The sequence below is a fragment of the Bombina bombina genome, chromosome 3, assembly GCF_027579735.1.
Source record: "Bombina bombina isolate aBomBom1 chromosome 3, aBomBom1.pri, whole genome shotgun sequence".
NCBI lineage: Eukaryota > Metazoa > Chordata > Amphibia > Anura > Bombinatoridae > Bombina > Bombina bombina.
Window position 1 is genome coordinate 820,942,019 of NC_069501.1, and position 72,089 is coordinate 821,014,107.

The window sequence follows — 72,089 nt, forward strand, 5'->3', positions numbered from 1 at the left end:
AGGTTAAAGTGCAGTATGGGGGTCTAGGAGAGTACAGGGCGTTTGATCTCCTCAGAAGGAGAGGTTATCAATAAACATCTTAGAACTTCATGCTATCTTCAGGGCTCTTCAAAGTTGGCCACCTCTGAGAAAAGAGATTTATCAGACTTTGTCACAGCAGTGGCATACATCAATCACCAAGGGGGAACTAGCAGTTCTCTAGTAATGAAATAAATCTCTCAAAATTTGTCTTGGGCAGAGAAAAATAGTTACACAAAATCTGTCGTATGTAGGAGTGAAAAATTGAAAAGCAGATTATCTTAGATGTCAATCTCTTCATCCTGGAGAATAGTCTCTGCATCCAGTAGTGTTCATTCAAATAGTCTATCACAAGATCCCTCCTATCATCAAGATCTCAAGTCTCTCAAGTTGAAGGCTTGGAGGTTGAACACCTGATTCTGCAACAGAGAGGTTTTTCTGATAAGGTGATAAAAATCTTTATCCAAGCCAGACCTGTTAAAAGAATAAATGATCTCAAGATTTTGAAGACTTTTCTAGAGTGGTGTGAGAATTCAATTGGCATTCTTTCAGAATTCCTAAGATTCTTCAATTTTTACAATAGGGTTTGAATAAATGTTTATCTGCCAGTTCTCTAGAAGGTCAGATTTAAGCTTTGTCTGTGTTGTATCACAAAATGTTTTGTCCGGGCTTCAGCTAGAATTCAACCTGTGCTCAAGCCTATTTCCCCTAAAGGGAATTTGGTTCTTAGAAGTTAACAAGTTCCACCTTTTGAACTTATGCATTCTTTGGACAATATCTTTCATGTTTTATTTGTATTAACAATTTCATCTAGAAGAATGGTATCTAAAGTTGGATCAAACTGTTGGGGACTTTGGCGGCGTAAGGGATAGGCCTCAACCCCCCCCCCGGTAATTAGTGCATAATATTACATCCACTTCTATTAATCTAGAATGGAGAAGCTATATTTTGCTGTTAATGGGACAGCAATTTTGTAAGAGAATTGACTGAATGCTTTTGCAGCAGCCTGCAACACCTTCAGTGCCTAGCGCAGTTCTGCACAGTGAAATGCTACAGAATGATGTGAGATTTACTACATCCCAAGGATTGAATCTTTACATATTGCCCAGCTGTGAAGGGCAATGAGGAGCTAATGCAAAATCTCCCCGCTACTGACCTCTCTACCATGGCCTCAGAGAAGCATGACCCGGAGCTGTCTGAATATGCTGGGACAGTTTGCAGCTCCTCAAATATCCACCGGCAGCTCCCAGTTGTGCGTGTCTCATGGAGCTCCTCGCTGGATGGGCAATTGTGGAGCACTGGACTGGGATTGATCCTGTTGACTGCCCGGGGGGATGCGGCTGGCCTCCCCGGGTGGGAGATGGGGACTCCCCGCATGAGTTTTATTAAAGATGTTCACGGCCCAGCTTGGGAGAAGGGCCGCCAGCTCACCAGCAGGATCTGCTGTGTGGAGAGCTCTCCTTGTTTCTTTCTCCTTGTTGTTGTCCTGCTATAGTAGAATTTAACATGTTTATTTTATTATTCTGCAATGTATTTCTTTGTCTTTGAGGCAAGCAGAAAGTTTGTAAGTACTATATATGCAGCCTATAATAATTTTGAAATGTTTTCCTGTCCCTCTGTAGTTCAGATGTTTGACACTGCTGATGCCTTCATAGAGACATAGCTATTTCTTATTTTACCTGCTTTAGCAGGTCTATAGACCTTACCCATGGGATGGTTGCTTCCAGAGAGAAAAATTGTACAGTATTCTTTCTGAGAGTTTGGTGTGTCTGGTTGTACCAATGTAATCTTTTAAGCTTGTTCTATATTTGGGTGTAAAGTTTTAGAGGTCCAAAAGTGGCCTATATAACTTAAATACTATCCCTCTTATTATGCTGTCAAAATATGTCCTGAAGTCTAAGAGTGGCTTCAATTAGTGTGAGGGATACTTCTTCCATAGTTATAATATTAACTAGTGTATAGCTTTAGAGGCCCAAAAGTGGCCTGTATAATTTAAATATCATCCCTCTTAATACAGTGACATAGTGTGTCCTGAAGTCCAAAAATGGCTTTAATTAGTGCGTTGGATTTCTCTTCCATAATTTTTATCTTATTATCTATAGTCCTATAGCTTTTATAACTGCTACAAATATTAAGTGAAGGTGCAGGTCCAAAAGTGGCTTGCGTCGCCTAAAAACCCTCAGTTTAGAAAGCTATACATTTTTAGGGTCCATAAGTGGCCTCGGATGTTAATGAGGGTGAAAAAGAGGGGTGTCCATAGGTTTTCTCTTTACATATTTGACAAGTGGGTTATTCTGTACTGTGACTAGTTAATGTGTTTGTAAAAACCTAATGTTGTTCGTGTACGTTGATGTAGTCATATATCTGTACATGCAATATAAACTTCTTGACCTGTAGGCTCGGTATGCTATATGAGCAAACGTACGCCTAGATTACGAGTTGTTCGTTAGGGTAAAAAAGCAGTGTTAAGAAGTCCTAATGCTGCTTTTTTACTACCGCTGCTATTACGAGTCTTGAAGGTTTAGGGTCACCGCACACTTCTTTGACCTTACCGGAAACCGACTTACGTAAACTTCGTAAAGTCTTTTTTCTATGGGACTTCCATAGCGCTGATATTATGAGTCTGTCCTGGAAGGCCAAAAAGTGAGCGGTACACCCTACCCTGTCAAGAGTCCTAACGCATTTAAAAGAAAGTAGTTAAGAGTTTTATGGTACAACTCCGTAGCATAAAACTCATAACTAAAGTGCTAAAAAGTACACTAACACCCATAAACTACCTATTAACCCCTAAACCGAGGCCCTCCCGAATCACAAACACTATAATAAAAAGTGTAACCCCTAATCTGCCGCTCCGGACACCTCCACCACCTACATTATATGTATTAACCTCTAATCTGCTGCCCCCAACATCGCCGACACCTACATACTATTTATTAGCTCCTAATCTGCCACCCCCAATGTCGCCACAACCTACCTAAATTACAGAAAATAATAAACAAATTACAGATATTTAAACTAATTACACCTAATCTAATAGCCCTATTAAAATAAAAAAGCCCCCCCAAAATTAAAAAAAAAACCCTAGCCTAAACTAAACTACCAATAGCCCTTAAAAGGGCCTTTTGCGGGGCATTGCCCCAAAGTAATCAGCTCTTTTACCTGTAAAAAAAAATACAAACAACCTCCCCAACAGTAAAACCCACCACCCACACAACCAACCCCCCAAATAAAATAATATCTAAAAAAACTTAAGCTCCCCATTGCCCTGAAAAGGGCATCTGGATGGACAGTGCCCTTAAAAGGGCAGTTAGCTCTATTGCAGGCCCAAAGTCCCTAACCTAAAAATAAAACCCACCCAATACACCCTTAAAAAACCTAACACTAACCCCTTGAAGATCGACTTACCAGGAGAAGTCTTCATCCAAGCCGGGGCCGAAGTCCTCAACGAAGACGGGAGAAGTCTTCATCCAAGCCGGGCGAAGTGGTCCTCCAGACGGGCAGAAGTCTTCATCCAGACAGCATCTTCTATCTTCATCCATCCTACGCGGAGCGGGTCTATTTGACACTACTATATTATTACTTTTTGGAAATGGACTATTTGCAGTTTTTCATTATCTTTGCAAAGATTTTTTCTTAAAGTAACAGTGCTGTTATTGCCTAGTCATTGCGGCCACATAAAAAGTTTTTTGGGACTAGGTATAAATTTCCATGCTGATGCATAGTGTGTTTAAGTATGTATGTTGAATGAATGCAATGTGTGAGTACTTGATACTTTGTATATATATATATATATATATATATATATATATATATATGTGTATATTTGTTCAGCTTTACCAATATTTGCTTGATTTGTTTCGGTTCTGGGATTGGAACTGTGTAACAATAAATATGTGCTTTATATAAATATAAAGAGTGCTGTATTCCCTGTCTTTTTAAAGACCTAATATTAGATTTAGCCTTTGTTTCTTTTCTTATAGTGTTGTATAAATTTCACTTTTATTCTCCTTAATTGGCTATACATAAAACTGACATAATAGAGAAGTGAGAGGGATGAAGTGCTCTTGACAATTTGGGGGAATGGTGCCTCCTCCTAGTGGCAGGGAAGTGAATCCCAGGCGTAATGAATCGTGGACTCTTACCACCATGAAGGAAAGGAATTTATCAAGAAACATAAATTTTGTTTTTGCAGCTATTTTTTGCAGCAGACCAGCAGCAATAAAGTAAAAAATATAGCAGCTGATGGTAAGGAGAAAACCAATGTTTTTGTATGCATTAACATTTTTGGAAATCTTTAATTAAAAATAAACAAAACATAGGAAAGGATTAATTGCACAATTATCATTAATTAAGGACTCCAAAAAAGGAACATTCTGGTTATCGTTGTTTGTTTCTGATCATGTTTCATAGTTTAAAGTGTGAAGTAATGTTTTTTACAGTAAAAAGCAAAATATATGCATGCCTGAGATATTGAGATATTACATTTGAGATTACACTACAGATTACTATGAGGAGGTAAAAATCACCCCTACATACCAGAACTTGAATCTCTCCCACTCTCCTAGTATCCCTCAGTCATACCTATGGCCAAGTACAGGAGGAAAAATTAGAAAAGTAGGAAAGGGGTAATAAAGTGCAAAACAAGTCCCACAGCCAACTTATAGAATAATAAGGGTGGGTATTGTGGACAAAATGAAAGAAATTCATTTAACAGATAAGCATATATATTTTTTTTCTTTCATAAGATGGTGAGAGCCCATGAAACATCACATGTGGGATCTTATACCTAAGCAGTGATGTCCACAAGAGCACCGTGAAATATGGGGGAACGATGTCAATAAGTTAAGTATGTCACTGATCAGGCATGGCAGTCCTCAGTACTTCCCTGCCAAATGTCTTTGGTAAAGAATGTCTTTGGTCAAGTGGCCATTAAAATAATTTAGTATTTTTTTTAGCTGGCTCATAAACAACCTTCTACCTTAATAGTGCCTGATTCTGTCACTGAGCTAGTGACAAACAAAATGGTAGAAACCAGGTTTACCCTTTATTCTGTTTTCAAATTTAAAACTATGTTTATCCTTCCTGCTACAATATTAGAAATATGGGAAACAATCTCAAATTTGCGTGGAGCAATTTCTACTCTTGCTTAGATGCTTACCATTCCCTTAAAATAAAGTACCTCTTTTAAAAATCCTATGGATAAAAAGCTTAATGGCTTTCATAGGCAATCTACTCAGCTGGCAGACTTTATGGGGCTGATTTGAATGTACCTGTTTCCACGCGAGCCTTCAGGCTCGCCGGAAACAGGAGTTAAGAAGCAGCGTTCTTAAGACTGCTGCTCCTTAACTCTTACGCCTCCTCTGAGGTAACCGACATCAATCCGCCCGATCATATACGATCGGGTTGATTGACACTCCCTGTTAGCGAATCTGCAGGGGGCAACATTGCACAAGCAGTTCACCAGAACTGCTTGTGCAATGTTAAATGCCGACAGCGTATGCATCTGCTACATCCGACAAATGATAAATCAGCCCCCATGTATGATTTGACTGTCAGTGTAGTTTGCGTGGCTGCAGCTACCTCAGTCTCGTGTGGCAAACTTTCAGAGCTTGTTGATGGAGAAGCTTCCCAGGAGGAGATGCAGAATATCATTAGAATAATAACAGTTTTTTTTTAGATGCAGTGATGGAGATGGTTAACATTAAAATGAAGAATGCTGCAATTGCATTTTTAGCAAGATGAGCCTTATGGTTTAAATCTTATTCTGCAGTCATCATATCCAAATCTTAAGCCTTCAGGATGGATTTGTTCCTTTGGACAGTACAAGCATCAGAAAACTGCTTCTTCCTGTACCTAATTATCGGTTCTCCCAAACCCATTTCAGAGCCCAACTAAACTTGACAAAGCAAACCAAGAAGAATTCTCCCTCCTCCAAATCCACTTTAAGGTGCAGCCCCCATTTCAGACACATTTCTGCTGGGGGCAGATTGTATATGTTTCACAAGGCTTTTGAAAAGGTATAGTTCAGACCCTTGTATATTGGAAATAATTTCTCAGAGCTATCGGATACATTTTCATACCTATCCTCAGTAAGTATGAATCCTCCTATCTGGAGTTCCTCAAGATCTTTCAAAGGCCAAAGGCCTTTCTGGTTTGCATTGTGGATTGGCAAAAATGGGAGTGATTTCTTCAGTTTCTGAGTCAGAACAGAACCAAGGGCTCTATTCCAATCTCTACAAAGTTCCAAAGAATGAGGGCACATTTTGGCCTATCCTGTGTCTCAAGAGTATGAACACATTTCTGAATGTTCCAACTTTCAAAATGGAGACAATTTGCACTATCCTTCCATTAGTTCCGGAGGGTCAATTTATGTCTACCTTTGACTTAAAAGATGCTTATTTGCATGTTCCCATTTACAGGGTCCATGTAAAATTCCTGAGATTTGCCTTTCTAAACAGGCATGATCAGTTTGGTCTGCCACAACCTCCAGGGTATTTACCAAAATTTACCAAATACATTCTTACCTTGTCTTCACCCAGCCGGGCCAAACTCTTCATCCGATCCGGGCGATGTCTTCAATCAAGCGGCAGAGAAGAAGTCTTCCAATCAGCCAATCGGATTGAACTTGAATCTACCTTAATTCCGATTGGCTGATAGTATCCTATCAGCCAATCGGAATTTGACGGACGCCATCTTGGATGATGTCATTTAAAGGAACCTCATTCGTCGGGAAGTCGTCGTGCTGGATGGATGTTCCACGTTGGAGGAGCGAAGAAAGAAGATTGAAGATGCCGCTTGATTGAAGACATAGCCTGGATGGAAGACTTCTGCTCTGACGCTTGATTGAAGACATCACCCGGATGGAAGACTTCTTCTTTGCCGCTTGATTGAAGACATCGCCCGGATGGAAGACTTCTTCTCTGCCGCTTGATTGAAGACATCGCCCAGATCGGATGAAGAGTTTGGCCCGGCTGGGTGAAGAGAAGGTAGGGAGATCTTCAGGTAGTGTTAGGTTTTTTTAAGGGGGGTTTGGGTGGGTTTAGAATAGGGGTATGTGGGTGGTGGCTTGTAATGTTGGTGGGTGGTATTGTGTTTTTTTTTTTACAGGCAAAAGAGCTGATTTCTTTGGGGCATGTCCCGCAAAAAGCCCATTTTAGGGCTGGTAAGGTAATAGAGCTGTTAACTTTTTTAAATTTAGAATAGGGTAGTGAATTTTTTTTATTTTGGGGGCTTTATTATTTTATTAGGGGGCTTAGAATAGGTGTAATTAGCTTAAAAATCTTGTAATCTTTTTTTATTTTTTGTAATTTAGTGTTTGTTTTTTTTGTAATTTACTTTAGTTTATTTAATTGTATTTTAGTTTAGATATTTGTAGTTTATTTAATTTATTGATAGTGTAGGTGTATTTGTAACTTAGGTTAGGATTTATTTTACAGGTAAATTGGTAATTATTTTAACTAGGTAGCTATTAAATAGTTATTAACTATTTAATAGCTATTGTACCTAGTTAAAATAAATACCAAGTTACCTGTAAAATAAATATAAACCCTAAAATAGCTACAATGTAATTATTAATTACATTGTAGCTATCTTAGGGTTTATTTTATAGGTAAGTATTTAGATTTAAATAGGAATATTTTAATTAATAATATTAATATTAATTAGATTTATTTTAATAAGAATTTAGTTAGGGAAGTTAGAGTTAGATAGGGTTATTATACTTAATATATATATATAATATAATAACGATTGTAACTATATTAACCCTAATATAATTAGGGTTAATATAGTTAATATATATAATATAATAACTATATTAACTATATTAACCCTAATATAATTAGGGTTAATACATTTATTATAGGTGGCGGCAGTGTAGGGGGATTAGATTAGGCGTTAATCTATTTAATATAGGTGGCGGCGGTGTAGGGGGATTAGATTAGGGGTTAATACATTTATTATAGGTGGCGGCGGGGTAGGGGAATTAGATTAGGGGTTAATACATTTATTATAGGTGGCGGCGGAGTACGGGGATTTGGATTAGATGCAAAAGAGCTGATTTCTTTGTGACAATGCCCCGCAAAAAGCCCTTTTAAGGGCTGGTAAAAGAGCTGATTTCTTTGGGGAAATGCCCCGCAAAAAGCCCTTTTAAGGGCTGACAATAGAGCTGTTACTTTAGGGCAATGTCACGCAAAAGGCCCTTTTAAGGGCTGGTAATAGAGGGATTAGATTAGGGGTTAATGTATTTAATATAGCTGGCGGCTGTATAGGGGGATTAGATTAGGGGTTAATTCATTTAATATAGCTGGCGGCGGTGTAGGGGGATTAAATTAGGTGTTAATAATTTGAATATAGCTGGCAGCGAGGTAGGGGGATTAGATTAGGGGTTAATAATTTTAATGTAGCTGGCGGCGGGGTAGGAGCTCACATTAGGGGGTATGTAATGTAGCTGGCGACGGTGTAGGGGGATCACATTAGGGGGTTATACTTTTAATGTAGGTGGCGGCGGGGTCCGGGAGCGGCGGTTTAGGGGTTAAATACTTTATTAAGGATTGCGGCGGGGGATCGCGGTTGACAGGTAGATAGACATTGCGCATGCGTTAGGTGTTAGGTTTTATTTAGCAGATTGCGGTTGACAGGTAGATAGACATTGCGCATGCGTTAGGCAGGTAGGTTTTATTTGGCAGGTAGTTTAGGGAGTTACGGGGCTCCAATAGACAGCGTAAGGCTTACTACGGCTGCATTTTGTGGCGAGGTGAAAATGGAGTAAGATTTCTCCATTTTCGCCACGTAAGTCCTTACGCTGTATATTGGATACCAAACTGCGCGGGTTTGGTATACCTGTCTATGGCCCAAAAAAACTACGGGCGAAGGCAGAAATATACGAGCGTAACTTCTAGGTTACACCGTATATAGGATAACAAACCCGCGCAAATTTTGGCGTCGCCGGCTTCTGCGGGCGACGCTGTATATCGGATCGAGGCCAATGTGTTTTACTAAATGTAAAATGGTTTCTGTCTAGTAACAGTTTAAATAATAAATATGTTAAATAAGTTTCAGAGTAGTTGCTGTAGACATCTTACAATTGCTACTCTCGCCACTAAAAGGGTGGTGAGACAGGTATGTGTGAAAATGTGCACCTAAGATGGTGGATATTGTTTACTACATTAGAAATTCCCAGTGATGTTTCCCCATTAAAATTAAGGTTGGAACTCATATGGAACCCCTAAATATTCTTTATGAATGCATTCAAATTTTTTTAAAAAGAAGAAAAATAATAAACCTTAAGGAGTTGGGGGATTGTTGAGTAAATTGTAAACGTGTATTGAGTGTGTTATATGTAAAATACTGTTAATAAATAAATTATGTATTTAAAGCAAGTTTTATTATTTAAATAAAGATGTTTTTAACTTTTGGAAGAACTTTTTAACTTTTTAGAAAGAAGATTTTGTGTATGGGACATTAATATCTCATTGAAAATAGCAGCTATGGCCTATTCATTTTACAATAGTGCATTTTTTAAACTTTGCACTTACTTTGATACATTTCTATTGCAAAATCACATTTATTATAGCGCAATTGTAATATAAATATATCAAAGTAAGTTTACACATTACTGAACAAGTTTACTTCTAATGGTTCAGCCGCACTGTACAAACGTGTTAGTAATATAGAAAACATTTTGTACAGTGTGGTCGCAATATTAGAAATGAACACATACAGTACAGTGGGAACTTATAGAGGCTATAAAAATGTAATATTTAAAAAAAGGAAATTCCTAAAAACATGTTAAACATAGAGCAAAGTTTAAAAATGTCTAATTGTAAAACAAAAAAAGCCTTTAATACTAATTTTAGTGCATCATGTTCCTGTGCTGAAACCAAATGATTAAATTACAAAAAAATCTAGAAACACTGATAACATTGTGTTAATTAATGGGCTATTAGTGTTACATACTAGAGATGTGCATTTGTTTTGTTACTAATGCAAGTTTGTAACAAAAAAACGATATTTGTTTCATTTTATTGAAATAAATATCCGAATTCATTTTTTTTCTTTAAATTACCTTTAAAATGAAGGTAAACTTTGGTGAATGAAAGCCCGTTTTTTTAAAAAATACTATTAAAAACAGGGGCACTTTCATTCATCAAAGTTTACAAAGCAGCCATTTTGATTAAAAACTTACCTTTCTTTCTTTTCACAGCCAGAGCAGCTTCCCCTCCTGGAAATCCTCTCTTCATACGTCAGCAATGCTTCCTCCAATCACAGAAAAAAATGAAATAGAAGAAGGCGCTCCAATGGTGCAGAATGGTGCACCATTGGAGCACCTTCTTCTCTTTAATTTTTTTCTCAGATTTTCCATCCATTCTTAAGAAGAGCTGACCCTGGTGATCATCTATCATCTACGACAGTCTGTGGAGAGCGCCTTTGTTTTTTGTTACTATCTTTCTGATGGTTACATTTTGGTTCCTCCAATCATGGCTTTCCCCCCAGGGTAGTCATTGCCTGAGGCCATGCTGTGATTGGAGGAAGCCGGATTAGTCATTGCTGACGTGTGAAGAGAGGATTTTCAGGAGGGGGAAGCTGCTCTGGCTGTGAAAAGAAAAAAAGGTAAGTTTTTAATCAAAATGGCTGCTTTGTAAACTTTGATGAATGAAAGTGCCTCTGTTTTTAATAGTATTTTTAAAAAACAGGCTTTCATTCATCAAAGTCTACCTTCACTTTAAGGGGTTAAACTTAACTTTAGCGCATTGGAGAGCATTTTGACTTGCTCCTCTTCTTCACACTAATAGGAGGCTAAAAGTAGCGAGTAGTAGGGCCTATGCTAAAGGAGAAGGGCTTCTGTTCAGGCCCTGGGAGCAGCCGCGCAAAGCCTCCTTTTAGCACGACTGGGCTCTGTGAATAATAGGAGCAGGTTAGCGTTGCTCTCACATGCGCTAAAGGTAAGTATAAGCTGCAGGTGAACTTTTTCACCTGTAGCTTAGGAAATTTACATTTGTTTAATGCAAACTAATGTAAATGTTCTACAAATATTCAGCATTTGTTTCTTTTAAAACAAAATGAATACCAAATAGTGCAGCCAAGGAATATTCAGGGAATCAAATTTCCCCAAATATTAATTACGAAAAATTTGGACGAACCACATTTTTCTGGGCTGCACAAGTCTGTTACCTACTGCATGCAAAAGATTTATAGAAAAGCACAATGTGTATTTGTGTATATAGTTTAATGCATTTTTTTTCCATCTAGATGAAACTTGAATGTTCATAAAACTACTAACAGTTTTATTGAATTTTAAACAAAGAGAGTTTCCTTTTCAGGTTATTCCCTGTGAAGATCAGAAAAAAAGACGTTTCCTTTCAGTAGCAATTATTTTAATGGCCTAATTTTCTTCTTTAAAATGTGTCAAATATTTCTTAGCAGTACCATATATTCATTTTAAAGTTCAAATTCCTTGCGCTCTGTGAAAAAAAAGTTTTGTCTAATCATGTGTACTGCGTGACTTTTAACCTGTGATCTTTGTTCCTGCAACTTGTACCCTCTCCTGCAAAACAAAAACATTTTACTCGCACTCCAGTGTGTAGTTTGTCCAATGATGTAGAACTGCACTAGAAGTTTTTACAAGATCTTTATTTCTCTATACCTATGAAGTTGTCTATATGAGTTTTGAGTCTTTCATTCTATCTCTGCCTGCCATTCTGTTTGTCTATTTATCTATGGTTTATCTATGAGCTTGTATCATGTTATTGTGGAGTCTAGAAGGAAAGACAAAGGAAACTCAAAGCCAACATAAAAGAACATTACGTTTTAGGTTGCGAGTGGAGTGTTGTCGTCAGTCAAGGAGAGTAAACGTGATTGCGAGATCGTGATGGGTTTTATGCTCAAATACATATTACAAAAGGCGCATTGTACAAATGATCACAAATTAATTTATGTAAACTCACAGTAATTTCTATGGGCGGTGTTAAGTGGCTATGTCCGCTCATATTACAAGTTGAAAGTAAATGTGATTACTCAAGTGCTCAAACCTGAAAGTTTGAGTAATGAATTTAGCCGGAGGAAACAGTTGCACTAAACTAATCTACTAACCCCTAAACTGCCACACCCTACATCATAAACTACCCCTCTACACACATCGTAAAGTATCCCTCTACACTATTAACCCCTCAACCCCTAAACTGCCATGTCCCCACATCGCAAAGCATCCCTCTACATTATTAACACCTAAACTGCAACAACCCGCATGGCAAAATACCCACTAGCATCTAAACCCCCTAACCAGCTAACACCCCCTAAGTTACCTAAAAAAGTGACCTGAAAAAAAAAAAACCTACCATTACAGAAACAAGACAACAACTTACAAAAAAATAAAAAAAAACAGTTATGCCTATTCTAAACCTATTCTAAACACGCCCCAAAATAAAAAATCTATACTAACACTAAACTAAACTATAGCAGTAGTTTTTCTAACGCATTACCTTAAAGTGATTTAGTTCTTTTTGTCGAAAATAAATACTACTCCATTCTACAAGTAAGTACAAGTAAAAAAAGGCTATCTAAAAAAACACTCTTAAAAATTGCCTTAAAGGGCATTTGGTTTGGTATTGCCCTTAGAAGAGCATTTAGCTCTTCTACTGCCCAAAAATGTGGCGGCAGCGATCCATCTTCATCCCGGCAGGGGTTGTCCATCTTCATCCCAGCAGCAGTTTTCTATATTAATCCATCTTTTTTTCTGATCTTCCAATCCTGAGGTCCTCTTTATGCCTTCACTCACCACGAACTGAAATTTGAATGCAAGGTACCCCCTTTATATAGAAGTACCCTTGCATTCCTATTGGATGATTTTCATTTTCAACATTTTCAAATTCAAATAAACCAATAGAATAAAAGCTTTTTCTATTGGCTGATAGAATAAAACAAACAAATTACCAAAAATAGGAAAAACAGTTGTGCCAATTCTAAAACTAAAGCTCCACTTAAAAAAACACCCCCAAAATAAAATATCTGTACTAACACTAAACTAAACTATATCAGTAGCCTTTTAGAAGGGCTTTTTCTAGCACATTACCTTAAAGTGATTTAGCTCTTTTTCTCAAAAATAAATACTACTCCATTCTACAAGTAAGTACAAGTAAAAAAAGGCTATCTGAAAAAAAACTAAACTAATTTCCTTAAAGGGCAATTCTAAAACTAAAGCCCCGCTTAACCCCCCGCCCAAAAAAAAAACTATACTAACTATAGCAAATGCTTTTTCTAGGGCATTGCTCTAAAGCAGGGGTCAGCAACCTTGGCTCTCCTGATGTTTTGGAACTACATTTACCATAATTTGATTTAGCTCTTTTTCTCAAAAATAAATACTACCCCATTCTAAAAGTAATCCCCCACACCCCCAAAAAAGGCTATCTAATAAAATGTTATAGAGATGAAAATCAGCCAATACTATTGCAAGGGTATCCTTATATAAAGGGGATACCTCACATTCAAAATTCAATGTGTGGTGGGTGACCATATGAAGAGGATGTTGGGGGACAGAAGATCAGAAGAAAAGAAAATGGATAAAAATAGAAGAATGCCGGCAGAATGACGATGAACCACCGCCGCCGGGATGAAGATGGACCATTGCTGCCACATGGGAGCCTGATTCAACTGTGATGAGTACAATCTTTGGGACTTAGTGATACGATTTGTTTGGGTGTTTTTTTTTCTTTTTTTTTTTTTTTTTTAGAATGGGGGGGATTTTTTGGGGCAGCAAAAGAGCAAAAATTACCTTCTAAAGGCAATGCCCAACCAGATGCTCTTTTCAGGGCAATTTTTAGAGTAGTTTTTTTTTTTTTTAAATAGCCCTTTTGGGGCTTAAGTTTTAGAATAGACATTTTTTTTTTTTTTTTTTTGGTAATTTGTTAGTTTTTTTCTGTAAAGGTAGGTTTTTTATTTTCTGTAATGGTAGGTTTTTGTGTTTTTCATGTAATGTTAGGTTATGTTTTTTCAGGTAAGATTAGTTTTTTTTGGGTAACTTAGGAGGTTTTAGGTTAGGGGGGTTAGCTGGTTTGGTTCTTTAGATGTTAGTTGGTACTTTGTGATGGGAGTTGTGGTGGTTTAGGGGTTAATAGTGTAGTGGGAATTTTTCAATGTGGGGGTGTGGCGGTTTATGGGTTAATGGTGTAGTGGGTACTTTGCGATGTGGGGATATAGCAGTTTAGGGATTAACAGTGTAGCGGGTGCTTTGCAATATGGTGGTGTGGTGGTTTAGGGGTTAATAGTGTAGTGGGTACTTTGTGGCGGGTTATATGGGGTGGTTTTGACGGTTATTAGAGTAGGGGGCTTATGGTGATTAGGGTTAGTGCCCGAGTATGGGTGTTTTTCCCCCCACTTTTCTTGCTCCATTGAAGTCTATGGGGGAGTACGTTAATGGGGCTGTGATATTCTAACTTTAGCTCTTTGAGCACTTTACTTTTAACTTGTAATAAGCGTGTTACCTGGCGTGCGCAAAGAGCCAAAGTCGAGCGGAATTAGCATGCTAACGAATTGGTAATCACCGTTCCACTAGTAATCCAGCCCCAAATAATTATCAGATAGATTACGAGTTTTGAGCTCTATAGGGATTTTAACGACCGCCACAAAAGTGGCGTTATTTCACCTCCCTATAGGAGGGTCATGTAAAAGAGCTAAATGCCTTTTTAAGGGCAATGCCCATACAAATGCCCTTTTCAGGGCAATGGGGAGCTTAGTTTTTTTAGATAGTTATTTTATTTGGGGAGGGTTGGTTGTGGGGTTGGTGGGTTTTACTGTTGGGGGGGTGTTTGTATTTTTTTTACAGGTAAAAGTGCTGATATCTTTGGGGCAATGCCCCACAAAAGGCCCTTTTAAGGGCCATTGGTAATTTATTGTAGGCTAGGGTTTTTTTTATTTGGGGGGGGGGGGGCTTTTTTCTTTTGATAGGGCTATTAGATTAGGTGTAATTCTTTTTAATTTTGATCATTTGTTTATTATTTTTCGTAATTTAGTGGGTTTTTTTTGTAATTTAGTTATTTTATTTTATTTTGTAATACAATACTTTTTGTAATTTTTAGAGTAGTTATGATTTTTTAATGTGTAGTTTAGTTTAATTTAATTGGTAGTTAGTTTAATTAATTATTAATTTTAACTAATTATCTTAGCTTAATTGTTAGTTGAAAATTAATGTATTTAATTTGACAGGTAAGTTTTAGTTTAATTTAATTTAGGGAAATTGTAATTTTAATGTAAAGTTAGGGGGGCGTTAGGTTTAGGGGTTAATAGTTTATTTTAGTATATTTCGTTGTGGGGGCTTTCGGTTTAGGGGTTAATAGTTTATTTAAGTATATTTCATTGTGGGGGCTTGCGGTTTAAGGGTTAATAGGTTTATTATAGTGGTGATGTGGGAGGATGGCAGATTAGGGGTTAATTATATTTAAATAGTGTTTGCGATGCGGGAGGGTGGCAATTTAGGGGTTAATAGATTTATTATAGTGGGGACGATGTCGGGGAGCGGCGGAATAGGGGTTAATACATTTTAATAGTGGCAGCGATGTCCATAGTGGCAGATTAGGGGTTAATAAATGTATTATAGTGTTTGCGATGCGGGAGGGCCTCGGTTTAAGGGTTAATAGGTAGTTTATGCGTGTAAGTGTACTTTTTAACACTTTAGTTATGGGTTTTATGGTACAGCTTTGTAATGTAAAACTCATAACTACTGACTTTAGATGGCGGTACGGATCTTGTGGTTATAGGGTGTACCGCTCACTTTTTGGCCTCCCAGGCAAACTCGTAATACTGGCGCTATGGGAGTCCCATTGAAAAAGGACTTTTTTTAAAATGTGCGGTACTGACGTTGCGTGACAGGCTAAAAGGTGTGCGGTACACCTATACTGACAAGACTTGTAATAGCAGCGTTAGGGAAAATGAAGCGTTATGGGCCATAACGCTGATTTTTCAGTCACAACGCAAAACTCGTAATCTAGCTGTATGATTTGAATTACAAAAATGTGAAATGGTTTATATGACAATGTTATCTGCCTGGCTATTAATCTAATCTTTTTTATATATATCATCCCCTATTTTTATTGTACACAACACAGACAAACCTAATTATTTGCAAAGTCAGATATACTCTCATGATCTCCTTCTGGACAGAGCTGACATCAGAGAAAATCATGCTTCAAAATAATCTCCTGCAATAAAAGCACAAAGATACAATATTAATAGTGCTCAAAGCCTGATTGCATACAACAGGAAAATGTTGGCACATTTCTGAACTAAGTCAAGAAACAATTACTGCAACACAGATTAAACCAGATTATGTCACTATGTTAATGTGTTTGCACTAAATCTATTTTCTCTTATTATCAGCATTTGTAGAGCAAGGATTTGAAATGTAATAGCAGTCTATCAGTATACCATGTTAATCCAATCCAAACTGATACAAACTGTTACAGTAATTCATCTGAACACAAGGCTATCCTTATTGTCACACAATGTTACATTATAGTAACAAAGGTGACATATAAAGGTGACAACAGCTAACAAACCTTAGACAAGAATTCACTATTTCTTAAAGGGACAGTAAACATGTTGAGATTTAATATAAAATGCTCAATTATGTGTACTAAAACAATTTTGCAAACTATATTTTATTTATTAAAAATATAATTTATTAAATATCCCCCCCCCCTCTAAACCACCTAATCTTATCTCTCAATTCACAAAGGCCTCCTTATCTCCCTCTATATTTACACACAAAGAGCACTGAATTTTTGTCAGAACAAGGAACTGGGAAAACATTAAAGGGATAATTTGTAGGCAAGTAGCTAATATGAGATAAAGGGACAGTCTACACCTTAGTTATATTAAAGTCTTACCTTAAACTGCAAATAATCTCCTGCACCCCTTTCTATATCATGCAATAGGAACAGTAAAACAGTTATTTTGAAATGAATATTGTTTCTGGCCAGTTTGAAATGGCTGCCAAGCTCCACCCACTGACATCACGATCTGGGCTGCATATTGTTTCCAATCACAAAAGGCTCACTAGTTGGATTCAACAGACTGTCAATTCTATTCAGCAGAGTGCTTAGATGCAGCCCAGATTGTGATGTCATTGGTGAGTGGAGCTTGGCAGCCATTTCAAACTGGCCAGAAACAATATTCATTTTAAAATAACTTTTTTTTTACCATTCCTGCTGCTTGATATAGAAAAGGTGCAGGAGACTATTTGCATCTTAATTTAAGGTAAGACTTTATAATGACTAGATTGTCCCTTTAATTGTATTCTAAGCACTGGTTTTTTTTCTCTGCAGTTGCCTCTTATTTATATAGCTTTTCTGTAGAGAATATTGCAGTAATCATATTTTATTTATAGGTGGTGGTTTCAACAAGCAAACACTGCTATTTCACATGTCAAAATAAAGATTTAAATGAATAAAGGGGAACAAATAAAAGAGAATGCAAACTTGAATTTGTAGGTGTAATTTGTTGTTTAATATAATTTAAATAGTTTAAGAAACATGCCTTAAAGGGACATTAAATCCAAAAAAATGCTTCATGGTTTAGAAATAACATGCAATTTTGAACAACTTTCCAATTTACTTTTATTATCTAATTTGCTTCATTCTCTTGATATTCTTTGCTGAAAAGCACATCTAGCTGCTGATTGGTCACTGCACATAGATGCCTTGTGTGATTGGCTCACCAATGTGCATTTCTATTTATTCAACAAAGGATATCTAAAGAATGAAGCAAATTAGACAATAGATGTAAATTTGAATGTTGTTTAAAATTGTATTCTCTATCTGAATCATGAAATATTTTTTTTTGGGTTTAATGTCAATTTAATAAATTAAGATTAGACAAAGCAGGGACAAAATTTTTCTACAAATTAGTTACATTTCAGAATACATAAGACTTTGCTTTGTGTTAATTTAACATTAGAACTTCTCTGTTAAACCTGCCTTGTGCATTTTCTCATACCTCATATTTTCATCTTCTGGTATATTTTACCAACAAGCAATAGTCTTTGTTCAGTAACAGTGTGTTCTTCTTTGTTTTGTTAGCCACTTTAGAGATGAGCATTCAGAGGGGCCTAGTTATCAAGCCGTCAACCTCAAATACGCTGGAATTCCGCAGCGTATTTGTGGCGAGGCTGATTCGCCTTAGTTATCAATGGCTAAAGACCGGCAAAAGTAGAATTTTGTGACGTAAACTTCGATCTGCCGGACTCAGTCCGACACAGATCGATTCTTACATCACTCCAGATGTTCGGCACACAAGTACGGCACAATCTGACTACTTTTGCTAGTTATCAAAAAACTAGCAGGTACGCTCTGCACTTTTCCGGCCCAGCGTACCTGGTTTTCAATCCGCCACCCTGGAGGCGGCGGATCCCATAGGAATCAATGGGAGTCTGACCATAGCGAAAGTACAAGTTCGCTGCTGCCAGACATCCCATTGATTCCTATGGGAGCTGTCTACACCTAACACCCTAACATGTACCCCGAGTCTAAACACCACTTATCTGCCCCCCCCTACACCGCCGCAACTAAATAAAGTTATTACCCCCTAAACCGCCGCTCCCGGAGCCCACCGCAAGCTACTCTATACATATTAACCCCTAAACCGCCGCTCCGGGAGCCCACCGCAACTATAATATATGTATTAACCCCTAAACCGCCGCTCCCGGAGCCCACCGCAACTATAATATATGTATTAACCCCTAAACCGCCGCTCCCGGACCCTGCCACAACCTATATTAAATTTATTAACCCCTAATCTGCCCCCCTACACCGTCACCACCTATAATACATTTATTAACCCCTATCCTGCCCCCCACTACACCGCCACCACTGTAATAAATTTATTAACCCCTAAACCTAAGTCTAACACTAACCCTAACACCCCCCTAACTTAAATATTAATTAAATAAATCTAAATAATATTTCTATTATGAACTAAATTAATCCTATTTAAAACTAAATACCTTTAAAATAAACCCTAATATAGCTACAATATAACTAATAATTATATTGTAGCTATCTTAGGATTTATTTTTATTTTACAGGTAACTTTCAATTTATTTTAACTAGGTACAATAGCTATTAAATAGTTATTAACTATTTAATAGCTTACCTAGCTAAAATAAAGAGAAATTAACCTGTAAAATAAAAACTAACCTAAGTTACAATTACACCTAACACTACACTATACTTTAATAAATTATTCCTATTTAAAACTAAATACTTAGCTGTAAAATAAACCCTAAGATAGCTACAATGTAATTAATAATTACATTGTAGCTATTTTAGGAATTATATTTATTTTACAGGTAACTTTGTATTTATTTTAGCTAGTTAGAATAGTTATTAAATAGTTATTAACTATTTAATAACAACCTAGCTAAAAGAAATACAAAATTACCTGTAAAATAAATCCTAACCTAAGTTACAATTAAACCTAACACTACACTATCATTAAATAAATTAAATAAATGAACTACAAATAACTACAATTAAATACAATTACATAAACTAACTAAAGTACAAGTTACAAAAAATAAAAAAATAGGTTACAAACATTTAAAAAATATTACAACAATTTTAAGCTACTTACACCTAATCTAAGCCCCCTAATAAAATAACAAACCCCCCCAAAATAAAAAAAATGCCCTACCCAATTCTAAATTAAAAAAGTTCAAAGCTCTTTTACCTTACCAGGCCTTAAAAGGGCCATTTGTGGGGCATGCCCCAAAGAATTCAGCTCTTTTGCCTGTAAAAGAAAAATACAACCCCCCCAACATTAAAACCCACCACCCACATACCCCTAATCTAACCCAAACCTCCCTTAAAATAACCTAACACTAATCCCCTGAAGATCATCCTACCTTGAGTTGTCTTCACTCAGCTGAGCAGCGATGGAACCGAAGAGGAGACCCGGAGCGGCAGAAGTTATCCTCCAAGCGGCGCTGAAGAAATCTTCCATCCGGGCGATGTCATCTTCCAAGAGGCGCTGAAGAAGTCTTCTATCCGGGCGATGTCATCTTCCAAGCGGGGTCTTCAATGTTCATCCCGCCGACGCGGAACATCCTTCTATACCGACGGACTACCGACGAATGAAGGCTCCTTTAAGGGACGTCATCCAAGATGGCGTCCCTTCAATTCCGATTGGCTGATAGGATTCTATCAGCCAATCGGAATTAAGGTAGGAAAATTCTGATTGGCTGATTGAAATCAGCCAATCAGATTGAGCTCGCATTCTATTGGCTGATCGGAACAGCCAATAGAATGCAAGCTCAATCTGATTGGCTGATTGGATCAGCCAATCGGATTGAACTTGAATCTGATTGGCTGATTCAATCAGCCAATCAGATTTTTCCTACCTTAATTCCGATTGGCTGATAGAATCCTATCAGCCAATCGGAATTGAAGGGACGCCATCTTGGATGACGTCCCTTAAAGGAGCCTTCATTCGTCGGTAGTCCGTCGGTAAAGAAGGATGTTCCGCGTCGGTGGGATGAACATTGAAGACCCCGCTTGGAAGATGACATCGCCCGGATAGAAGACTTCTTCAGCGCCTCTTGGAAGATGACATCGCCCGGATGGAAGACTTCTTCAGCGCCTCTTGGAAGATGACATCGCCCGGATGGAAGACTTCTTCAGCGCCGCTTGGAGGATCACTTCATCGGATGGAAGATTTCTTCAGCGCCGCTTGGAGGATAACTTCTGCCGCTCCGGGTCTCCTCTTCGGTTCCATCGCTGCTCGGCTGAGTGAAGCCAACTCAAGGTAGGATGATCTTCAGGGGATTAGTGTTAGGTTATTTTAAGGGGGTTTGGGTTAGATTAGGGGTATGTGGGTGGTGGGTTTTAATGTTGGGAGGGGATGTATTTTTCTTTTACAGGCAAAAGAGCTGAATTCTTTGGGGCATGCCCCACAAATGGCCCTTTTAAGGGCTGGTAAGGTAAAAGAGCTTTGAACTTTTTAAATTTAGAATAGGGTAGGGCATTTTTTTATTTTGGGGGGGGGTTGTTATTTTATTAGGGGGCTTAGATTAGGTGTAAGTAGCTTAAAATTGTTGTAATATTTTTAAAATGTTTGTAACTTATTTTTTTATTTTTTGTAACTTAGCTTTTTTATTTTTTGTACTTTAGTTAGTTTATGTAATTGTATTTAATTGTAGTTATTTGTAGGTAATTTATTTAATTAATTTAATGATAGTGTAGTGTTAGGTGTAATAGTAACTTAGGTTAGTTTTTATTTTACAGGTTAATTTCTCTTTATTTTAGCTAGGTAAGCTATTAAATAGTTAATAACTATTTAATAGCTATTGTACCTAGTTAAAATAAATTGAAAGTTGCCTGTAAAATAAATATAAATCCTAAGATAGCTACAATATAATTATTATTTATATTGTAGCTATATTAGGGTTTATTTTAAAGGTAAGTATTTAGTTTTAAATAGGATTAATTTAGTTCATAATAGAAATATTATTTAGATTTATTTAATTAATATTTAAGTTAGGGGGGTGTTAGGGTTAGTGTTAGACTTAGGTTTAGGGGTTAATAATTTTATTACAGTGGCGGCGGTGTAGTGGGGGGCAGGATAGGGGTTAATAAATTTATTATAGGTGGCGACGGTGTAGGGGGGCAAGATAGGGGTTAATAAATTTAATATAGGTTGCGGCGGGGTCAGAGAGCGGCGGTTTAGGGGTTAAACTATTTATTTCGTTGTGGCGAGGTGCGGGATCAGCAGGATAGGGGTTAATAACTTTATTATAGAGGGGCGACGGTATGGGGGGGCAGGATAGGGGTTACTAGGTGTAATGTAGGTGGCGGTGGGCTCCGGGAGCGGCGGTTTAGGGGTTAATACATTTATAAGAGTTGCGGCAGGGTCTAGGAGCGGCGGTTTAGGGGTTAATACATTTATAAGAGTTGCGGCAGGGTCTAGGAGCGGCGGTTTAGGGGTTAGTAACTTTATTTAGTTGCGGGGGGCTCCGGGGGCGCTGGTATAGGGGGTAGAACAGTGTAGTTAGTGTTGGTGCTTAGTGACAGGCTAGCAAGAAAGCTGTGAAAAAGCCGAAGAGCAGCGAGATCGGATGAGTGATAACTCTCAAAGCCGCTGCTCATCGCCCCATACTTGGTGCGCGGATTTTTGACAGCTTTTTTGATAACTTAGGCGAATTTTTGCAGGTCCGCGGCGGCGATGTGAGGCGAGCTTAGGCGGGCGTATTGGGCCGGCGAAGGCAGGAAAAGTAGACATGTTGATAACTAGGCCCCAGAGCCTTCATAGGGATAGACTGCAGAAGTAGACATACGCTTGTGTCGTTCTGAACTTTTCATAGCCAGATTGATTCTAGTGAAAGATACCCACACTAACATCTGTGCAAATCCAAATCTTAGTGTGGGGATCTTTCATTAGAATCAATCCAGCTACAAAAACAACTGAACAGCACGAGCGGCCGACCACTTCCACATTCAGATCCTCATGAAGGATCCTAATGCTCAATCCTACTGCTCAATGTGGGACAGTGTGACTAGCTATGTGACAGCAGTATGTCAATACTGCAATGAGAAGGTTCAGAAGTTTATAATAAAGCCAAGTAAGTTATTAGGATTTAAATGTGTAATTATACTCTTAAAGGGATACACAACCTTCCAGTGTCTATTCCCTTGTGCAAGGAACGAAAATAATTGAAAGGTGTGAACTTCCAGATCTAGAGGATTATTCTACTATAATTCTTGATAATGACCAACAAACAAATTCATTTTGTCCTCCAATGAAAGAAAATTGGTTTCTGTTTTTGAGTCCTTCATAAACAAAACAGTATTTTATGGTTTTAATTATAATATTATTTGTCCACAACAGCGGTATGTTAATGCATCAAATAACACTTTTCAAAGGTCTTTTCTAATTCAACAGATCTGACTTATTGTAATGCTTGTGGGATATTCCTTTATCAGACCAAACTTGGCCAGTAGTCTTCTTATCCCGGCATCAAGTGGAATGATAGGAAATATCCCAGAACAGAGAGAGTTTATGAAATGAGGTAAGCAGTACTCACGGTAGGCAGGGTAGTCCTTCATGGCAAAAAGATAAAGGCAGAGAATGGTCAATACAGGCAGAGTCTGGCAACAGGAAGGCAATCCAGCAGTATAGCAGTCAGTGGCGTCACTAGGGTTGGTGTCACCCGGTGCGGTAAGTCATGGTGTCACCCCCCCCAGAAAGCAGAGACACACAAAAACACAGGCAAACACACAAACAAACACTCAGACACACTTAAAAACATACTCAGATGCACACACAAACACTCGGAAACACACTCAGACACACACACAAAAACACACACACAAAAACACTGAGACACACAAAAACTCAGACACACACATACAAAATATGTAAACTGCACTGCATTAATTATGAAGCTCATGCCTAGAGCTGCTCCCTGGCTCAGCAGTACATCAAATGAAAGATAAACAGAGCACTCTAAAATAAATCACTGAAGAAAAGGTTTAGGCGCGCAAACTATGAAAATTCTGCTCTCTGACTCTGTTCCAAGTCTGTCAGTGCACAGCCGTGGCCGCATGTCACTGAGCAGTGAGCACAGATAGGCAGGCAGGTTTAGGCTAGCAGTGCAACTTTGCAAGCCCCACGGCACACCCACAACATTCATAGTGAAATTGGGCAGGGGAGGAGCAAAGTACAAACAAGCAAAAGCAGCCGGGAAAACTATTTGTTGAAATTGCAGCACTGGCTCAAGGGGCAAAAAAATTGGGTGTCTACAACTTCCCCAGTCCCACTAATGTTCACAAATGCCAGCCTCTAATAAAATAATCTATGCATCTCAACATTGTATTTCTTTGAATTTCAATAAAATGTAAAAAAAAAAAAAAAAAAAAAAAAATTTTTTTTTTTTTTTTTTTGGTGTCACCCCCTGGAGGGTGTCACCCAGGTGCGGCCCGCCCCCCCCCGCCCCCCCCCTAGTGACGCCACTGATAGCAGTTCAGGGTAAACCAATAGAATGACCAGGAACATGCAAGAGTCAGCAACAAAGGAAATCCAGCAGTATAACAGTTTAGGGGTAAACCAATAGAATGGTCAGACAGGCAGAGTTTAGCAACATTATAGCAATCCAGTACTTTAGGGGTTAAGCAAGCAGAGTAGTCAGACAGGCAGAGTTCAGCAACATTATAGCAATCATGTACTTTAGGGGTTAAGCAAGCAGAGTGGTCAGACAGGCAGAGTTAAGCAATGTTATAGCAATCCAGTACTTTAGGGGTTAAGCAAGCAGAGTAGTCAGACGGGCAGAGTTCAGCAACGTTATAGTAATCCAGTACTTTAGGGGTTAAGTAAGCAGAGTGGTCAGACAGGCAGAGTCCAGCAACATTATAGCAATCTAGTACTTTAGGGGTTAAGCAAGCAGAGTGGTCAGACAGGCAGAGTTAAGCAATGTTATAGCAATCCAGTACTTTAGGGGTTAAGCAAGCAGAGTAGTCAGACAGGCAGAGTTCAATAACGTTATAACAGTCTTGCAATATAAGGAATACAGCACCCAGGAGCACACACAGTAACAACTATAATTGGGCAGTGAATGTAGGTTGTGAAAGTACTTACATAGGCACCAATTTGCAACAAGGAACTCAAGGGACCCGATTTCAGAGGAGGAGAGACATGAGCCGATGACGTCATTGCCGCATGCTCACAAGAGCTGCCGCATCCCTGGCAACAGCCAGAGTAGCAATCGCCGCGTCCCTGGCAACAGCCAAGGCAGCGCAAGGAAGCAGCGTGACACTTATATGATAGAAAAAAAAATATTTTTACAGGTTTAAGTTGCTATTTATTTACTAAAAACTGCATTGAAAAACATTACACATTCAGTTTCAATAACAAATCAATTAGCCTTCTTACTATAATTTTGAATTGATTATCTATATTCTATCTGGGAAAACCTCTTTGAAACACATGTGAAAATCTGTTTCATATATGTGTTTAACTACGTTTTCCATTTATAATGGTTACATAGTAATACAAGCAGCTCTACTAACTCAAACAGTTCCTAGTGGATGCTTCTTGTGCAAACTGATGGACTTAAATGGACAGTCTAGTCAAAATTAAACTTTCATGATAGGGCATGCAATTTTAATCAACTCCCCAATTGACTTTTATCATTAAATTTGCTTTTTTTCCTTGGTGGTATTTTTGAAAAGCTAAACCTAATTTCTAAACCACTGAAAACCGCCTCTTAGCTCAGAGTATTTTATAAGTTTTTCACAGTTAGACAGTACTAGTTCATGTGTGTCATATAGGTAAACATCGTGCTCACTCCCGTGGAGTTATTTAGGAGTCTGCACTGACTGGCTAAATTGCATGTCTGTCAAAAGCACTGAGATAAGGGGCAGTCTGCAGAGGCTTAGATACAAGGTTATCACAGAGGTAAAACATATATTAATATAACTGTGCTGGTTATGCAAAATGAGGAATGGGTAATAAAGGGATTATCTATCTTTTTAAACAATAAAAATTCTGGTGTAGACTGTCCCTTTATATGTGTGCTATAGGTAAAATAAAATGTGGTATGTGATATACTTTAAAATGACTGGTAGAATGTTAAGATAGTTTATATGATATTACATATATTTATGTCTAAATAGATATACCTTGAAATTGTAATGTCTCCTTATCTTGATATAAAAGAAATGTTAACACACAACTCAATAGACTTTCATCATAATGATTGTGTAAGTTTAGCAAATGCATTAAGGTTTGTAGTCTGTGTAAAAGGGAGTGAGGTAGTAAAACAAATGCATATTCAAGAATGTAAACATTTTATGGTAATCGACTGAAAGGCAGCTTGTGACTCCTCATTTGAAAGAGGAACCTCTTCTCCTTCACTTGTCACATGGTAATGTTTATTTTGGAGTGGTATGGTTCCTTTAAATCCCAAAATACAATAAAAGTAAATCCCCTGCTAACTAAATGGGCAAGAGACTTCCTAAGTGGGTAATCCATCTTTCATGTTAGAGGTATTATGTTTGTTTTGTATGCAGTCTTTATGGGGTAGGAGCCACTGTCCCCTGTATAGTGCCATAAGTACTTTGAAGAGGTTATTGCCAGTTTTATGGAAATCACTATTAATGACAGGTGTATGAGACCCCTCACTAGAAAGGGTGAATTTTCCCCTTTCAAATGAGAGGTCACTTGTCTATCTAACGGGGGGGGGGGGTATAGGCTTTGTGTAACCCCCCTCCCCCAGGGAAAACAGAACTCTATATGTTGTTTCAGATTCTTGACATTTAACAGATCATCTGCATCTTACATGAACTAATTTTAAATGGCAGATTCCTCTCTTTCAAACATGGTGTAGGGTTGAGAGGTGGGTTTTCACACCACCAGATACAACTTCAATAACAGGGAAGGCTCTACTTATGTGGAGATCTCCTTTTTTTCTCCCTTTTTCTGTGACATCTTCACAGATTTATGTGGTGATGTCACAGGGACATCCCACTGCAGCTGGTGATGATGGAGAAGGAACATGCATCCTCCTTTTCAGCTGCAGTGTGAAGAGTCCCTAGGAACCACATTGGAAGGGTGGCCCCCTAGAAAGCCACTGCACTCTGAACCTAGCGTATGATGACCACAGGTCATCCTCTACATTGGGGGGGTTAAGGAAACTTACAGACATGGAATTTCAGTGTCTATGTGTGCAAAGCATATATCATATTGCTTATGAGAGTTTTAAAATTTATGAAATGTATTATCATCTACCAAACTTCAAATCTGTAAATTCCATACGAATAATGTTCTATTATTTTCTTGCACAAAAGAGTTATGGAAATCCTATGGTGGGAAAATAATATAACTGAAAATGTTGTTCATGAAATGCAGCAGGCATTGACAACTACAATAAGACTGCATGTCCTTCCCTAGGACCCCTTTATGTAACAACAACAATATTGAAACGTTTTATTCAAAAGGTGATTGTGGCAACCCAGTGTTAAGTTTGTAACATCCACAAAGCAAACACATGAACCAATATATTTAATGCCATTTGTGTTTCTGAGGAAGAACATAAATGCTGACTACATTTAAGTTAATAAAAAAATTCTCAGTGAGACTAAATAAAATGTTCCTCACACTACTTGGTTAGTCCAGGTTTCATTAGGTTTACAGCAGTTCAGTATAAGCTCTGGGAAATGATTATTTTAAACAACATTCCAATTTACTTATATTATCTAATTTGCTTAATTCTTCAGATATCCTTTGTTGAAGAAATAGCAATGCACATGCGTGAGCCAATCACATGAGGCATCTATGTGCAGTCACCAAGCAGCTGCTACTGAGCCTATTTAGATATGCTTTTCAACAAAGGGCATCAAGAAGATGAAGCAAATTAGATATAGAAGTAAATTGGAAAGTTGTTCAAAATTGCATGCTCTTTCTAAACCATGAACGAAATAATTAACTAATCCAATGTGGTTCCTGTGGACTCTTCACACTGCAGCTGAAAAAAGAGGATGCATGATCCTTCCCCATTAACAGCTGCAGTAGGATGTCCCTGTGACATCACCACATAATAAAAGAATCATGAAAGGATTAATTTCAAATTCATTTCCCTTGAATTATCTTTGATGAGGCGCATTAGTATAACATTGCATATAGGTGTTGTGAACCAAAAGTTCTATAGAAGAAGTTCTTTAGACGTTAAACTTTTATTTATTTCAGAATCCAAGTAGTTAAGATTTATAATATTATTTGTTTAATCGTTCGTGAAAGGCAAATTAGCTCCATATGCATATTTCACATTAATTATGCTTAAATCAAGCATATAAATATGTTTAAACATTCAATTTACATTTCCTATGTTTTGTATATTAAAATAAAAAACAAAAATGCTTAGGTTAAGTTAATTGAATCTCTCTCAATATCTTGCTGTCAGTCGGGGACTTTTGACTGGCTGTCCAACACTGAAAGAAAGAAAAAGGAAAAAGAAATACATATATATAATATATAGCTGAGATTATTTTGAATTGTAAAATTGAATTATTTAGAGAAAAAATATTTATATAAAATAAAAAACTGTCAAATTTAAAATCACTTCAAGATTCTTTTTACTGTCAACATGCTAAATATGTCTTATAGTGCTTAACTAAAAAGTGGAATTGCTTCAAAATGTAATATTTGCAGTAAGTAGAGGTGTAAGATGAAGTTCCAAATTGTAAAATCAGCTGACAAATAAAAAGTAATACAATTGCATGATAAACCCAGGGGCATTTTTTGTTAGACATTTGACTTTTTTTCCCATTCACTAGTGAAATATTCAAGTTACATTAGAGGAATGGCAGAAATGGCATACATAAGGGGTGAGTACTGTGTAGTTTAACCCCTTAATGACCAGACCATTTTTAAATTTTCTTACCCTTAATGACAAAGGCTATTTTTACAATTCTGCTGTGTTTGTGTTTAGCTGTAATTTTCCTCTTACACATTTACTGTACCCACACATATTATATACCGTTTTTCTCGCCATTAAATGGACTTTCTAAAGATACCATTATTTTCATCATTATAAAAAAATATAAAATATGAGGAAAAAATTGAAAAAAACACACTTTTTCTAACTTTGACCCCCAAAATGTGTTACACATCTACAATCACCAAAAACCACCCATGCTAAATAGTTTCTAAATTTTATCCTGAGTTTAGAAATACCCAATGTTTACATGTTCTTTACTTTTTTTGCAAGTTATAGGGCCATAAATAAAAGTAGCACTTTGCTATTTCCAAACCCCTTTTTTTCAAAATTAGAGCTAGTTACATTGGAACCCTGATATCTGTCAGGAAAACCTGAATATCCCTTGACATGTATATATTTTTTTTTAGAAGACAACCCAAAGTATTGATCTAGGTCCATTTTGGTATATTTCATGCCACCATTTCACCGCCAAATGTCATCAAATAAAAAAAAAAGTTCACTTTTTCACAAATTTTGTCACAAACTTTAGGTTTCCCACTGAAATTATTTACAAACAGCTTCTGCAATTAAGGCACAAATGGTTGTAAATGCTTCTTTGGGATCCCCTTTGTTCAGAAATAGCAGACTTATATGGCTTTGGGGTTGCTTTTTGGTAATTAGAAGGCCGCTAAATGCTGCTGCGCACCACACGTAAATTATGCCCAGCAGTGAAGGGGTTAATTAGGTAGGTTGTAGGGAGCTTGCATGGTTAATTTTAGCTTTAGGGTAGTGTAGTAGACAACCCCAAGTATTGATGTAGGCCCATTTTGATATATTTTATGCCACTATTTCACCGCCAAATGCGAGCAAACAATTAAAAAAAAATTAATTTTTAACAATTTTAGGTTTCTCACTGAAAGTATTTACAAACAGCTTGTGCTATTATGGCACAAATTGTTGTAAAAGCTTCTTTGGGATCCCCTTTGTTCAGAAATAGCAGACTTATGTGGCTTTGGCATTGCTTTTTGGTAATTAGAAGGCCGCTAAATGCTGCTGCGCACCACACGTAAATTATGCCCAGCAGTGAAGGGGTTAATTAGGTAGGTTGTAGGGAGCTTGCAGGGTTAATTTTAGCTTTAGGGTAGAGATCAGCCTCCCACCTGACACATCCCACCCCCTGATCCCTCCCAAACAGCTCTCTTCCCTCCCCCATCCCACAAGTGTCCCCGCCATCTTAAGTACTGGCAGAAAGTCTGCCAGTACTAAATAAAAGGAGTTTTTCTTTTTTTTAATAAAAAAAAAAAAAATGTTTTAGCTGTGATGGACCCCTGCCTTAGCCCCAACCTCCATGATACCCCCCCAGCTCTCTAACCCTCTCCCCTACCTAATTGCCGCCATCTTGGGTACTGGCAGCTGTCTGCCAGTACCCAATTTGCCCCAAAAACAAAAGTATTTTTTTCTCTTTTTGCCATTATTAATGTTTTCTGTAGTGTAGCAGCCCCCCACAATACCCCAACCCCCTCCCCTTCCCAGATCCTTATATATTTATTTTTTTTAAATCTTTTTCCCCCCTCTTCCCTCCTCATTGGTGTCAGTGGCCAGCTAATCACGTGCACTTTCAACAAAGGATACCAAGAAAATGAAGCAAGTTAGAAAATAGAAGTAAATTGGAAAGTTTTTTTAAAATTGTATGCTCTATCTGAATCATGAAATATTTTTGGGGGGTTTCATGTCCCTTTAAGTGCAAATCCCCTTTTCACTCCTAGTTTTTTATTAAAATACACTTTTAATATGGATCCCAATCTCAGAGAAATCGGATGGTGAGTCACTTAACTCATATATATGAATTATCATTTGGCAGCATTTATTATGTCATTTGTATGTGCTTTTTCTTTCACCATTTGTATAATAATATTATAATACTAGTGTTAAAGCCCATGTACACGGGCCAAAATGTGTAAGGAAAGAAATATACAGATGCATTGTGCACTTTTGCACTTTTATCTAATTTTCTTTTGCACTTCTATCTCCTTTCCTTTTGCACTTTTATCTCTTTCTTACATTTTGCACTTTTATCTCTTTTATCTCCATTTCTTTTTACAATTTATCTCCTTTTCTTTTGCACTTTATCTTCATCTTTCCTTTTGCACTTTTATCTATTTCTTACCTTTTGCACTTTTATCTCCTTCTTTCCTTTTGCACTTTTATCTCTTGCTTACCTTGTGCACTTTTATCTCTTCTATCTCCAGTTCTTTTTACAATTTATCTCCTTTTCTTTTGTACTTTATCGTCATCTTTCCTTTTGCACTTTTTTTTTTTTTTTTTAATATTTTTATTGAAATTCACAGGTATACAAAAATCACATTCAAATTACAATGTTACATGTCATAAATGATCAGTTGTCGTACATCAAGATATCAGATAAAAAAGATAAATTTTCCGTAAGTACCTAGTGAATCCATTTATACATTTCTTTAAAACTTAACTTTTTAGAAAACGTGACATCCTAGGCTAAACATTTGTCCTAGGACGGAGAGCTTTTTAGTTTGAAAATAGAAAACACGAATAAACATTAACAACAAAACAAACTTTGCTATGCATCGTGTCAGGTTACATGTCCAGTATGAAAGAATAATAAAGAAAATAAAAGCATGTTGCATCCCAGGTTATCACACATCCTCAACTCAAGTCAAACACCCCCTCCTTATGGTCCATCTACCATATGTTCCACTCTCCCCTTATGGCTGCCTCCAACATGTATATCGTATTTTTAAACGGATAGAGCACTCGCCTCTGGGTGAGGAGATCTAGCGACTCCAAAAAGAGTCTCCATTTTACAATGAAACGGGCAACCCTATTGTCAACATCATACAAGGTGTCATATTGTTCATACATCAAGGATTTCAGTAACGTTTGCTTTAAGAAACTAACTGAGGGAGGATTAACCTGTAACCATTTACGAAAGATGCACTTTCTCGCCAAGAGTATGACATTAATCAAAAGTTTCTTATCTCGTCTTGGAACTGCTAACTGCTCTAAGAATATCACTTGTCTGTGGGTAAGCGTGATAGGAGCGCGCATAATCCTGGAGAGCCAGAAGGACACCTGGTTCCAATATCTACGAATTTTGGGGCAGTACCACAAGTAGTGTAAAAAGTTAGGGTTAGGGTAAGAGCATTTTCCACATACATTTGAGAAGTCTGCCCTCCACTTACTCAGTCTACTAGGTGTGAGGTAGTCCTGATAGATAACCCGTATTTGAGACTCCCTAAGGTCGGCTGCCATGGTCGCAGACCAGGTAAGAGTGAGGCTGTCTAGTATAGTCTTTTCAGAGGAGATCGTCGGTATCTTTTTACGCCAGGTGTCTACAAGATGGGGTAACATAGTGGCGGCTTTTGAGTCTATGAGTGCATTATAAATTGAGGATATAGTGTAGTTATGAGCTCGAAACTGTGCTATGGTACGCGCCAGCGGAGGGGTGACCCAGAATGTTGTGCAGTGCTGTAAGATGTGATTTATATAATGTCTGGCCTGGAAGTAGGCAAATCTGTTGGTATAGGGGATTAGGAATCTTCTGCATAACTCGTCAAAGGGCAAAACTGTCTTAGTTGAGTGATCTAACATTTTATCCAGATTGTCAACACCCAGAGCTTTCCAAGTCTGGAAGACAGGATATAGCGTGCCGGGTTGGAATCTCGGATTACCTGTCAGAGGAAGGTATTTGGTGTGCCCGGGGTCCCACCCAAGGGTTTTGGTCACAGACCTCCACCCAAGGAGCACATCTCTAAACATTGGGTGGATAACTATATTCGCAGGGAGCTCTGATAGAGTGGCATGCGGGAGAAAAGCGGGGGATATTTGGGGCAAGGAAGCCTCTTCTAAGTGGGTACTAGAGAAGTGCTGGGTATTTAGTGTTCAATCTAGCGCCAGTTTTGCCAGGGAGGCCCAGTTATAGTATACTAAGTTCGGCAACCCCAGTCCCCCTCGGGAGTAGGGGAGATAGAGTTTATGTGCCCCAATACGCGGTTTACCACCCTTCCACAGGAAGGTTCTGATTGTAGCATTTAAGAAGGCCACATCTCTCCGTGTAAGTAATAATGGGAGCATTTGCATGGGATACAGAATTTTGGGGAGGGTCATCATTTTGACAATGTGGACCCTTCCCATGAGAGATAGCGGCAAATTTTGCCATGCCGCCAGCTCCGTTTTAATTTGGTGGATCAGAGGGGATATATTGTGAGAATACCAGTTCTGTGGATTTGCCGAAATATGTATGCCTAAGTAAGTTAAATAGTCCTCTACCGGTCGGAAGGGGTATAGCTCAGGGAAGTGGTCAGATCTCCGGTGCAACCATAAGATTTCAGACTTTGAGACATTTATTTTATACCCTGAGAACTGTCCAAACAGCTCAATGGCATCTAGAATAGTTGGGATGTGTATCTGAGGGTTGGAAATAAAAAGTAAAAGCTTATGAGAAGCAATTTGTATTCCTGGGAAGATAGCTCTTAGGCGCACTGCCAGGGGCTCTAGTGCCAGATTAAACAGCAGCGGGGAAAGAGGGCAGCCCTGTCGTGTTCCTCTATGTAGTGGGATTGGGGGAGAGTAAAGATTGTTTATCAACAGGTATGCTACCGGGTGGGAGTATATGTTAGCAAGGAAGGTCGTGAAATGCCCTGATATACCAAAGGCCTTCATGGAGTGGAAGAGATGCGACCACTCCACGCGATCGAAGGCCTTCTCTACGTCAAGCGATAGCAGGAAGGCCTCCGGAAGGGATGAAAGAGTTCCCCGCTGCTTAGCCTGCCAATGATATGATACTGCATGAAGGACTCTACGAATGTTTGTGACCGAGGAGCGAGTGGGGGTAAAGCCTGTTTGATCTGGGTGTAGGACATGGGGGAGTATGTGTTTTAACCGGTTCGCTAAGAGCTTGGTGAGTAGCTTGTAATCGACATTTAAAAGAGATATGCGTCTGTATGATGCTGGAAGTGTGGGGTCTTTACCCGTTTTATGGATGACTGTGATATTAGCTGCAGAGAAGCTGGTGGGAGAGATGCTGTGTCCTGTAAAGAAGTGGTCAAATAAAGTGGTGAGAATCGGGGCAGTTTGGTCGGAGAGCATCCTATAGAATTCGATGGGAAGCCCATCCGGGCCTGGTGTCTTTCCCAGAGCAAGAGATTTAATAGTCTGAGTGACCTCTTCAGGAGAGATCGGGGCATTAAGATTATCCAACTGTTCCTCTGTGATTGTGGGTAGAGTGAGATTATTCCAAAACTGTTGATGTGCACTATCCTGAGGTGGTTGCGATTGATATAGGTTAGTGTAGTAATTTGTGAATTCAGTCACTATAGTAGGCTTATCATTAGTTAACTGGCCCTGGCTTTTAATGGCTGGGACTCCCCTGTTAGCTTGTTTAATTTTAACCAAGGAGGCTAGAAATTTCCCGGCTCTATTACCATGGCGCAAAAATAGGCCCTGGTTTCTGTTTTCTCTGTGTATGGTGTTTTGCAACATGAAAGCATCTCTCTCCCTTTTATCCTTTTGCACTTTTATCTCTTTCTTACCTTTTCCACTTTTATCTCCTTCTTTCCTTTTGCACTTTTATCTTTTTCTTACCTTTTGCACATTTATCTCTTTTACCTCCATTTCTTTTTATAATTTATCTCCTTTTCTTTTGCACTTTATCTTCATCTTTCCTTTTGCACTTTTATCTCCTTTCCATTTTCACTTCTATCTCCTTTTCCTTTTACACTTTTATCTCACTCTTTTCTTTTGCACTTTTATCTCCCTATTTCCTTTTACACATTTTCTCCTTCTTTCCTTTCACACTTTTATCTCCTTTTGTTTTTATCATCTTCTTTCCTTTTGCACTTTTCTCTCCTTTTCGTTTTCACCTTTATCTCCTTTTCCTTTTAAACTTTTATCTCACTCTTTTCTTTTGCACTTTTATCTCCCTATTTCCTTTTACACATTCTCTCCTTCTTTCCTTTCACACTTTTATCTCCTTTTGTTTTTATCATCTTCTTTCCTTTTGTACTTTTCTTTTCTTTAGCACTTTTATCTCCTTATTTCCTTTTGTACTTTTATCTATATATTTTTACACTTTTATCTCCTTTCGTTTTACACTTTTATCTCCCTCTTTTTTATTTTTCACTTTTATATCCCCCTTTTTCCTTTTGCGCTATCTCCTTCTTTCCTTTTGCACTTTTATCTTCTTTTCTTTAGCACTATAATATCCTTTTCCTTTTACACTTGTATCTCCTTTTCCTTTTACACTTTTATCTCCTTCTTTACTTTTACACTTTTATCTCACTCTTTTCTTTTACACTTTTATCTCCCCCTTTTCTTTTGCACTTTTATCGGCTTTTATTTTGCACTTTTATCGCCCTCTTTCCTTTTGCACTTTTCTCTTCTTCTTTCCTTTCACACTTTTATCTCCTTTTGTTTTTACACTTTTATCTCCTTTCCTTTTACACTTTTATCTTCTTTTCTTTAGCACTTTTATCTCCTTGTTTCCTTTTGCACTTTTATTTATTTATTTTTGCACTTTTATCTCCTTTCCGTTTTCACTTTTATCTCCTTTTCCTTTTACACTTTTATCTCACTCTTTTCTTTTGCACTTTTATCTCCCTATTTGCTTTTACACATTCTCTCCTTCTTTCCTTTCACACTTTTATCTCCTTTTGTTTTTATCATCTTCTTTCCTTTTGCACTTTTCTCTCCTTTCCGTTTTCACTTTTATCTCCTTTTCCTTTTACACTTTTATCTCACTCTTTTCTTTTGCACTTTTATCTCCCTATTTCCTTTTAAACATTCTCTCCTTCTTTCCTTTCACACTTTTATCTCCTTTTGTTTTTATCATCTTCTTTCCTTTTGTACTTTTCTTTTCTTTAGCACTTTTATCTCCTTATTTCCTTTTGTACTTTTATCTATATATTTTTACACTTTTATCTCCTTTCATTTTACACTTTTATGTCCCTCTTTTTTATTTTGCACTTTTATCTCCCTTCTTCCTTTTGCGCTATCTCCTTCTTTCCTTTTGCACTTTTATCTCCTTTTCTTTAGCACTTTAATATCCTTTTCCTTTTACACTTGTATCTCCTTTTCCTTTTACACTTTTATCTCCTTCTTTCCTTTTACACTTTTATCTCACTCTTTTCTTTTACACTTTTTATCTCCCCCTTTTCTTTTGCACTTTTATCGGCTTTTATTTTGCACTTTTATCGCACTCTTTCCTTTTGCACTTTTCTCTTCTTCTTTCCTTTCACACTTTTATCTCCTTTTGTTTTTACACTTTTATCTCCTTTCCTTTTACACTTTTATCTTCTTTTCTTTAGCACTTTTATCTCCTTCTTTCCTTTTGCACTTTTATTTATTTATTTTTGCACTTTTATCTCGTTCTTTCGTTTTACACTTTTATCTCCATCGTTTTTATTTTGCACTTTTAACTCCCTTTTTCCTTTTGCACTTTCATCTCCTTCTTTTCTTTCACACTTGTATTTCCTTTTTTTTACCCTTTTATCTCCTTCTTTACTTTTGCACTTGTATCTCCTTTTCTTTTGCACTTTTATCTCCTTCTTTCCTTTTATACTTTTATCTCCTTTTCTTTTGCACTTTTATCTTCCTCTTTCCTTTCTCATTTAAATCTTCCTGTTTCTAACGATTTTTAGTGGTCACGTGAGCGTGAGTTAATCCCTTCCCATAATGCACCCATGTAATCATACTGCTCATGTGATCGCGCAGAGTATACATTCCCCTTAATAACGCAATTTGTTAACTGATTTATACTGCCCATGTTCTGAGGACTACATACCCCATAATACCACGGTTCGCAGAGAGTATTATAAGGAATGTAGTGCTTGTGACTACATTCCCCTTTTTAATACCATATTTTTTCTATTCATGCATGCCCCTTAATACCACAGTTTGCGCAGGGTAAATGTAGTGCTTGCTACTACATTCTCCTTAATACTGCGGGTTCTTCTATTCTCGCAACGGTATGTTTGTCTCGCACAGTCTCTATTGCACATGACTGCATTTGACAAACATACCTGGCCTTTTATTATATAGGATAATATATTATAATACATTTGTATATGTATTATAGGAGACGTCATTGGCAACACTATCTATTGATTTATCAAGATATCTTTAATATGAAATCCCACTTTCAGACAAATCTAATTAAATTATATAATATATCAACCAAATACAGGAAAATTATAGTTGTGCCTATATAAAATACAAAGTTGTGCTAAACAGACATAGTATGCTGAACAAACCCTAGAATTGGTGTAGCTGAATGGGTGTTCATGTTAATGCAAAATATGTATATACATCAACAAGCATACGTATATGATGGTTATAGCGTGTAATGTGCAATTCACTAAAAATATAGAAATATAATATAATCGAATATATATTAAAAATATGTTAAAAAGTCACTTGAAAATGGGTTCTCACCGGCGCTTCAAACCCCTTAAGGATGGTCAATTGTGGGAATGAAATGCAATCCAACAGTCTAGAACCCACAATGTGGAAAAAGGGGGGTGGGCAGGCAGCTCTTCTGGAGTGAGATGGCCAATCACTTTTCAGATATCATAAAAACAAAGAAGTGCCCATAGCGTAATATATTCACAAAACACAATGGAGCAAGTAAGTATAACAATTTACACTTACATGCCAGATATTTATTGAGTAGTCTGGCTAACTCGCCTCCCGTGTCACGAGTCAAATGCAGTGTCACATTCACCTTAAGTAAATCAGAAAGAGGCACACATAGCGTAGTATGTTCAAAGCATGTAAAAATACAGATCAAACAATACTGGTTGCAGTCACATTCGTAAAAGCACTTTCAAGTGCTGTAAAAGCAGGCCAGTCATTCAGGAGTATTCTGGCTAACTCTCCTACTGTGTTCAGGAGCCAGATGCAGGAAATCCTTTCTTTCACACAATAAAAAATGGATCCAATAATAAGTGTATAATAAAGGGTTGATACAAGAAAGATTAAAAGCAATTATTTATTGTATCAAACAATTGTACAGTGACGCGTGTCTCAGTGGATACACTGTTTCCTCAGGCTGATATATCTGAATGTCTGGCTTGCTTATACAGCACTTGAAGCTGCTTTTACGAATGTGAGTGCAACCAGTATTGTTTGATCTGTATTTTTACATGTTTTGAACATATTACGCTATGTGTGCCTCTTTCTGATTTACTTAAAGTTAATGTGACACTGCATTTGGCTCGTGACACGGGAGGCGAGTTAGCCAGACTACTCAATAAATATCTGGCATGCGAGTATAGCACTTAAAAGTGCTTCACCAAATGTGAGTGTAAATTGTTTTGTGAATATATTACGCTATAGGTGCCTTCTTTTAATTTGTTTTTAGGATAATTAAATTATATATGTATTTTTTTTTCTTTAATACAAATGAGAATATATATACAAGTAGTTTACTTTGTGGTTTATGTATTCACAGAGAATTAAAGGGACACTGAACCTTTTTATTGGTGGATACGTTTATCCACCAATCAGCAAGGACAACCCAGGTTGTTCACCAAAAATGGGCCGGCATCTAAACTTACATTCTTGCATTTCAAATAAAGATACAAAGAGAATGAAGAAAATTTGATAATAGGAGTAAATTAGAAAGTTGCTTAAAATGTCATACTCTATCTGAATCACGAAAGAAAAAAATTGGGTTCAGTGTCCCTTTAAGTACTTTCTCAGGTTACACATATCAAGTGTCAGAATCTCTGCTTCAGGGATGCCATTTTCTATGTATCAATAACAGGGGTTAATATGAGTGACTTCAAAAATAGAAGTTCCATCTTTGTCCTCTTGAGAGATGTGCAAATAGTTATTCTGCATCTAAACAAATAATAGATGCTCTACCTAAAAGTACATAATATGCCCAGCTAATGTATGTTTTCTTTTTCCATAAAGCTGTTTATTGTATCCTTCAGCAGCATGTATGTCATTTAGATTTGCTATTGTGTGCATCATTTGTGTATATGTATAATAGGAAGAGATGCTTTCATATATTAGAGCATTCCTTACACTTTTAAGCCATAAATGAGGGGTTGCATATTTAACTATTTAGACTGTTTCCCAAGACAACTATACATTTAAAGGGACATTCCAGTCAAAATTGAAATCCACATGAATGCATTTCAGTTTTAAATAGAAGCCTTTTTGTAATATACATTTGTTAGAAAAAATGCTTCTAATAAAAGCTATAGCTGTTTTAAAAGTGTATTTAAATATGCACCGTGCACCAGCATTTTAAACACAGAACTTGCTCAGAGAGCCTAAGGTGCTTGTACCATCTGGTAATGACTCATTTTGTTAATTGCTGACATGATACAAGCCCCTCTGGCACTCTGAACAGCTACAATATTTAAAATGATGGTGCACTGACAATATCTAGCGATCCTTCAAATGCACGTGCAGAGAAAAATGTTAACATTAAAACAGTGATAACTTTTACCAGAAGCATTTTAGCTAATACATGTTTATTGCAAATATGTTTCTTTTCAAAGATGTAATTCATCTATGCACATTTAAATTTTGGATGGAATGTGCCTTTAACCCCTTAATGACCGAGGACGTGCAGGGTACGTCCTCAAAAAAAAGGCAGTTAACGCCTGAGGACGTACCCTGCACGTCCTCGGTGTGGAAAGCAGCTGGAAGCGATCCTGCTCGCTTCCAGCTGCTTTCCGGTTATTGCAGTGATGCCTCGATATGGAGGCATCCTGCAATAACCTCACATGGCCATCCGATGCAGAGAGAGCCACTCTGTGGCCCTCTCTGCACCGGACATCGATGGCCGGTATCGTTGGTGGGTGGGAGCCGAATTGGGAGGCGGGTGGGCGGCCATCGGTGTGCCGCGTGATGTCACGGGGGGCGGGATCGGGGGCGTGACCGCCAGGGGCGCGCACGGGCGCGCGCGCGTGCACGGAGGGTGGCGGGCGGGCGCGTGCACGGGGCGGGAGCGGGTGGGAACCGCTACACTACGGAAAAGTATTTAATAAAACCTGGCTAATCATGTTTGTGCAAAAGCACAAAAAACGATCGTGGAGGGGTGGGGGGGTTGGTTTGTGTGTGGGGAAGCTACACTACAGAAAATTTCAAAAAATTAAAAAAACAAACCATTTTTTTTCTTCTAAACTGGGTACTGGCAGACAGCTGCCAGTACCCAAGATGGCGCCCATTAAGTTAGAGTGGGAGGGGATAGAGCTGTTTGGGGGGGGGATCAGTGAGGTTGGGGGCTAAGGGGGGATAGTACACAGCAGCATATGTAAATATGCTTAAAAAAATCATTAAAAAAAAATATATATAGCTTTTATTTTAGTACTGGCAGACTTTCTGCCAGTACTTAAGATGGCGGGGACAATTGTGGGGTGGGGGAGGGAAGAGAGCTGTTTGGGAGGGATCAGGGGGTCTGATGTTTTAGGTGGGAGGCTGAGCTCTACACTAAATCTAATATTAACCCTGCAAGCTCCCTACAAGCTACCTAATTAACCCCTTCACTGCTAGCCATAATACACGTGTGATGCGCAGCGGCATTTAGCGGCCTTCTAAATACCAAAAAGCAACGCCAAAGCCATATATGTCTGCTATTTCTGAACAAAGGGGATCCCAGAGAAGCATTTACAACCATTTGTGCCATAACTGCACAAGCTGTTTGTAAATGATTTCAGTGAAAAACCTAAAATTGTGAAATATTTTACGTTTTTTTTAATTTGATCGCATTTGGCGGTGAAATGGTGGCATGAAATATACCAAAATGGGCCTAGATCAATACTTGGGGTTGTCTACTACACTACACTAAAGCTAAAATTAACCCTACAAGCTCCCTACATGCTCCCTAATTAACCCCTTCACTGCTGGGCATAATACACGTGTGGTGCGCAGTGGCATTTAGTGGCATTCTAATTACCAAAAAGCAACACCAAAGCCATATAAGTCTGCTATTTCTGAACAAAGGGGATCACAGAGAAGAATTTACAACCATTTGTGCCATAATTGCACAAACTATTTGTAAATAATTTCAGTGAGAAACCTAAAGTTTGTGAAAAAAATTGTGAAAAAGTGAACGATTTTTTTTATTTGATCGCATTTGGCGGTGAAATGGTGGCATGAAATATACCAAAATTGGCCTAGATCAATACTTTGGGTTGTCTACTAAAAAAAAATATATACATGTCAATGGATATTCAGGGATTCCTGAAAGATATCAGTGTTCCAATGTAACTAGCGCTAATTTTGAAAAAAAAGTGGTTTGCAAATAGCAAAGTGCTACTTGTATTTATGGCCCTATAACTTACAAAAAAAGCAAAGAAGATGTAAACATTGGGTATTTCTAAACTCAGGACAAAATTTAGAAACTATTTAGCATAGGTGTTTTTTGGTGGTTGTAGATATGTAACAGATTTTGGGGGTCAAAGTTAAAAAAAGTGTTTTTTTTTTCAATTTTTCCTCATATTTTATAATTTTTTTATAGTAAATTATAAGATATGATGAAAATAATGGTATCTTTTGAAAGTCCATTTAATGGCGAGAAAAACGGTATATAATATGTGTGGGTACAGTAAATGAGTAAGAGGAAAATTACAGCTAAACACAAACACCGCAAAAATGTAAAAATAGCCTTGGTCCCAAACGGACAGAAAATGGAAAAGTGCTGCGGTCATTAAGGGGTTAAGCTAATATTTTCTTGTGATACAAGGATATTTATTCACCTTTTATATCCTTGAGCTCACTGTTATTTAATTGAAATTTAAGATGTAATACTGCTGCGACCTTGCCCCTGTACTATCCAATATATTAAAGACGATGCATTTTAGCAATACAATTTAAATGTTAAGTAAAGAAGAGACTAAGAACCAAGAATTTAAAAACAACAAAAAAACAACCAAACATATTTTTAATACATATTACCCCTATGTTTTCATAGTTGTTGTAACTTAATTTTCTGGTACTTTCATACACTATTAGCAACTAGATATGCCCAGCTCAGTGTTTGCTCCTAATGGAATGTGAAATTTCTCAGCATACTTGAGAAAAGAAGGTGCCCAGCTCTGCTTTTCAGTGCAACATGAATAATGGCGGCCCCAGCTTAGAAAATCAAAGTGCTTTAATGCAAGTTATTCACAACACAATTTATATCACATATTAAGGAAACAGTAATGTTACTAATATAAAGTAATGCCTCTCTAAAGTTGTCTCCTAAATCTTCAATCAAATAAGCCTTTAATATATATATATATATATATATATATATATATATATATATATATATATATATATATATGCTGTATTTAAATAACAAGAGTATTGCATTGAGCAATTATATTCTTTATTGGACAAACTATACATTTAAAAGATGACAAGCTTTCGGAAGAATGTCTTCCTTTTTCAACTCAGTATTGATAAAGGAAGGAACTCTTCCAAAAGCTTGTCATCTTATAAATGTATAGTTAGTCCAATAAAAAAGTATCATTGCTCTATGTAATACTCTTGTTATTTTGATATCTAAATCTCTGGACTAACACAGCTACTCCAATCAATATATATATTGTATAATATATACATAGTGCTGTCTATGATTATTATATATGTCAGGATATGTGCACATTAAAGGGACAGTCAACCATAGAATTGTTATTGTTTTAAAAGATAGATAATCCCTTTATTACTCATTCCCCAGTGTTGCATAACCAACACAGTTATATTAATATACTTTTTACCTTTGTGATTACCTTGTATCTAGGAACCTTCTTCCAGCCCCCTGATCACATGACTGTGACTGTTTATTATCTATTGTCTTAAATTTAGTATTGTATTGTGCTAAATCCAGATAAATCTTAAATAACCCCTTGTGCCTGAACACAGTGTTATTTATATAGCCCACGTGTACTTTCTGTCTCTTTGTGTTGAAAAGAGATTTAAAAAGCATGTGATAAGAGGCAGCCCTCAAAGGCTTATAAATTAGCATATGAGCCTACCTATGTTTAGTTTAAACTAAGAATACCAAGAGAAAAAAGCAAATTTGATGATAAAAGTAAATTGGAAAGTTGATTAAAATTAAAAGTCCTATCTGAATAATGAAAGTTTAATTTATACTTGACTGTCCCTTTAATGCAAGAAAATTCACTTAGTTAGGTAAGTGCAAACCAATTGTAAAGCTTTAAAGACTGCAAACTTTAAGTTAAACTTGAGCAGCGACTCATAATCATGCCATACAGAATAAAACACACCACTGTTGAATAGTCTTGAAAGGCGTGGTAATGAATTCTGATGGTAAACTTTTTGACATGCCATGTTTTGCCATGATGACATTTGTGAGGCCGGCTAAGGTCCGAAACTGCAATGATTCTGCAGCTGGGCTTCTCTTTGAAATCTTGAGGACAATGAATACCAGTGTTCTCCGAGGTTTTGCCTCCCAATCCTATTTGCATAGTCTGTTCTGCCTGAATGCCCAGCATAGCTGCCCATGGGACAGCCATTATTCTCTGATCATTTAAAGATAGCAGAGATGACAAGACTCAGGTGAGGGATAAAGTGGGGTGGTTCTGCCTTATCAGCCTGAGTAAACCTTAAACAATAAAAGCAACTCGGACAGAGCATCAGTCAACATGTATATTTCACTCATTCTATTGTGCATCGTAAAGCAGTCATATGTTGTATGGCATGAGATGGTAAATGTGTTTATCATGAAAGAAATGCCTTGTGTGTTAAAAGTTATTGAAGAATCAATGCATTTCAAACAGTTCTCTGCTTACACTCATGTTATTAAATTCTAAAGAACCTCCTATGTAAAATCCGTAGAATTATAAAACTGTGACACTCAAATATCTGATAAATTTGACATTGATATATCTGTTTGATGTTCTTAAAGATAGTATATTTAAAACAGAAGTGCTATGTCATTTAAATAAATAATAATATTTTTACATAGGTTTTACTCACATCAGCATTCAAAAATTTCAATATCATTATTGAAAAAAATATTGAATATAACTTGATTAACACCTTCAGTTTATGTACTGCAGTACAAAACTATACTTAAAACTATGTTTGTGACAAAAAACATTTTATATTATTATATTTGCACCTACTCCATTTTTGTTTTTCAAAATGTTATCATGTTTTTTTTTTAAATAATAAAAACAAATGAATGAATAAATAAATAGCATGTTAAAAAAATGTGCATTCCATTTTGTTTCCCATTAATACTGCCACAAGTTTGTTTCAATAGCTCTCACTCTACTCCCAAATTATTTTCTCTTTATTTTAAAGGAAAAACTGAATCTTCTGATCTCCAACATTTCATCCCTCTCTTGCCCAAACCTTGTGGCTTTACAGTATAATTCGGCACTAAAATCAACACTTGACAAAGCTGCACCCTCCACTGTTCGCCGTACATTAATCACTCAAAGGCAACCGTGGCACACCAAACAGACCAGATATCTTCTGCGATATTCGCGGGCTGCTGAATGGCAACGGAGGAAATCATGCACCTGTGCTGATTTCAGGCATTATAAATTCATCCTTAAGTCCAACAACTCTATTTCTCCTCCCTTGTGTCATCTCATGCATCCAACCCCAGAAAGCTGTTCTCAACCTTTAACTCCCTTCTATGTCCACCTGCACCCCGCCCACTACCAACCTCACTGCTCAGATTATTGCTGATCACTTCAAAAATAAAATTGAAACCATTAGAAAATATATCTGCACATCACACCCCTCAAACCCAGCAATCCTACCAACCCCTTCTATTAACAAAACTCTATGCTACTTCCCTCCTGTAACAGAGGAAGAAGTCTCTGTATTCCAATCATTGGCTCATCTCACAGCCTGCCCACTTTACCCAATTCTCTTTAACCAATCTCTCACTGCTGGCACATTTCCTGATACATTCAAGCATGCGTCAATCATACCAATCCTAAAAAAGCCCTCACTTGACCCCTCCACCCCTTCTAACTATCGACCGGTCTCCTTACTTCCCTTTGCTTCAAAATGACTGGTCTATAATTGGCTAACTCAATTTCTCCCAACTAACTCCTTACTTAATCCACTACAATCTGGTTTCTGCCCTAAACACTCAACAGAAATCGCTCTTACTAAAGTAACAAATTACCTTTTATCAGCTTAAACAAAAGGCCACTACTCCATACTAATTCTTTATTAAACCTGTCCGCTGCTTTTGACACAGTTGACCATCCTCTCCTACCGCAAGGTTCTGTCTTGAGTCCCTTGCTTTTCTCTCTCTATACATCCTCTCTTTGAAAACCTATAGCTTCCTTTGGATTCCAGTACAACTAATATGCTGATGATACCAAAATCTATCTTTCCTCTCCTGATATTTTTCCCTCTTTACTCAACCAGATTTCCAACTGCCTCTCTGCAATTTCCTCTTGGATTTCTTCACACTACTTCCAACTCAATATGTCCAAAAGTAAGCTACTTCTTATTCCCCCCTCTTCGAAACATCCAACACCTGACATTTCTCTGATGGTTGGAGACTCTATTCTCAACACCTCACCCCAGGTCCGCTGTCTTGGGGTTACACTTGACTCAGAACTCACATTCAAGCCACATGTACAAGCACTTACCAAATCCTGCCGTTCACACCTATGCAACATTTCCAGAATTAGTCCCTTCCTTACTCAAAAAACTACAAAAATACTTATTCACACATTGATTATTGCAATCTACTTCTAAATGGCTTTCCAAAACACTGCCTCTCCTCCCTCCAATCTATTATAAATGCTTCTGCTAAATTCAACCACCTAAGTCACCGATCTACAATTTGGTCTGTCTGACAAGATCGCATTTGTTTGGCTCACTGGCACAGATTTCATTACGAATTCTGTGGAAGAAGAAGTTCTGTGCTCACCATATTCTTTAATTTTTAACCAATCTGCTTATTGAAGTACTCATTCTTTAATATCACAGTAACCTTGAAGGTCTTTGAAATCTGGGCTCAAAAAGGCTTAAACTTCATCTTTCAACTAATAGATCCACATACCAAAATGGTTAAAACCTTTATAAGAACTGGAATTTGGGATGGACAAAAAACAGTTCTATGCTAACCTACAAGTTAGACATTTTATTAATAGTTATAAATTCCAATCTATGAACATTGGAAGATATGGACAGCATTATTGGTATCTATCGCTCAGTAAACCATTCGATAACGATGCTGTATAAACTCATACTATCATATGACGTCAAAAATAAAATACTAGATCTTTTTCAGAAATGGCGTGCAGATTTTTATGATCTTGATTTTGACTTCTTTAAATTAAGTCTTGGTTGAGCAGCCATGTTTACGTTGTCTATCTCATATGGGGAATCATATACAAGATTAATAAATAGATCATATATAACTCCCAGTAAAATGGCCAAATGGTATACACAAAGCAACCCGGCTTGTTCTAGATGTTACTTTCCCAGAACAGATCTATTACATGCCTTCTACTACTGTCCTAAGATTAAAAAATTCTGGGTACGAATTGACTACTGGCTAAACAGGTTCATTCCTGTCAAGATTAATCTTGATGCAAAAACAGTATTTTTTTTAATTGCTCAGGAACACATCCAAAATAAACACTTAGGCCTAGATTTGGAGTTCGGCGGTAGCCGTCAAAACCAGCGTTAGAGGCTCCTAACGCTGGTTTTGGCCGCCCGCTGGTATTTGGAGTCAGTGATTAAAGGGTCTAACGCTCACTTTTCAGCCGCGACTTTTCCATACCGCAGATCCCCCTACGCCATTTGCGTATCCTATCTTTTCAATGGGATCTTTCTAACGCCGGTATTTAGAGTCGTTTCTGAAGTGAGCGTTAGAGCTCTAACGACAAAATTCCAGCCGCCTGAAAATAGCAGGAGTTAAGAGCTTTCTGGCTAACGCCGGTTCATAAAGCTCTTAACTACTGTACCCTAAAGTACACTAACACCCATAAACTACCTATGTACCCCTAAACCGAGCTCCCCCCACATCGCCGCCACTCGATTAAAATTTTTAACCCCTAATCTGCTGACCGCCACCTACGTTATACTTATGTACCCCTAATCTGCTGCCCCTAACCCCGCCGACCCCTGTATTACATTTATTAACCCCTAACCTGCCCCCCACAACGTCGCCGCCAGCTACTTAAAATAATTAACCCCTAATCTTCCGACCGCAAAGCGCCGCCACCTACGTTATCCCTATGTACCCCTAATCTGCTACCCCTAACACCGCCGACCCCTATATTATATTTATTAACCCCTAATCTGCCCCCCTCAACGTCGCCGACACCTGCCTACACTTATTAACCCCTAATCTGCCGAGCGGACCTGAGCGCTACTATAATAAAGTTATTAACCCCTAACCCGCCTCACTAACCCTATCATAAATAGTATTAACCCCTAATCTGCCCTCCCTAACATCGCCGACACCTAACTTCAATTATTAACCCCTAATCTGACGACCGGAGCTCACCGCTATTCTAATAAATTGATTAACCCCTAAAGCTAAGTCTAACCCTAACACTAACACCCCCCTAAATTAAATATAATTTTAATCTAACGAAATTAATTAACTCTTATTAAATAAATGATTCTTATTTAAAGCTAAATACTTACCTGTAAAATAAACCCTAATATAGCTACAATATAAATTATAATTATATTATAGCTATTTTAGGATTAATATTTATTTTACAGGCAACTTGGTATTTATTTTAACCAGGTACAATAGCTATTAAATAGTTAAGAACTATTTAATAGTTACCTAGTTAAAATAATAACAAATTTACCTGTAAAATAAATCCTAACCTAAGATATAATTAAACCTAACACTACCCTATCAATAAATTAATTAAATAAACTACCTACGATTACCTACAATTAACCTAACACTACACTATCACAAACACAATTGCTACAAATAAATACAATTAAATAAACTAGCTAAAGTACAAAAAATAAAAAAAGAACTAAGTTACAAAAAATAATAAAATATTTACAAACATAAGAAAAATATTACAACAATTTTAAACTAATTACACCTACTCTAAGCCCCCTAATAAAATAACAAAGCCCCCCAAAATAAAAAATTCCCTACCCTATTCTAAATTAAAAAAGTTACAAGCTCTTTTACCTTACCAGCCCTGAACAGGGCCCTTTGCGGGGCATGCCCCAAGGATTTCAGCTCTTTTGCCTGTAAAAAAAAAACATACCATACCCCCCCCCAACATTACAACCCACCACCCACATACCCCTAATCTAACCCAAACCCCCCAGAAATAAACCTAACACTAAGCCCCTGAAGATCTTCCTACCTTGTCTTCACCATACCAGGTTCACCGATCCGTCCTGGCTCCAACATCTTCATCCAACCCAAGCGGGGGTTGGCGATCCATCATCCGGTGCTGAAGAGGTCCAGAAGAGGCTCCAAAGTCTTCCTCCTATCCGGCAAGAAGAGGACATCCGGACCGGCAAACATCTTCTCCAAGCGGCATCTTCAATCTTCTTCCATCCGGTGCGGAGCGGGTCCATCTTGAAGCAGGCGACGCGGATCCATCCTCTTCTTCCGTTGTCTCCCGACGAATGACGGTTCCTTTAAGGGACGTCATCCAAGATGGCGTCCCTCGAATTCCGATTGGCTGATAGGATTCTATCAGCCAATCGGAATTAAGGTAGGAATTTTCTGATTGGCTGATGGAATCAGCCAATCAGAATCAAGTTCAATCCGATTGGCTGATCCAATCAGCCAATCAGATTGAGCTCGCATTCTATTGGCTGATCGGAACAGCCAATAGAATGCGAGCTCAATCTGATTGGCTGATTGGATCAGCCAATCGGATTGAACTTGATTCTGATTGGCTGATTCCATCAGCCAATCAGAAAATTCCTACCTTAATTCCGATTGGCTGATAGAATCCTATCAGCCAATCGGAATTCGAGGGACGCCATCTTGGATGACGTCCCTTAAAGGAACCGTCATTCGTCGGGAGACAACGGAAGAAGAGGATGGATCCGCGTCGCCTGCTTCAAGATGGACCCGCTCCGCACCGGATGGAAGAAGATTGAAGATGCCGCTTGGAGAAGATGTTTGCCGGTCCGGATGTCCTCTTCTTGCCGGATAGGAGGAAGACTTTGGAGCCTCTTCTGGACCTCTTCAGCACCGGATGATGGATCGCCAACCCCCGCTTGGGTTGGATGAAGATGTTGGAGCCAGGACGGATCGGTGAACCTGGTATGGTGAAGACAAGGTAGGAAGATCTTCAGGGGCTTAGTGTTAGGTTTATTTAAGGGGGGTTTGGGTTAGATTAGGGGTATGTGGGTGGTGGGTTGTAATGTTGGGGGGGGGTATGGTATGTTTTTTTTTTACAGGCAAAAGAGCTGAAATCCTTGGGGCATGCCCCGCAAAGGGCCCTGTTCAGGGCTGGTAAGGTAAAAGAGCTTGTAACTTTTTTAATTTAGAATAGGGTAGGGAATTTTTTATTTTGGGGGGCTTTGTTATTTTATTAGGGGGCTTAGAGTAGGTGTAATTAGTTTAAAATTGTTGTAATATTTTTCTTATGTTTGTAAATATTTTATTATTTTTTGTAACTTAGTTCTTTTTTTATTTTTTGTACTTTAGCTAGTTTATTTAATTGTATTTATTTGTAGCAATTGTGTTTAATTAATTTATTGATAGTGTAGTGTTAGGTTAATTGTAGGTAATTGTAGGTAGTTTATTTAATTAATTTATTGATAGGGTAGTGTTAGGTTTAATTATATCTTAGGTTAGGATTTATTTTACAGGTAAATTTGTTATTATTTTAACTAGGTAACTATTAAATAGTTCTTAACTATTTAATAGCTATTGTACCTGGTTAAAATAATTAAAAAGTTGCCTGTAAAATACATATAAATCCTAAAATAGCTATAATATAATTATAATTTATATTGTAGCTATATTAGGATTTATTTTACAGGTAAGTATTTAGCTTTAAATAGGAATAAGTTATTTAATAAGAGTTAATTTATTTCGTTAGATGTAAATTATATTTAATTTAGGGGGGTGTTAGTATTAGGGTTAGACTTAGCTTTAGGGGTTAATACATTTATTATAGTAGCGGTGAGGTCCGCTCGGCAGATTAGGGGTTAATAATTGAAGTTAGGTGTCGGCGATGTTAGGGAGGGCAGATTAGGGGTTAATACTATTTATGATAGGGTTAGTGAGGCGGATTAGGGGTTAATAACTTTATTATAGTAGCGCTCAGGTCCGCTCGGCAGATTAGGAGTTAATAAGTGTAGGCAGGTGTCGGCGACGTTGAGGGGGGCAGATTAGGGGTTAATAAATATAATATAGGGGTCGGCGATGTTAGGGCAGTAGATTAGGGGTACATAGGGATAACGTAAGTAGCGGCGGGTTACGGAGCGGCAGATTAGGGGTTAAAAAAAATATGCAGGTGTCAGCGATAGCGGGGGCGGCAGATTAGGGGTTAATAAGTGTAAGGTTAGGGGTGTTTAGACTCGGGGTACATGTTAGGGTGTTAGGTGCAGACGTAGGAAGTGTTTCCCCATAGGAAACAATGGGGCTGCGTTAGGAGCTGAACGCGGCTTTTTTGCAGGTGTTAGGTTTTTTTTCAGCTCAAACAGCCCCATTGTTTCCTATGGGAGAATCGTGCACGAGCACGTTTTTGAGGCCGGCCGCGTCCGTAAGCAACTCTGGTATCGAGAGTTGCATTTGCGGTAAAAATGCTCTACGCTCCTTTTTTGGAGCCTAACGCAGCATTTGTTTAAACTCTCGATACCAGAGTTAAATTTATGGTGCGGCCAGAAAAAAGCCCGCGGAGCGTTAACAGCCCTTTTACCGCCGAACTCCAAATCTAGGCCTTAATTAATACTGGTATCTTGACTGCCCGGCAAATGATTTTGAGAACCTGGAAAGAAAGAAATGCACTAACTATAGCAGCATTTATTAAGAATATGCTATTATAGTTAGCGGTAGACAAACAAGACCCGCTGATTAATTTAGATAAAAAATGAAAAGCTTTTTTGGCCAAATGGGAAAATAATAAGAGCTAAATGCCCTTTTAAGGGCAATGCCCATACAAATGCCCTTTTCAGGGCAATGGATTGCTTAGGTTTTTGTTAGAGTTAGTTTTTTTTTATTTTGGGGGTTGGTTGGGTGGTGGGTTTTACTGTTGGGGGGGTCTTTGTATTTTTTTACAGTTAAAAGAGCTGATTTCTTTAGTGCAATGCCCTACAAAAGGCCCTTTTAAGGGTCATTGGTAGTTTATTGTAGGCTAGGTTTTTTTTTATTTTATGGGGGCTTTTTTATTTTTATAGGGCTATTAGATTAGGTGTAATTGTTTTTATTTTGGATAATTTAGTTTGTTATGTTTCGTAATTTAGTGTTTGTTATTTTTTCGTAATTTAGTTTGTTATTTTTTGTAATTTAGTATTTTTTATTTTTTGTAATTTTTGAATTAATTTTTTTTAGTAGTGTTAGTTTTTTTTTTTAAATGTGTAATTTAGTTTATTTAATTGGTAGTTAATTTAATTTTAGTATAATAGTTATGTTAATTTATAGTTTAAACTTAGTTTTTTTTAATTTCACAGGTAAGTTTTTATTTATTTTAAGATAGGGATATTGTAATTTTAATTTAAAGTAAGGGGGTTGTAGGGGTTAATAGTTTAATTTCATTTTTTTGCGATGTGGGGGACTGGCGGCTTAGGGGTTAATAGGTTTATTTAGTGGTGGTAATGTGGAAGGCCAGAGGTTTAGGGGTTAATAACTTTATTTAGTGGTGGCGATGTCAGGAAGGGGCGGAATAGGGGTTAATATCTTTATATTAGTGTTGGCGATGTTGGGGTGTGGGAGAATAAGGGTTAATAACTTTATTATAGTTGCAGCGATGCTGGGGAGTGGTGTAATAGGGGTTAATTACTTTTATTAGTGGCAGCGATGTCGGGAGCACCAGGTTAGGGGTCAATAACTTTATTTTTGTGTCAGCAATGTCGGGGGTGGCAGATTAGGGGTGTTTAGACTTGGGGTTTATGTTAGGGTTTTAGGCTTAAACATAACTTTTTTTTCCCCATAGACATCAATGGGGTTGCGTTACGGCTATCGCCATTCCACACTTCAGGTGTTAGTTTTCTTTCTAACACTCTCTCCCCATTGATGTCTATGGGGAAAGTGTGCATGAGCACGTATTCTCAGCCCTTGGATTTTGTGCAATATGGAGCTCATCGTCTAAATACAATGTTAATGAATATGGCTGTTTTTGTTTACTTTTTTATGTACTTGACAATGTGCCTATGTATTTTCCCTGCTCATGCATTGCCTTATTCTGACATGATGTCTTTTTTGGTGCCTCTATATTATTTTGGTTGGATCGTGAATTGGAATATAAATAAAAAAAAATTACCTTCCAAAACACTGCCTCTCCTCCCTCCAATCAATTATGAATGCTTCTGCTAGACTCATCCACCTAAGTTGCCGATCTACACCAGCTGCTCCGCTCTGCCAGCTCTACACTGGCTCTCATACACTCCAGAATACAATTTAAAGTATTAACCCTAACTTACAAAGCACTAAACAGTTTAACTCCCAACTATATTTCCTCTCTCATCATGAAATATTCCCCATCCCGTCCTCTTTGATCAACCTCTGACCTACGTCTATCCACTCCTGTTATCTCTACGTCCCACTCCCGTCTCCAAGACTTCACACGTGCTGCTCCTGTCCTATGGAACTCTCTAACCCGCTCCATAAGACTATCTCCAACCTTGTATCGCTTCAGACGCTCCTTGAAAACCCACCTCTTCAGAGAGGCTTACTATTTCTCCTCTATCCCTCATCCAAACCAAACTAATACATGAACTGCCTGACTCACTGCTGCAACTACAACCGAAGTGACAAGCTACCCCAACCTTATGTCTCTGCACCCTAAACCTGTAGAATGTGAGCTCTCCGGAGCAGGGCCCTCTTCCTCCTGTACTAGATTTGTTTAGTTTTGTTATGTTTTGCATTTTATCACAAATCCTTGTCATTGTATACCCCTATCACTGTACCCAGCGCTGCGGAATTTGGCGGCGCTATACAAACAAATGATAATAATAATAATAATAAAATACAAATCACAATTTAATTCCTCACAACATGCTAATACATTTTGGGCCAGATTACAAGTGAAGCGCTATTTAGCCCTTTCGCTACAGCGTTAATTGCGCTAGAAGTAAACTTTTTGTGCATCAGGTTGTGCTCATTTTACAAGTTGAAAGTAAAACCTTATCACTCTCACGCTAACCCTGACGTGCGCAAAAAGACGAACTTAGACTATCGTGCACGCAATAACTTATTACCCCATAAAAGTCAATAAAAAAAAGTGAAAAAAAATAACACACATACCCGATAACATATTCTCATGTGCGCTAACCTGACATAAAAATATGAATATTTCACATTCCAATCTTCTTCACGTACAAGAATATGTTCTATTTATTCATAAATACATACAGTATATATATATATATATATATATATATATATATATATATATATATATATTTATTTATATCATGTTTTTTTGGTTCAATATACATCTACTTATATATACCTTTATGCCAAGTACCCCACAAGTCCTACAATGTTCAAGAGTATTGCTTTAATGTTAGGTACCTTTTATATTACACTTCCAGTAAAAAGTTAAAGAGATATTAAACACCAAACTGATATATTGTGCATATGGTGGAACAGTAATTAAACATGGTATATTTTAAGTTAAAGATGTTTAAATTGATTTAGTAAATAACTGTAAATGCATGTTTTTGTTTTTTGTCTTCTGTACAACATATCCCTATAGAAACATTGCTCACTACCTTTAAATAGTAAATGCCAACTTAGCTGATGCACAAAAAGTTATATTCAGCTGTATATTCTGACTCATAATTTTCCTTGCAATTTTCTGGTCAAATTTAGCAAGATTTCATGCTGATCCATCATTTAGAACAGTCTTTATACATTTGTGCAAATCATTGGGAAAAGAAAACGTAAAATGTAAGAACGCCTTTAATTATAAATAAACAAGCATGTTAGAAAAGAAGTTAGTTCAACTAAAGGAAAGAGAAAATATGAAAAATGATTAATTAAGTTAAAGGGTTTCCATAAATATTAGTTTAAATGCTTTAAAGATATAAGAACAAACTACAGATTAATATTTCACAAGACACTGCAAGAAAAATGTTTTGGTGTAAATTAGAGGTATGTTCTTACTGTGAATGTTTGCTATATGTTTATTTATATAGTGCCAAAAAATGTATAAATTTAAGTCATACAAACTGAGATGATCAGATTTTAAAAAAAATTACAAAAAAACCCTCAAAACAAATAAAAAAAACAATAAACGCTGTTTGGACTGAATTTTTGGGACAATGGGATATATGAGAAAAGAAAAGGACAGGAGTATCCTGGCCTTGTGAGACAATCATAGTACGTACATATTTAAAGTAAATTCACAAGAGAAAAAACAACAGTAAACAGGATTGTAATATCAAATGTATAATTATGTGTAGTACAACAGCTTTGCAGTACACTTTCATTATATATTTTGCTCAGGGTTTTCCAAGATGAACTTTAGCTTTGGGTTTCTATAAAGTACATTAATTTTGAGTGGGTGGGTTCATGGGAAAGGAGGGAAATTGCTTTATTTTAATTAGAGTGTTTGATGTAGGAAGTTGATAGGCTGGGAGTTATATCCAGGTGAGGGAGGAATGGTTCATAGATATGGAGAAGACATATAAGGGGTACAGACAGTAAAGAAATAAAGTATATAAAGAAGAAAACATAAGAAAAGCGCTCCATTGGGGGCAGATGGTGCTTAATAGCCCATCCTATGGTATGGTACTCACCTTGGCTGCAGCCTCTTTTTGCCCAATCCTTTCCTGCAGTATATTAGTCAAGCCATGAAGTACCAGACAATTCCCATCTGAATATAGACATATACTCATACATATATTTCCTTGAGTGATCCCTCCTGTTGCTTTTAATTATGCGTTAAAGGGGCATGAAACACTTTTAGATGGTAATATAAAATGTTTAATTATGCATAGTTTTAAAAAAAAACAACAACATTTTCTTAATACATTATTTATTTATTCTACTTGCTTTTGTTCTAAACATCTTGCTTTTTTTATAAAACTTGTGTCTAGAGAGGCCAAAAAGTACATTCTGATCTTGATCAAAATACTGCAAAGTGCTTAAACCAGCTACACACTAGATTGTGATTGCTTATGGTAAATTCCTTTACATCAACTCCTGAGTAAAGGGACCCGGTAAGGTTGTAACCATTCAGCTCAATTGTAGCCATCCCTAAGTGGCCTCAGCAGGGAAGATGAAACAAGAACAGGGTTTTAATTTAGTATAACTGTGGTACCACAAGGTGGCACCTGTTACTATAATAAAGCTGAAGCTTATTTCTTCAATATTTAAACAACTAATATTATTTACAAAAAAATCTACATATAGTTCTCAGGTTAATGTTTGCTTTGAATAGCGTATGATGTCTGGCATTGTTTAAATGTTTTGTGTCCCTTATGCACCATCCATTTCATGCACCTCCCTCAAATCATGGGTGCTGCCATTATGGAACCTAGAGTACACTGCAGGTATGTGAAGGAGAGTTGCTATAGGGAAGTGTGAAATAATATCAATATTAAGTTTATTAAAAATATTTAATGTTTAAGGGGCATAGAAAGAAAACATACCAACATTTTCAAGTAGATATATTTAATTAATTAATATAATTAATATAAGTTTTAAATGTTTTAAAACATTTAGGGTCAGATTACAAGTGGCCCGATATCAGATTTTTTCGCTCAAGTGCTAACTGGGCTCAGCACAAACTGCCAATGAGCATTGGTTGAAACAAGCTGGGTGTCTTAATCTTACATATTTGTTCATTTGAACATTTGAATTTTTGGGACAATGGGATATATGAGAAAAGAAAAGGACAGGAGTATCCTGGCCTTGTGAGACAATCATAGTACGTACATATTTAAAGTAAATTCACAAGAGAAAAAACAACAGTAAACAGGATTGTAATATCAAATGTATAATTATGTGTAGTACAACAGCTTTGCAGTACACTTTCATTATATATTTTGCTCAGGGTTTTCCAAGATGAACTTTAGCTTTGGGTTTCTATAAAGTACATTAATTTGGAGTGGGTGGGTTCATGGGAAAGGAGGGAAATTGCTTTATTTTAATTAGAGTGTTTGATGTAGGAAGTTGATAGGCTGGGAGTTATATCCAGGTGAGGGAGGAATGGTTCATAGATATGGAGAAGACATATAAGGGGTACAGACAGTAAAGAAATAAAGTATATAAAGAAGAAAACATAAGAAAAGCGCTCCATTGGGGGCAGATGGTGCTTAATAGCCCATCCTATGGTATGGTACTCACCTTGGCTGCAGCCTCTTTTTGCCCAATCCTTTCCTGCAGTATATTAGTCAAGCCATGAAGTACCAGACAATTCCCATCTGAATATAGACATATACTCATACATATATTTCCTTGAGTGATCCCTCCTGTTGCTTTTAATTATGCGTTAAAGGGGCATGAAACACTTTTAGATGGTAATATAAAATGTTTAATTATGCATAGTTTAAAAAAAAAACAACAACATTTTCTTAATACATTATTTATTTATTCTACTTGCTTTTGTTCTAAACATCTTGCTTTTTTTATAAAACTTGTGTCTAGAGAGGCCAAAAAGTACATTCTGATCTTGATCAAAATACTGCAAAGTGCTTAAACCAGCTACACACTAGATTGTGATTGCTTATGGTAAATTCCTTTACATCAACTCCTGAGTAAAGGGACCCGGTAAGGTTGTAACCATTCAGCTCAATTGTAGCCATCCCTAAGTGGCCTCAGCAGGGAAGATGAAACAAGAACAGGGTTTTAATTTAGTATAACTGTGGTACCACAAGGTGGCACCTGTTACTATAATAAAGCTGAAGCTTATTTCTTCAATATTTAAACAACTAATATCATTTACAAAAAAATCTACATATAGTTCTCAGGTTAATGTTTGCTTTGAATAGCGTATGATGTCTGGCATTGTTTAAATGTTTTGTGTCCCTTATGCACCATCCATTTCATGCACCTCCCTCAAATCATGGGTGCTGCCATTATGGAACCTAGAGTACACTGCAGGTATGTGAAGGAGAGTTGCTATAGGGAAGTGTGAAATAATATCAATATTAAGTTTATTAAAAATATTTAATGTTTAAGGGGCATAGAAAGAAAACATACCAACATTTTCAAGTAGATATATTTAATTAATTAATATAATTAATATAAGTTTTAAATGTTTTAAAACATTTAGGGTCAGATTACAAGTGGCCCGATATCAGATTTTTTCGCTCAAGTGCTAACTGGGCTCAAAGTAAACTTTTTACACGGGCGGGTTATATACAGTATCTCACAAAAGTGAGTACACCCCTCACATTTTTGTAAATATTTTATTATATCTTTCATGTGACATTACTGAAGAAATGACACTTTGCTACAATGCGAAGTAGTGAGTGTACAGCCTGTATAACAGTGTAAATTTGCTGTCCCCTCAAAATAACTCAACACACAGCCATTAATGTCTAAACCATTGGCAACAAAAGTGAGTACACCCCTAAGTGGAAATGTCCAAATTGGGCCCCGACGAGTGCAAACTTTATGCTCCAACGCAACCGTTTACTTTCAACTTGTAAAACAAGCGCAACTTAGCTAACAATAGCTCACCACTTGTAATCTACCCCGTATTTTGTAAGTACGTCTTTTGCAATTCAGAACTTAACTTATATAAACTATGCAAAATATATAAACATGATTTTAATGTCCCTATAAGCAGAGAAATGCATGCTCTTGAACAGTGTTTCTCAACCATGGTCCTCAAGTACCCCCAACTGGCCAGGTTTTCATTATAGCTGAACCAGTGCACAGGTGAAGTAATCACCTGATCAGTAACACCATGGTTACTAACCTGCTCTCACCCATCAGCTGATTATTTTTCCTGTGCACTGGTTCAGCTATAATGAAAACCTGTCCTGTTGGGGGTACATGGGGACTGCAGTTGAGAAATAATGCTCTAGAAAGTAAAAGGGGAGTTCTAGCTGAGGGTGGATGGTGACTCTTTAGTCCTGTGTTTATAAGATGAACGTGTACTGTAGGAAGCTGACATTCTGGCCTTTTCAGGGAGAGAGAGATACAAGTGAGGGATGATATTCATATTTAAATTTGTTTCTATTCCTTGCAATTTATTTTTCAAGGTGATGTCATTTATTAGGTGAAAGCAAGAATATATACACACTCTTGTCTTTCTGCCCTTGCTGAATTTTTTAAACTTGCAAAATAAATGTTACAATGAGCCTAATCCAGCATTTCATCTCACCATCTGAATATTGTGAGTCTATAGTCTTAATTTATTCAAAATATGAGGCAATTTAAACCAGCTGTGCTTTATGAACTGAGATTTAATTTGATTTAGCTTCAAATTGCGAGACTGTAATAGTGTAGAGTGTCGCTGTCTTAAAAAAGTCAGTGAGATGTGACATTCTCCCATCATTCATTTCAATAATTAATCATCACCCATCTTATTGGCTTTCTAAAGATTCAGTTTAATTTACTTAGCTTTTAAAAGGAAGTGAGATGTGTGCGCGATAAGTTGTTTTACTGGCATGCTGTATAATTTCACCTACAATCCGAGTGAATCTTGTCCAGAGATGTTCCCATCTTTTAAAATTATGGGTCACAGCTGAATATTTTTGTTTACTTACAGGGCCAAAGAACATTTAAAAATGATATCTATTGAAACAAAAAATATCTACATTTATATACACAAACTGCCAATGAGCATTGGTTGAAACAAGCTGGGTGTCTTAATCTTACATATTTGTTCATTTGAACATTTGTTTCGGACTTATATTTGTTAACATATTTGTTTGATAAGAAGACAGGTTCACTTGCACTCTTGGTCACTTAGGTCCAAATGTATTAACCAAGAACTCACGCACTGAATCTCAAAATGGTTCTGATCAGAGCTAGCTCAGGCCTGGGTTTAAATGTGTTTTTCCGGGAAATTGGAAGTAAGAATTGGGTAAGAAACTGCACACATCACTCTTAGTTCACTGTCCGGTTTGACACTGAGAGGCTGCTTAAAGGGACAGTCTACATAAGAATTTGTATTGTTTAAAAATATAGATAATCCCTTTATTACCAATTTACCAGTTTTGCATAACCAACATAGTTAAATTAATATACTTTTTACCTTTGTGATTACCTTGTATCTAAGCCTCTACAAACTGCCCCTTTATTTCAGTTCTTTTGACACATTTTAGCCAATTAGTGCTGACTCCTAGGTAACTCCACAGGCGTGAGCACAATATTATCTATATGGCACACATGAACTAATGTCCTCTAGTTGTGAAAAAATGTCAAAATGCATTCATATAAGAGGCAGCTTTCAAGGGCTAAGAAATTAGCATATGAGCCTACCTAGGTTTAGCTTTCAACTAAGAATACCAAGAGAACAAATCAAAATTGATGATAAAAGTAAATGGAAAGTTGTTTAAAATGACATGCCCTATCTGACTCATGAAAGTTTATTTTTTACTAGACTGTCCCTTTAAGCAATTATTAAATTTAGTACTTTATATATGTGTGTGTGTATGAGTGTAATGATTTATTTTAATATGTTTAACAAGGGTTTTGTTTTACTTTTCCTGTTGCCCTAACACGTTTCTTCAGGTCTCAAGGTGCTCTAGCTTTTCCAACGCTGTTTTTGCTCTTTCAGGTAACATAACTTTCAACTTGTAATATGAGCAAGGTTTAGTGTGGTGGTGCTATCCATTGAAAGTATAAAGCACCCTAAAAGGATAGCACCCTGCACTATCAGTAACGTCCCACTTGTAATCTAGGCCGCTGTATGCTGTAAATGTGGAGTGATAGAATAAAAAGACTCAAGGGCCACGGTGGATTCTGCACCCAGGCCTTGGATTGCACAAGCCAGATATAACCCTTTTGCCTACACATAGTGATAGATTTTATGGGATTTTTTTTTTCCAAAGAAATACAATAAAAAACAAGGCCATTTGTTTTATAAGATGCATTACCTGTATTGCAATATTTGAATTCAGCTAGTAAATGCAGTACTGATAGGCTTTTGTGAATGCACACAGACTAAAATTCAAAAGTTTTTATAAACCAGGCAGTGATATGTAAATTCCTTCTCAATAAAACACATCTGCTCTTTTCATATTCATTTAGGATACCCAAATGTATTTTGTAAGAGATATCGAATTATTTACTGATCATCTTTTCTCTATCTCATTTTTGTTTTCCATATTTCTAAAAGACCCTTTTTATTTTGCTACCTTGTATCAGATACATGATTTCCCTTATTATCAACTTTGCTGGATCCAATGTGTGAGGGGCTGCCTATAAAAAAATGGGCAGTCCCTGCGAGTTACAAGATGCCTCTCATAGAAAGTAATAGAGCTCACTGGAAAAATGAAACTTCACTGGGGAGAGGCCCAAAAACTAATTTTATAATAAAGAAAAAATATGCTTTGACTTTTGTACTATAAATATGAATTACACTGCAATTTTTGCATGTGCAGGTATTTTTATTACGATTTCTACTGTGTTCATTAAATCATTTTGGGTTTCTTTTCATAACATATTATTTCTTTCATAAAGTGGTTAGAGTCCACAATCCATTACACATGGGGTTCACTTCCTGGCCACTAGGAGGAGGCAAACATTTTCCAAAACTCTCAAGAGCACTTGATCCCTCCCACCATACTGGTATGCTAGTTTAAACTTTGCCTACCAGAAGTTTGGTGCAAAATTGAGGTGCTCTTTAGATTATTTTGAGAGAGGTTCTCAGATTGAGTTGAGATGCGAATTTCCCCCTCAGAGGGCTGCTACTGAGAGTCAGAGGGGAGACTGGAGTATGGGGTAGGGACACAATCACTCTCAGTGAGGGAGTTAGTCAAAAGCCTGCCACAGGTATCAAACGGACAGGTCCCTAGCCTCTTCCTGTTGGTTTGTCAATATACTCCTTGATTTATATCCTCTGCTGTAATGTGCTTAGTCTGCAGTGTAAGCATGGTGGTTGGAGTGCTAGTCAGGTAAGCATGTATTACACGGGCACTCATATATCCCATAGGCTATTAGTGGGTACATGGGTCATCATACAGCATAGCCAGGGTACTTAGCAAACTCACTTACACTTGAGTTGGCCTCATGCATTTTACTGGGTATTATGTTTTAGGGGTTTATGTGTTGTGGAGACAAAAGGGGACAGTAAGGAACTTTAAGAATTTAATCTTTTAGGGCCAGATTACGAGTGGAGTGCTAACAGTTACGTGCAAGGAAAAAATGGTTTACTGCAGGTGTTTGTGCCAGTCAGGTTTTTTGCTCGTATTACAAGCAATTAAAGTTAATGCTGATCAGGATATTTTCTTTTTCAAAGCTTCAAGAAACAAATAAGAGTTACAAAACACATCAAACACACATTATAAAGTAAAGTTACACTTATAATAACACTATCTGATAAAAATTATTTTAAAAAATATTTCACAAGAAAAGGCTCAAAGATATGAGGTCTCAGTTGTTAGAAAAAAAAGGCAGGCAAAGAGCTTTAACATAGAGATACATACACATACATGTCTAAGATGTATATATATATATATATATATATATATATATATATATGTTTATATATGTATTTATGTATACAGTATATGTGTGTGTGTGTATATATGTATTTACAGACATATATACACATAAAAACCCATAAATACATATGTACACACATATATACAATGCCTTGCAAAAGTATTCACCCCCTTTGGCATTTTTCGTGTTATGTTGCCTCACAACCTGGAATTAACATGATTGTTGGATTTGCATCATTTAATTTACAGAACATGCCCACAACTTTGGAGATGTTTTTTTTATTATTATTGTGAAGCAAACAACAAATAGGACAAAATAACAGAAAAAGTAAATATGCATAACTATTCACCCCCCCTAAAGTCAATACTTTGTAGAGCCACCTTTTGCGGCAATCACACCTCTAAGTCGCTTTGGATAAGTCTCTATGAGCTTGCCACATCTTACCACTGGGATTTTTGCCCATTCCTCCTTGCAAAACAACTCCAGCTCCTTCAAGTTGGATGGTTTGCGCTTGTGAATAGAAATCTTTAAGTCTGACCACAGATTTTCTATTGGATTGAGGTCTGGGCTTTGACTAGGCCATTCCAACACATTTACATGTTTCCCCTTAAACCACTCAAGTGTTGCTTTAGCAGTGTGTTTGGGGTCATTGTCCTGCTGGAAGGTGAACCTCCGTCCTAGCCTCAAATCACGCACAGAGTGGTACAGGTTTTGCTCAAGAATATCCCTGTATTTAGCACCATTTATCTTTTCCTCAACTCTGACCCATTTCCCAGTCCTGGCTGCTGAAAAACATCCCCACAGCATGATGCTGCCACCACCATGGGATGGTGTTCTTTGGGTGATTTAATGTGTTGGGTTTGCGCCAGACATAGCGTTTTCTTTGATGGCCGAAAAGTTCAATTTTAGTCTCATCAGACCAGAGCACCTTCCTCCATACATTTTGGGAGTCTCCCACATGCCTTTTCACAAACTCAAAATGTGCCATTTTGTTTTTTGCTGAAAGTAATGGCTTTCTTCTGGCCACTCTACCATAAAGCCCAACTCTATGGAGCATATGGCTTATTGTCGTCCTATGTACAGATACTCCAGTCTCTGCTGTGGAACTCTGCAGCTCCTCCAGGGTTACCCTAGGTCTCTGTGCTGCCTCTCTGATTAATGCCCACCTTGCCCGGTCCGTGAGTTTTGGTGGGCGGCCGTCTCTTGGCAGGTTTTTGAGGAGTGTGGGATAGTTGAACTTAATCTACGCCATGATGATGTAGATTAAGTTCAACTATCCGACACTCTTCTGTGTTTGTCCACAAACTTGTAAATTTATACTTTGTTACTAATACATTTTTTAAGTTTTGTAACTTTTACTAGTGAGGTTCTGGATTGTTGCCATTTGCTTTTTCACTCGCCTTTTATATCCTTTGTTTTGTATTGTTTCGCAAATCTGCTCTTCTCTGAGTGTTTGGCGTATCTGCAACTGGAGGAACACTAGCTGTTTTACCAATTATGAGTGAGATTGATGCAAGCATTCATTGGAAACCTCATTGCTGTTTGTTTCTATTTATATAAATATATATATATATCTATACCTATATATAATCATCTATATATAGGTATAGATATATATTTTACCAAAACACCATCAGATATATGTAGAAAAAATGAATTTATGTATAATCAGAACATATTCTGCTGTGTGAAGAGCATTGGAATGTGAAATATTCATATTTTCATGCCAGGTTAGCACACTTGAGAATATGCGATTGGGTTTGTGCACGAGTAGGATATTAGTTTTTTTCCACTTGTTTTGTTCTATTGACTTCTATGGAGAATATGTTATCACTTGCACAATATTTTAAGTTAGGCTTTTTGCGTGCATTGGGTTAGCACTCATGCAAAAGCAGTTTACTTTCAACTTGTAATACGAGAGCTACCGATGTGCACAAAATGCTTACTTCTAACGGAGTTAGAGCGTGAGTGGGAACGTTTAGTACTGCTTCACTTGTAATCTGGCCCTTAATTCTTTTTCACTTTAGCGTGGTCACTTTAATTTTTGTGCCTCAGGATTTTATAACGCTCTCTTCTTTACCCCTTAGATTTGCGTGCCTAGAGTTTTGTTTGCACCCTGTGGATCTCTTGTTAGGGAGCTTAATTTTCTGCCCTTATATATATTTTGCAGGGCTCTTTGCACGCTCCGATTTTGTTGGGCAGATATTTCCTTCTTAGTTTATGAGAGTCCATAGCTTCATAAAATGTGGGATATATTCCAGCCTATCAGGAGGAGGTCAAGAACCTTCACAGAGCTTTAGTCCATCTCACTTCCTCTACAGTTTTGTTCTTGGCCTTCGAGGAGTGAGGTTGAAGATTTCAGAGGTGCTCTACTATCGAGTTTAATTTTTCATATGATTTGTGGGCTCAGGCTGGACTTGGGATCCAATACACCTAGGCAATTTCACTCCAAGAAGATTTAAGAAGTCTCCAAATGAAACTGGGGTAAGGATTACCTCGGTTATGTGTGTTCCTTTAACCTAGTGGGTTATCTAAAAGCCATAATTGCCCTTAGGTGTCACGGGGACCTCCACCTGAGCGGTTACAGGTATATCAACAGTATCCTCTGCAGTATATTTACTTGAACTGAATTGGCTTTCTTTTGGAATAAGCAACCTGTGAGGGAGAAAGTTTTGCACTATTGATGTGGTGCTGATATATTTAATCTTTTCACACATTGCTAACAGACCTTTGGCTAGTGCGCATAGTCTGCCTATCAGTTTAAACTTTGCATGTGTCTCCTGCTATCTACAGTGATACTCAGGTACCTGTGGAGAGGGTAAGCTTGTCATATATTTTGAAGAGACGGTTTCTTTTGGGGGTCTTATTCTGAAGTTCCTTGCTAGGTCACTATGTTCCTATTTATCTCAGAATTTACTGTATTTTAGTCCCTGCACTGTCATTATATTTGTCTCCTATAAGGATTATTATCTGAGTCTTTATTTTATTTTATTATTGTCTGCATTTAATTCCTAAATTGAATTTTTTTAACTGTCCCTTCAGATGTATTTTTTGTAAAGTAATTCTCCAGCTCATTTGTGTAGCTCATTTATGGATCTCCTTATGCATGCTAAGCAGTCTACTACTGCCTTTGCCTCTAAAGGTATCTGTCCTTCCTCCCTTTGTACAGCTCAAGGAAGTTCTACAGAATTTTCTCCAAAATTTAAAAGTGATGTGTGTTCTACTATATCTGAAATGATGGCAACTATGCCTCCTCCAAGTAAGCATAAGAGAGTCTCCAATAAGAATCTTTTATCTGATATTACAGGCCCTTTTGAATCTCAGAGGCTCAGATCTACTAATCAATTGCTTTTATAGACTGATTCTATTTTCTCAAATTCATCTTCTGAGGTCGAATTTCTATCTGACAATAAGAAATTGGTTTCTGAACAAGATACTAAGCCTTCCACCTTTATGTTTAAGGTTGAACATATTAGATCTCTTTTAAAGGATATATTGAGCACTTTAGAAATTAAACAGTTGGATTTGATTTTTAAGCTGGCGCTGTAACTGAAATCATTTCTAATGAATGGTCCATGCCTGGTCTTCCTTTCAATCCAAATTTTGCTTTCAAGAAGATGTTCCCTTTTCTTGCTTCCAGTGTGGAGCTTTGGGAAACAATTCCATAGGTTAATGGGGCAATTTCTACTCTTGCAAGAAGGACTACTATTCTCCTAGAGGATAGAACCTTTTTCAAATATCCAATGGATAGGAATTTTGAGTCTTTCCAAAGAAAGGCCTTTAATCAAGCAGGGCATTTATTCAAACTAGTGACCAGCATTGCTTTCTGTAGATGCAGCTTCATCAATTTGGTGTGACAATTTATCTGATCAACTTTCAGACTCTTCAGATATTCATTCTTGTCTAGAACACATTCGTTCTGCAAATGCTTTTGTATCTGATGCTATTATTGAAATAATTAAATTGAATGCCAAAAACATCTCTCTCTCTCTCTCTCTCTTTTGACAAGAAGTGCTTTATGGCTCAAATTATGGTTAGCAGACATGGGTTAAAGTCTAGACTTTTAACTCTTCCTTTCAAAAGGAATATTTAATTTGGCCCTGATTTAGACACTACAAAATTCTACTGTTACTGGAGGTAAGGGTGCCTTTGTCCCTCAAGACTAGAAATCTAAGGGGAAAATCCTCTAATCATTTACATTCCTTTCGTCAATCAAGGAATCAGCAATCTTCCTCCTCCAATCAAAAGCAAGACTCTTCCAGACTTTCCTGGAAAGCTTAACTTTTATGGAACAAGTCTTTGCAGTCCAAAAAGTCTTCTTCCCCTCTTAATTCACATTGAAGGTACAGCCCCCAATCCAGATTCAATTCTAAACATACACAGGATGGGTTTCAGATCAAGCCCTCCCAGAGGAAGGTTTCTTCCGTCCCGTGTTTCAAAAACCCTGTGAAAGCTCAGGCTTTTCTTCATTGTGTTTAAAAACTATAACTCATGGGAGTAATAGTTCCGGTTCCATTGTCAGAGCAATGTCTAGGTTTTTATTCAAACTTGTTAATATTTCCAAAAAAAGAGGAAACTTTCATATTAATTCTGTATTTAAAGTCTCTAATCAAGTTTCTCAGAGTTCTTTCATTCAAAATGAAAACAATTCTGAAACTATCTTTCCTTCCTTCAACAAGGACAATTTATGTCAACAATATATTTTAGGATGCTTACTTTCATTGTCTTATCCACAAGGACCACCAGATCCTTCTTTTTGCTTTCAAGGACAAGCATTATGAGTTTGTTGCTCTCCAATTTGGTTTAGCTACTGCACCTATGATATTTACAAAGGTTTTGAGAGCTCTTTTGCCCAAGTTATTTCAGTAGTTTCTTGCTTGAATTTATCTTTGTACAGGCTCAATTTTGACCATTAGCTTTATCTCATATCAACAAACTTTTGTTCTACACAAGCGGAGTCAGTTGATCTATGGACTTTTCATCTGATTTACATTTTTCCGACAATAGTTCTATGTCCGTAACGATATCTCTGATCAAACAGAATTAATCACCTGTAATCTTGATTGCTCCAGCTTGGCCTCGAATAACTTGGCCAACAGATCTGATTCTGATGTCCAGTTGTCCTCCTTGGCCTCTTCCTCTAAGACAAGATTTTCTCTCGCAAGGTTCCTTTTTATCATCAAGATCTCGAGTCTCTAAACTTTTTTTAATTCTAAGTTGTTCAACTCTTTTCATTTCTGATGAGTTGTTCTAGATTGAAACTATTAGTCTGTCATTTTTTTATTTGGTTCTTACAATGATAAAATGCTTGAACATTTCAATTACAGAAAATTATAACCCCTTCAGGACAGAGGCAATTGTCAAAGTTCTGAAAGTTAACAAAACCTTTAAATGTGAGCTATATGTTTGTTCAACCATATTTTACCTACTTCAAATTAAATGCACCAACACTTATTATATATTTTTTTTTAGAGGATAAATAGCTTTCTTTTAACATCAAATATGTATATATAAACTATAATTGTATATGAATAAAATCTAAGTAAGTTTGCAAAAATATGTTTTCCAAGCAATTTTACTGTGAATCTCATAACTGCAATAAAACAGCCATATTTCTGTTCAGTGACATCCCACAAGTACAACGATATCCACATGTACAGTTTTATGGGATTTCTGGAAGTTACAGGGCCAAATATTGGCCCTATCCATTTACATGGGAATTTGGCCCATTTATTTTCTGGGCCTATGTCGTCTTTGAGACATTAAGACAGCCCAGGAATGAAAATTACCTCATCATGTTATACCATTTGCGAAAGTACAGAACACAGGGTATTCCAAAAGGGCTATTTCTAGTTGTTTTTTGTAGCCACTTAGTCACAATACCTGGTCAAATTTAGTGGCCATATTGCTTTGCGTTTTTCACACATATGCTGCATTTTGGCTGTTTCTATCATCATCCTTATATGTTTTACTGCTATAAAACACCCATATTTGCATTCAGCAATGTCCTACGAGTACAACAGTACCCCCATGTACAGGTTTTATGGGGTTTCAGGAAGTTACAGGACCAAATATGGGGCCAAATTTGGCACATTGAAAAAATACACCATCATGGCATACCATTTGCAAAAGTAGGCAACCTGTGCTGCATTCACACAATTTATAAAATTGTATTCCATAGCTTGACCGCTTGGATAGGTTGGGATTGATCTATAAAGATGATTTTTCTAGGGGTGTAATTTTCTTAAAATTTTTCAGACAGGTATTTTATTAGGGGCAGTATCTGGTATAGCCTGTCATGCAAGGGGTCATTTCTAGGGGGGCACTGGGCATTATTGTAAAAATAAAGAAAATGCAGCAGCAGTTTGTATCTATCCCTCTTAATAATCCATGGGAAAAGAGGGGTAGCCAGGATGGGGTTATGGTTTCAGTAGGAATGTATGATGGGTTTCATCACTATGCCCATTTACAATATCAGTGCCCAAAACATTTTAATTTCAGGTAATATGACAGATACTGGCTGGAGTATAAATTTGTTTGAGCAACTATATTCTCAAACATATTATCTGTCAGAAACAAGCTGAAATAATTAATTGGCTCACAAATTGCCAGGAGTTGTTGTAAATGGGAGATTTCAGGCAAAGTTAAATTTGGGGGTAGCCAATTCTCATCGGATACTGTTGGACACCTTTTTTTAGTCGATGGTAGGCAGGGAGCACCATCACTAGATGCGTCACTCAGGGGCTTTTTATCTATTTCACTATCAGATAAGGCAGATAACGTTTCACTCCCTGAATCTTGTGCTAGAAAGTTCCTAACAGTAACAGTAAATACTTCACTAAACCCCAAAGCCCACTTCACGCCCCAATTACCACCCGCCAATTACCCCCCCCCCCCCCCATTCCCTCAAAAAAATGTTTTTTTTTTGCTTTTATATATATATATATTCACAGTTAGTCAGGGAGAAAAAGTGATTTTAAATTGAAATCACTTAAAAGACTGGGAATACAGCACTCTTTTAAGTTTCAAAAGAACTTTAATAACACTTTCTTCTATTATAACAGTTTAAATTTTGCATCACACTGCAATGAGGGCCGATTCATCAAGAAAATAGCACCCAAAATCACTGGATAGAATAACCGTGGTTAAAATAGCATAATGAAATAAATACACAAATGTTTAAAACCTAGTTAGGACCGGTTCATGTGTACAAAACAGGTTATAAAAGTTACAATGTAGAAACCTTCATAAAATACCAACTATGTTAGTGAAGTAATTCAGGAACACAACTGAAAAGACACAGATACTGAGTGTTTTGTATAAATATCTATACTGAGTCTCAGACTTTTTAAAAAAAGTTTTAGTGCAAACTGAGACAATCAAAATCACTCAAACTGTGCATAATCAGATGTCGTACAGAATAAATAATGGCACATTTATAAAGGGTATACAACCTACAGCATAGCATAGACAAAGAAGATATCATAAACATACACATATATGCAAGTTGTAACAAAGCAACACTGAAGGCGGATGGTCATAGATAATAGTTGTAAAGAGCGGAACAGAAGCACAATTTAAATGTTATAGGCCAATAACATATCAACCTACTGCTGACTGTATCGTGGTGGAAAGTTCTCCATTAGTATTGCACAAGATTTCCCGTCCCTTAAGAAGTGGAGCCGATATAGTGTAGGCTTGAATGCAATAAAATCATTACTAGTTGGAGTTATGAACCATTGGAGAAAAGTGGCACTGTAAGCAAAGATGTTAGTATTGCGGCAGTCAAACGGGCCAAAACAAAAACAGATAGAAATTGCAGGAGGGTATTCCTTTGATTATAAAATACCCCTCTGTCAACTGCACATTTCTTATAGAAGGCAAGGTTGTAGGAGCATGTAGTAGAATACACTATGCATGTGGAAAAAAGCAAGGCAAAAACAACAATGCAGGAGGATACCTTATAAATGTACTCGTACCCCTCTGTCTACTGCACCTGTAACCAAATTTACCAAGCTTACGAGTTGCTCCAAAGTAATTCCATCCGAAGACTGCTACATTTGAAAACCATACAGTTCGCTATGTGTGCCAAGAATTTTGTTAGTATCCGCCAAAGAGAAATGTTCCTTACAACAGCTTGTGCTGATTCTATAGTACGCTCAAATCCTCCGCCATTCAAACAAACAAGTCAGCATGTTAGGTCATGTGAACCAGTCGACCAATACCAACGTACGTTTCACCCCCTCGTCACTAGAGAGACAGGGCTTCCTCAGGGCTTGCTGGATATATATATATATATATATATATATATATATATATACAGTATATATACTGTATATATAATTAACCTTTTTCACTGCTGATCACAGTGTTATTACTGTGATAAGCCTGATTAGTACAATAGTACTGATCAGTAGTTTTGGAAAAGAGAAAACAGATACAGCGCTAACAGCCAATGATTCCACTCATTGGCTATTACATTGTTGCAGTGACTGAACATTATTGTCCCTGAGCACTGATTGGATCCGGAGGGACTGCCTGAGTTGCTAGGCACATCCCCATACTGGATTCAGCACTCAGGAGGTAATGGAGGGGAAGCAGGACTCCAGAACAGTTAGGACTTTCCATGCCATCCAAACAGCATTAAAGCTCAGGGCTCAGCTGTTAGAACCGCATAAAATGTCCTAACATGAAGCTGTTAAAAATACTTTTATTACATTTTAATACTTGTTTTGTTATGTAGTGTCTCTCCTTCACATAAAAAAATATTACTGAACAGCAATTAATAAGATACACAGTGTCCATTGTAAACATTGCCTCTTAACACTGACAATGTATCTTATATAATATCACCAGACAAGAGAGTTTTAAAGAATCGGGCCCTTTTTTTCTTGCTGCTATTTTTTCAGAGAGCAGCTTTTAGCTTTTCACATTTTTATTCACACTAATCTGTGTATTACAAGTTGAAAGTAAATGTGCACCGCTGAATGCAGTATAAATTTGAGCTCATTGGGTTAGCATGACTGAAGACATTGCATAAAGGGTTAGGAATAAAATTAAAGTTGCACTAAACACCACATAAATACATTAAAATAAAGTGTTACACGCATATATACTTACTGTACACTATATGATAAAAAATAATCATATAACTATTAAAATTATTTTGATATGAGGGTTAAAGGGTATATGGTATGTGACAAGGCATTTGAATGGAAAATGCTATAATGTCTAAATATTTGTATGGGTGTGTATATATATATATATATATATATATATATACATATATATATATATATATATATATATATATATATATATATATATATATATATATATATATATATGTGTGTGTGTGTGTGTGTATACATATATATATATACACACATATAAACACATATATACACATGTATACACATATATACACTTTGAAACCCTCACATACCTGAAAGCATGAAAAAACTATTTTTTTTATTAAATATTAATAATATTTATGTGTTTACTGTGTTTTACATGTATATATTTTACATTCAACAATTTACTTTCAACATGTAATATGCTAGGATCTGGCCCAGTATATCCTAGGTGTACAGCAAAAAAATATATTAGCTTGAAGTAACAAACCCCAATTCCCTTTGCTAACATTTTATTTCTAGTATAACATTATAATTTTAACCCATTTATTTACCCTTCAAAAACTTTTAAATATATGGGGAGGAAAAAATTGTAAAATCTATTTTTAATACCCTGTATTAAATATATCCCTAGAAATGATATGAAGTATTATTCTTTAAGCATACTATACTTTTTTCTGTATCTTTGATATCTATTTTCCCCATAATTACTTTTATTTATTTGCTTAGCATAATTTTGTTTGAAAAATAAACCGAAATAAACAGTCTACATACTGAAAGATGCATATCATCCATTATTTTTATTTTCCTTTTCTTCAAGTAATTATATTCCCTGTAGTTTGTTGCCTGTAGTGCAAAGCAATTATTTAATACTGCAAAAGATAAGACCTCATATGCTCCTGTATATGACAAGTATTTTATAAGATCTAATTTTGTTTTGACTGAAAGCTTAACTAGTATAAGGAGAAATGACCTCACTTCTTGCCAGGCTCTTAATAACCACAAATTAGCAGTGTTTTTTTATTACTGCCTTGCATTTAAAGGGACATGAAACCCAATTTTTTTCTTTCATGATTTAGATAGAGAATATAATTTTAAACAACATTCCATTTTACTTATATTATCTAATTTGCTTCATTCTTTAGATATTCTTTGCTAAAGAAGTAGCAATGCACTTGGGTGAGCCAATCACACAAGGCATCTATGTGCAGCCACCAATAAACAGCTACTGGGCCTATTTAGATATACAAATTAACTTATCACAATTTGTTAACAAGAATTTCATTACAGCAGGTGATTTTTTACTTAGTAGTGAATAAAGTAATATATAGGTTAAGATTTAAAAAAGGGTGGTCGAGCAATACAGAAGATTTTTTGTAAAAACTTAAATTTGGACAATGCATAGCCCAGATACTAAAAATGACCCTTGTGATTTCAAGTCGGACAAGTCTCTTTCCAGAATAATTAAATGCATCATACCTTCTGATCATGCAATAATTTATTTGAAGATATCTACTCAGATTATTTTCAAAATAATGTGGGGGGAAATTTCCTAGATTTTTGACTTCCAACCCTCAATTTTATAACTGGCTTAAAAGAATATGAAATTAATCCTGTCATTTTAATAAATCCTACTATTATAAAATAGAGATCTTCTGGGAATCTTTGAAAGATTTTATCAGGGGGGAGATAAAATCATATATGGTTAAGAAAAAAAAGGACAATACAAGATTAGAGAACTACAATTAGCTAATCA